General features: G+C 33.6%; 4 protein-coding genes, 1 long non-coding RNA gene and 1 pseudogene across 5 annotated transcripts; 2 read left to right on the forward strand and 4 right to left on the reverse strand.

Annotated features, from left to right (window-relative positions):
* The first annotated feature begins 5,962 nt into the window (after positions 1-5,962).
* LOC120578223 (uncharacterized) lies at positions 5,963-8,081 on the forward strand. The gene is made up of 3 exons (XR_005644158.1): positions 5,963-6,526; positions 6,691-7,059; positions 7,765-8,081. It is a non-coding gene; the product is annotated as an uncharacterized lncRNA (long non-coding RNA).
* Positions 8,082-10,194: 2,113 nt separating this feature from the next.
* Positions 10,195-21,442, reverse strand: LOC120578378 (DNA topoisomerase 1-like; annotated as a pseudogene).
* Positions 21,443-32,241: 10,799 nt separating this feature from the next.
* Positions 32,242-36,360, forward strand: LOC120578379 (ATP synthase subunit beta, mitochondrial). Its single transcript, XM_039831063.1, has 9 exons — positions 32,242-32,691; positions 34,009-34,084; positions 34,180-34,268; positions 34,396-34,513; positions 34,606-34,709; positions 34,813-34,968; positions 35,067-35,264; positions 35,354-35,662; positions 36,241-36,360. The coding sequence occupies exons 1-9, from the start codon at positions 32,242-32,244 to the stop codon at positions 36,358-36,360; spliced, it is 1,620 nt and encodes a 539-aa protein (XP_039686997.1).
* A 1,309-nt stretch (positions 36,361-37,669) lies between these two features.
* Positions 37,670-39,678, reverse strand: LOC120578380 (elongation factor G, mitochondrial). The gene is made up of 6 exons (XM_039831064.1): positions 39,656-39,678; positions 39,546-39,612; positions 38,481-38,519; positions 38,297-38,348; positions 38,111-38,190; positions 37,670-37,948 (listed from the first exon to the last, which is right to left on the reverse strand). Exons 1-6 carry the CDS (start codon positions 39,676-39,678, stop codon positions 37,853-37,855), a joined length of 357 nt encoding a protein of 118 aa, XP_039686998.1. The 3' UTR covers positions 37,670-37,852.
* Positions 39,679-45,702: 6,024 nt separating this feature from the next.
* LOC120578073 (uncharacterized) lies at positions 45,703-47,108 on the reverse strand. Its single transcript, XM_039830148.1, has 7 exons — positions 46,961-47,108; positions 46,784-46,882; positions 46,613-46,693; positions 46,451-46,519; positions 46,223-46,278; positions 46,031-46,136; positions 45,703-45,904 (listed from the first exon to the last, which is right to left on the reverse strand). The coding sequence occupies exons 1-7, from the start codon at positions 47,078-47,080 to the stop codon at positions 45,812-45,814; spliced, it is 624 nt and encodes a 207-aa protein (XP_039686082.1). The 5' UTR covers positions 47,081-47,108; the 3' UTR covers positions 45,703-45,811.
* A 666-nt stretch (positions 47,109-47,774) lies between these two features.
* LOC120578381 (DNA topoisomerase 1) lies at positions 47,775-59,880 on the reverse strand. Its single transcript, XM_039831065.1, has 16 exons — positions 59,312-59,880; positions 58,533-59,175; positions 58,354-58,440; positions 58,190-58,236; positions 57,738-57,847; positions 57,530-57,630; positions 56,598-56,690; positions 55,446-55,586; positions 54,345-54,428; positions 52,671-52,739; positions 51,545-51,604; positions 50,626-50,697; positions 50,009-50,116; positions 49,724-49,800; positions 49,261-49,347; positions 47,775-47,922 (listed from the first exon to the last, which is right to left on the reverse strand). Exons 1-16 carry the CDS (start codon positions 59,878-59,880, stop codon positions 47,775-47,777), a joined length of 2,496 nt encoding a protein of 831 aa, XP_039686999.1.
* Between the last annotated feature and the right edge of the window lie 7,258 nt (positions 59,881-67,138).

A 67,138-nucleotide genomic window follows, 5' to 3' on the forward strand; every position in this document is an offset into this window, starting at 1 on the left:
CCAGAAATTTTGAATAGTGGGGCAATGCATACAAAAATTTATAGCAGGGTCATCTTAAATAATTTGGAAACTTTATTCTAACTTATAGCAGGGTCATCTTAAACAACTTAGACGCTGATTTACAATACTAATTTAGAGGTTGATACCTATTTGGAGTAGTCATTTTAGTCTCTAAATGTGTGATGTGTTTTCACTAAAATATTTTATATTAGTCAAAACTACGAACACATCTTCAACTGGTTGTTTTGTTACTCATTGTATAGACCAAATTGATTAGTGAAATATATATTTAAAGATCAAATTAACTAACTAAAGACGCATTTAAAAATCAAAATGACTAATAAAAATAAAGTTTGTTTTTGTAATTTTAATAGAAAGTTTGATAACCCATTTTGATTCGAAACCTTTAAGTTTTTCCATAATATATAATTACATTATTATCATATATTAATTATTAAGGAAAATGAAACTAACATAAAAGATGTTGAGAGATGCAGAGCCAAACGTTTTGTTTAATAGGTTCCATAACATTTGTATGGAAACTTTGTTTTTGAGTAAATATAATAAATAAATAAGTAAATTGTATTAGTGTATATATGTAATGTAATATAGCATGAAACCATGATGATATAGAAATTTTAGTGGGGCACAAGCCCACATAGTGCTGTACGTGGCTCCGCCACTGCATCGGATTCTGTTCTAGGTTATTAGAATCCCTACACTTGAGATTAACATGTAAAACTCCTATAAAAATAATTGTTAACAACACACCTCAAGATCAGTTGCTGATATGGGCTTATCGCTGCAAAAGCTTCAGCAAGTTTTTCGTCCACCTTTGACACAGTTTCTATGAGTTCACGCCTCTTTTCTGAGACCAAGGCTTTCATATCTGCAGGAACTTCTTCAAAAACTTCATCAACGGCAACCTCCTTTCTCTGCAATAAGCAACACTTGAGAAGCTTGAAGAATAAACACATGTATAACCAATGTAGAAGTTTCAGAAACAAACCGATTTAACCCATGAAAATAATAGGCCTTTAATTGCACCAGATCAACAAGTCCCTTAAAATCCTTTTTTAAACCTATTGGAACTTGGACTGCAGCAGTGTGATGTTTAAGCTTTGATCTTGCCTGAAAAATAATGCAAAATGGTCGAAAAATAAAACAACAACTTGAACTTGAATTATATAGCAACACTGAGTAAGAAATATAGAAAGAGAAATGCTAGCAACACTCTCTTTTGAGTACTCTCTCTAGCACTCACTCTTTTATTGGGTGAAATTAGTGTAGGACCTACACTTTGGAAGAGTGTTGCTAGCATTCCTCAATATAGAAAATCTCCAATAATATTAAGTTTACCTGATCTAAACTTCCCAGGGATTTGCTCCATTGTGGTCAAGTTTGTTAATATATATAAGTCTTGGAAGTTTATATCTTCTCATTGTCTTATCAAGAATAATAGATTTGGTTTGCACCCCACCAACACTACAAAGAACAAGAATGCCACAGTCAAAAGCATGCAAAGCCTTCTCAACCTCAGGAGTGAAATAAGTAGCAGGATGAAGTGTGTGAATTATGTTAATCTGCAATGACAAATTTTAAAGAAAGTCAAAGTCAAAGTCAATGTAAGAAGAAATAATTACAAATAGATATGGTTGGACAGAGGGTTGGCATGATTCGGTTCAGGATGAAAACTGAACCGAACTGATTGCATTTGGAACTGAACTGCAGTTGAGAAAGGAAAAGGAAAAGGAAAAGGGAAAAGAAAAAGAAAGAAAAAAAAAAAAAAAAACTGTGTACAGTTTGAAATAGTTTTTGAAATATACAAGTTCACTTCTCACAATAGTTATCCTTTTATATGTTTTAATTTTAGTTTTCAAATTAAAAAATTCAAAACAGTTTCCAAAATTGTAATTTTAAAAAATAGTTTAACAAAAAAGTTTTAATTTTCAAGTTTTTAAAAACTAAAAAGAGTTTTTGAAAAGTGTTTCAAATAGGCTCTAAATCCCATATTAGTTACCGAACTGTTTTGAATGGGAACCGTAACAGTTCAGTTTCAGAACTGTTATTCAGTTCAGCAGTTCAGTTGGGTAGTTTTTTTCCCAACCCTACATATGGACACATAATATAAGACATGGGAATCTTGTAAAAATGACAATAAGACTAAATCAGTATATAATTACCATATTGTTTTTCCAGCGGAGAGAATTGATATCTGACCGCGTCTCATTTATATACCGCCAAGTCTGTTCCAAAAAATTCAGATGCTCAATCTCGTCAATCTCCTCCGTACTCTTGCTGGTCTTTTCGCTCTTACCGAAAACCCTAGGTTGACTAGTTTTTTCTATCTGAATCTTGCGGCTATCTTTCGGCCTCCCTTTGGACCTACCTTCCACTAATCTATTGCCACTGAACAACGAGATCCAGATATTACGCTGCGGCTCTGCTGACTCCGAAAAGTGACGGAGGTAGACAGTGGAGGAAGATGGAGGGGTTGTGGAGGTAAGGAGTCGCGCCAAGGAGGACCTCGAGAAACGAGCCATCGTGATGGTGGTTGGTGTTCGTAGAAGAAGATATTTTGTTTGTACCGTTTCTGTGGAATCGGGATACAAGTACAACCCTAGTGAGCTGCAGATATAGCGTTAAAGCAAAGTTAATTTAGGGTTAAATATTTTTTCTTTTTCTTTTTCTTTTAGCTTATTTGATCCAATGGTCCCTCAAATAATTTCAAGTTTTTATTTTGGTCTCACAATCAATTAAAATATTTAACTTTTTATATAATACTTCCTCCGGTCCTTATTATAAGAAACAATTAACTTTTTGGTTCATTGTATAAGTGATATATCTAGTCTATATTTACAATAAGATACATTAATTATTCTATGAACCTAAAAAGTCAACTTTTTCTTATAATAAGGACCGGAGGGAGTAATTTCTTATGTTAGAATCATTAAAGAGTGTCTCGTAACACTCAATAACAAGACCTTTTTTTTCAAATATTATGAATCTATGTTATATTTATCTCAAAACTTCTTTTAAAAACAAAAATCAAAACCCGCAAAAGTCATATTTTTATAGTTTTTTTTTTTATTGATAGAAGATAATGAAGATTCAAATAAATAAGATGATGATTTAAAGGAAGAAGATGAAGAATATGGACATGTTCATCTTATTTATGGATTTTTTTATTTATTTTTAACAAATATATTTAAAATATGAGAAAATTATATACATGCGCTTTTATGAGAGATAATAAAGAACTTAAACAAGAAAAAAAAAATAATGACCTATTACAAATAAAATAAGATAAAAGACCTCTAATTTAATTTTGCCCGACGTTAAACAATAAATAAATCCCTATTATTATGACTCATCAAATAAATCCCTATAAATAATTTTGACCTATTTTTTTGACAACTTTATCTCTATTGGTGTGACTTTTGTGCTAATATCTAATTTTCTTTGTTTATCTTTGGGTGTCAAATTAGTTTTCTTGATAATTGTTTGGTTAAAAATTGTTGGGTCACGAGTAGAGCTCGGCTGACTGTCCACATCGAGGCTAGAACAATCCACAAGCAAAGAGAGACGCCACACTCTTACCCAAAACCTTAAGACGATGAGTTTATGGGTCCTCTTACTTATAAGGTGTTCAACCTTTACTATTTTATCCGATGTGGGACATATAACTCACACTTGCAAACCAACAATAATCATCAATTTCAGCTGGTGTCAATATCCTGCAATATAATTAACAAACTAATAAGTTACCAAATCGGGTATTCAAAACAAAAACTTGAGCTTACCGACCGTTTTATGCCCCAATGCCACCCCACCAGCAAAAATAAGAAAAAGAAACTTGCTACTCACAAAATGCATTGGGAAGTTATCCATTTGCATTGGTAAAACAAAAACTTAGATTAGAGTCTTAATATTTTTGGGATCAAATTTGTCGAACAATGTAAATATCTTTACTGATTTTAATTAGCCTCCATTAAAAATATAGGTTGCATTGAAAGTATTTTTAGTGACCCTAATTGGGAAATGTTAACTAGTGCCATTGGTTAAGGATCAAATAGAGTGGTACTCCCTCCGTCCCTTAATAAGTGACTTAGTTGACCCAATTACGCATACCAATGCGTAATTTTGAGTTTAAATATCTTGAATAATACTCCCTCCGGTCCTATTTATAAGAGAATTTTGAGTCAACAAAAGTTGATGTATCTAGTTAAAAATTCAGTCCAAATACATTCACTTTTGTTGACCTAAATTTCTCTTATAAATAAGACCGGAGGTAGTATATTGGAAAAAATTATGAAAATTTGAAATTTTGAAAATACGCATCGAGACGAATCTAATGACATCTTATATGATGTTATTTATCTTTGTATATTAGTTGAAAAATCGGGACGGAGGGAGTATTTTGTATCGAAAGTTGTGTTGTCATTACATTAAAAGCTTAAAAAATGTTATTTTTAACTTAAAATTTTCACTTTTAACCGGTGCATTGGTTAACATGACCCTAATTTAAAGGAAAAAATAATATACACATGTCATTGATTTCAAAACATGATGACAAGATACAAGATGGAGGGGTATTTGACAACGATGGAGGATATCACACGTAGACGAGAATGGAGCATGCAACATGGTTACAAACTTAAAGTGGAGGGTGTTTAGTGCGAGTGGAGGGAGGAGTACTTGGTGACAACATAATAGAGACTGTCAGGCAACGGGGTCCAAGAATTTATAACTTCACAGCAATTATTGAAAGTGAAAACCACAAAATTGGACATGGTGTTGGTTTTTAAACATTTCAAAACTAAACTAATAACAAAAACAAACAACACCGAGAGGACTTGATCTAAGCTTTTTGACCATGGTGCAAATGTATAACAAACACACCATAATATTCATTTCAGTAGCTAAATTCCATTTCGCAGTCCTAACCCATATGCCTCAAATTTATACCTTTTAATTATTCAGATTGGATAACCCATAGCATAATTTTTAGCTCAATTTGATCGGTAAAAGAAACCAGATGATACAAAGTTCAAATAAACAAATACTGAAAAGGGGGAAAAACATGACAGGAAAGTCAGCCAAAGTATATTTTAGGGAACAAAGATATGCACCTGAACTTTTTGTCTGCACCAATGATGCCGATTTCAATGTTTTTTGCTGAGATCTGTCCCTCAAACCTGGGAAATGCCAACAGAAGGGATTAGTTTCAAAGACTAACAAAGGCCGGATACAAACAACAAGGAACAGTAATCACACACTGTCATTTTCAAGTTCCTAATCCAACAAGCTTGGAGCCTTGCTAACATAAAGGCAGCTCATGATGATTTTACAGGGATGTGCCTTTGGTATATGCCAAGATCACTAATAAGAAATTTCTTTGATACACTAGATAAATAGCCTCAATATTTTTCAGTTGAACCAAGAAGCCAATCTTAGGTGCATTTTCCTTCTCCATTTTATAATTCCATTTCGCAGTCCTAACCCATAAATTGCGAAATGGAATTTAGCTACTGAAATGAAAATTTTAAAAGGCAAAAAGAGGAATGCTTTGTAAATTTTGTGAACAAGGTTACTGATGATAACACTTCTTTAATTTTTTCAACCATTGGATTGGAAAACTTTTCTTTTGTGATCTATAGCAAACGTTGTGTATCACTTCAAAATACATGGATCTCTACCATCTTGAATAATAGGAGAGTCAAGAATCTTAGGATCCATTCATATTTTTATAAACTCCCTTTTCTCCTAGTACATCTGATTATCTTTTCGGCTCTTCTTCATTGCAAGAACTAGAGTTGCGGCTTAAAGTGTACTCTACCATAAAATTTCCCTCTACCTCTCTTCATTTTCAACAGCTAAAATTTCTCAACTTGTATGGAGTCTTTTTTGACATTGATCCCTCTAGTGACTCTATGAACCTTAATTTACCGCTTGTAAAAAGTTTGAGATCAGTAACTGCCATTAGTCGAATGGAAAATATGTTATTGTACAAGCCTCCCTACTTGAAACTGTTTCCATAGGACAAGACACTGATTTCTTTAAGGTGAAAACGCACGATCCATGTGCCCAATCAATCAAATTCAATGCTTTGAATCTTAAAGAATTTAATTACTGTGGTTATGGTCTGTCACATAAAATTCATCTTCCTGCTTGTGATTCTGTAAAAATCACATTTTTTAGAAGTTAGCAAAGTAGAATCAGAGGTTTGACGCATTCCTTTTACCCTTCTCCTTTTCCAGCAATTCCTTTTACCCTTTTATATTATTTTTTTCTACTACATGGAACTGTGTATGTTTGGTTATCTTGATTAACAGTTGCACACTTCAGTTTACTTTTACAAAATTAAGCGTTTCTTTATGTCATGCTCATGCAGGGTCTACCACTAGGCCATTTACCTGTATTTTCAGTGTTGAGTCATTTGGAGCTTGGCCTAGTTACTAGTATTGAAGTTATTATAGGCTTTCTTTAAAACTCACCAGTTCTGAAAACCTTAGATCTGAAGAAGGTTAGTAACAGTAATTGATATTTTAAAAGAAAGTAGCAATGCAACTTTTGCTGTACTGTTTTCATACAAGTTTTGTGACTACTTGCTTAATGATTTTCTTTTCGTTCTATTTTCTTTGATCTTGACGAGTCTTATTTGTACTTGGTTTGATCGTTAATTAACAGGGAGTACCCAAATTCACAAAAGAGATCCTGAAATCTATTGCTGTGCCCGGTTGCTTGGTCTCTTCTCTTCCCAATTCTAAGGTTTTGAAAGAATTTAAGAATAAGTTGTACTCATTTAAGAAATGTTCCTCTTTTCTTATCGTTGAGATGTCATATGATTATTAAGTTACAGAAATAGTATGGTTGACGATGCAAAGAGGTCTTAATAATGCAAGAAAATATGTATATCTTGTCATCACCAGAAGCTAAAAAGAGAAAACCAGTGTTTAAATAACATAAAACAATTGGACGGAGCAACATCTGTCAAGGAACTTTCCTTCCGACGCGGCAGAAACAGAGCTGCTGTTCTTCATACAGGAAAGAAAGAAGGTAGTGATATGATCAAACAAGATTGCATAACAAGACCTATACATGTGTGAAAACATGCTTAGTGGACCACTAAATCTTATCATTTTGTACTACCATAGTCAAAACAAATTAACATAACAAAGAATATTGGTAATGTTCCTTTTCTGTTATGCTGGTTAGTAAAAGTTTTTCTAGTAGTACCTCAAATTAATTTTTAGTTTTGTTCATGGTACACAGATTTACCAATGCTTTACAAACCACTAAGTTTTTTCTTATTTTGAAGACTTCTTTTAAAAATTGTGGATGTGGGAAATTTTTATTAAATAAGGTGATATGGTCATTTTTACAAACCATCCTTGAGGGGATTTGAACTCCGTCCATTGAGCTAGCATCTCATAGACTGTATTTTGAAGACTCCATGTATGTTTGGAATCACAACAACTTTAACAAATCATGGTGTTGCCGTGGTTTTGTTAAAGCTCCAAAGCATAGCTTTTGCGAAAACCACAGTCATGCCTTGATTCTATCAAACTCACCGCAAATCCAAACATATGAGGACCATTCTGCATATCTACTATACCTCTTAAAAAAGGAACGTGATTTCTTGTTGATTGTGACATGTTACTATCCTGTTATTTATATGAAGTAGTCGGAAATTGTGATTGTTGAGGTTATTTATCTAAGTGGTTTGTTGGTATTTATGGCTTATCTTTATTTCAAATGTAGGATTTTCAAGAATTGTCCGGTGATGACTATTTTGCTAAGAATATTGAGTTTGCTACCTGGCTTAAAGAAGAGAAGAATGTGTTTTACGTGAGTTGCTTGCAGAATTTGTCAAAGCTTGGAATAAAGGAAAGCTTGAATCGAATTATTATGAAGTCATTAAAACTGCGCCTCGCACAGCCCATAAATGGAAAATCAAAAAGTAGATTTGAAGAAAGAGCAATCATTTTGATCCAATCTCTCTATAAACCCTTTGTTTGTTTAGATTTACTTGAAACTCAGTAAGTATAGATGTTATTTATCTATATAAATTTCGTAGTTCACGCTTGTAAACTTTGTACTTCAAGAAATACCATTTCATTGTTACCAAAAAGAAAAAATACCATTTCATTGTGCAGTCAAAGCATGTTGTCTAATGTATTCTTCATATGAAGCTCTTGTTAAAAATGGTTCAACTGAGTAGGCGGCTGATGTTGTCTTATGTATTCTTCATATTTCGCAGCCTCTTTAAGTACTCTTGAGGAACCGAGTTCCTAGTAAAATTAAAAGAATAAAAAAAGCATGTTAGTAATATGCCTACAATTGTAAAGACTTCCTAGGAGGAAGAGCTATTGTATAAAATAATTTAGACAAGTTTCCATCAGACTTCAACATTACCATCAATCTCCAATAATGGCGCATGCCATATATATGATCCTCTCCAACAATCGCTACAATGGAACTCCGAGTTTTAGCATGGTCCCAGAGCCTTGTTATCATAATTCTTAACAACAACAAACCAATTATCAAATATTTATACAGTATCAATTTATCTTATTATAAAAATTAATTTTAAACACTAAACTTACAAGTCTCGGACGTCGTAAAAAGCCATATCATGAGCCATATCTCTCAACTCCATATCCTACAAAGAAAAACATTAGAGTTGAGAATTTAGGTAGTTAGAGTTGTTGTGTTATACTAAAACTCGTTGTAACAATAGAGAATAAAATGCTAAATTAGAAATTCATTCCCTGAGATATTCTCAGTTTCTATCACTTTCTATATTTTAACAAGAACAAAGTAGAGAAATTTACATTGTCTTTTTCAAATCCGTATCTCAGACGTAGTTCATCTAACTTTCTATCTTCACATGTCTTCAAGCTCTGTCATACGATTAAAAGGTTTAAAAAATAAATCATAACAAATAAATTTCATTTCTAAAATTATAAAAAAATAAATAAATAAATCTTACACGGTCGCAGATATCGCCAAAATGATTTCCATCTCCAATGCTTTCGCAATCTTAAAGGCATACCTTGTTCACAGCCCTCCTATATTAATAATTACATAAAACAACTTAAATTCTGTTATATATTTGTTAAAGTTAAATAAAAATATTAATAATTAAAACAATTACATGGAAGTATGAATAAAATTTGGGTTCCAAATAACATTCAAGGAACACCGACTGAGGTCGCAAATGATACAATGCAGTTTCCACGTCTCTTCTTGACTTCTGCATAAAATTAATAAAATGTAAGTTGATTTTGATTTTCTATTTGCAGTAAAAATAAAAAATAAAACCAAATACCTCTTTGGTATGTACAACAGGCACAAGATAGACATAGCATTTTTTACTTGGGCCGGATGATGGGCAGCTCAAAGTGACAGTATTTTCATGGATCGGAAAGGAGTGTAAATTTACATTCATTCGTGCAATACTTGCCAACGAATTTGTCATGCTCTGCAAAATTGTAAAGAGGAAACAAAATCAGCAGTTAAATTGGATAAAACACACGTGTGATGCTTTTCCGTCACTTAAAATGGGCAAAACACGCCATAAATGTCTAATAAAAGTTGATCCATAGCACTTAACCCAGCCTCTCTCACTATCTTCATCCAGTGAAACCCTCAAACAAACCTCATTTACTTATGGCCTGCTGCCATCTTCTACTCAGTTTGGTTCATAAATTCAAACCATGTCATTCTAGGCAGACCCGAACAAAATATGGTGACACTATACCCGAACAAAATATGGTGACACTATACCCAGGTTAAATCCTAATCCCGGCCCCACATGCCAGTATTAAGTAGGCCTGGTTTCATTTGACTCGAGGCTTTGCTTGAACTGTTTCTATGCCTATTTTCATCCAAGAATATGCTCCAAACCAAAGACATAAGTTAACAAAGAGCAATATTGTATATTTTTTTTTCTTACCACTAATGCTTTTACTTAAATTCTTATTTAGCATGTGGTTGCCAGACAGAAAGAAAGTAAATCTTGATAAATAACAAAAATGAAACTACAATATCTTATGAATTTTATAACAGAAAAAATAATTCTTATGAACAGAACATTTGTGCCAAGATATCTAACAGAATAGGCAGCCATTTAGCATTTCAAACAAGTCAAATTATGCCAGTCCATAAAAACATAAAATCGAGCCAAGGTTAAGCAACCTTTGGTTCCTCTCTTATAGTGTTTGGCTGAGGTGTATCTTCCTCCTCCTCGTCACTATATAATGTTTTCCCAGTGTACCTGTTTTTAGAAATCACAAGTACACTCATAAATTTGTAATTTCAACAATGATGTGTTTCACAAGGCAAAACTGCTGTTATGAGGACAAGAAAAATAGCAGCCTCAATATTTATATATGACCCTGAGAGTTAAACTATTACATACATAAAATGTCTAATGGCTATAAAGTTTTAGAAGTAATGGAATATACTAAATGCATTCTTTGAATCACAAAAATACTAATCAAAGCATTAGCATAAAAAAAACCAGTTCAAAAGTACCATGTACAATTAATATGATGCTTACAATAAATGAGGCTGCTCTCATAAGAGCATATAGCAGTAACAAGAAAGGATTTTCCCAGAGATCCGCTATATGATTCAAAAGAGACTATTATGTATTTTGTGAACCGTGTCTAATGGCAAACCATTCAAAACTAAGCTCTTTTAATAGCTTGGCTTGGCATGTAGTTTTATCGGCCTCTACTTCAATTGGGAAATTCTAAATCTACCTTTAACATTGCTTGGTTTGGCCTATAGCTTTATTGGTCTCTACTTCTGTTGGACAATTCTCAATCCAATTTACACCAAGGACTCCAGAGGTCTTCACCCATCTCAATATAACCCAAACCACAGGCTGAAATTCTATTATATTTTTCATGAAAGGTATTACCTATTAGAGTATTGATCAGTTTGTACTTTCTGTTTTGTTGGTATTTTTTGTTTGCAGTTTGTAAATTTGTTTCGGTCTGTTGTGTTAGTCATTAAAATGTTCTGCTATGCTGTTTTTTGTCCAGATTTTGCTATCGTAGCGACTGCAAGAAGAAACTCTGTTTTCCGTGAATCTGAACGGATTTTAGGTAGGATCATACGAACACATTACAATCCTCTAAGTTACAGTCCTTCAGCCCCTCCCGATGCTTCATAGGATCTCGTGTTTGACAACATTGCATGTCATTTTGTATGATAGACCCACGGATAGTTGAAGGTTTGATTTATGGTATGGTTTGGCATTCCAATTTTCACACCTCTAAAATCTAGAATTAATGTTTTGATAATCTAACATTTCATATATTCTTGCTTCTACGAGCTTTTCATTTAAGTAGAAGTAAGCATATATGAAATGTAAGATTATCAAAAGCTCGTGCAACTAGACGCTTTGACTATTTAAAGTCAATAGTTATTTGCACGTCAAACCTCATTATTTATTTGCATTGATAAGAGAACATAATAACCGCCATTCTTCAAAATGTGTATAGTGGCATACAAGTTCACCATTGTGTGAAATCACACAACAGTTAAGCTATAACTTAGAACTTATAAACCAAAAATTTAGCATAACACTTACGTGCACCTAGGATGTTGATCACAGCCTATACAGTAGCCAGCAGCACTAAGTCTACGTACTTTAATGTCAGTGTGCCTTCCATACAACTAAAACAAGTCAATAAGAATTTATCAGGAGAATATCTGAGAAACAATCCAGGCACCAATATAATGAATTCAATTAACAATCATCCTACACAAATTTTACCCTAGAACATTATAAAATGAATTCATATAATATATTCCTCAGGGTCAACAATACCAACAGTAACGGATTACGGAATGTCAACCAAGTTTCATAACCAATAAGCATTTAAATTCTTAAACTTTAACATTCCACAGTAGAGTATGCACACTTATCATGTGATCATCTCTTTTACCACAAAGTACTGCAGCATAACATAGCATAATGAGGGTGTGGCACGCATGATGATATTATATTTAACTATTTCCAACCACAACGTGGCATAATTTACCTTGGACACAACCGACTCTGGTCTGGGAGTGAACCAAATAAATAATCCGCAAATTTGTTTGTAACATCTCTTCAACCTGTAAGTATAAAATCATTCATTAGTAGATAAGATAAAAAACATGCAGAGCGCATTTTGCTTCCAGTCTATCATAGTCATATTAACAAGCATATGCAAACATACAAGGTGGATAGACAACATTAAAAGAAAGCATACCAAGAAAACATAATTTGAGACCCCAAAATGGCAAAGCATTGAGCAAAAAGAGAGAACCACACACACCTGGCGAATATGACATTAGAAGTACGCTCACAACATGTTTTAAACCGTGTCGAATAATCACGAACAAGGCTTTTCCAATTGGTGGTTCCAGCAGAAACATTATCAAGCTGAATAAATATGAGATACATTTTCATTATAGAAATGGTAGGCAAGGACTCAATTAAAAATTTAAAATACAAAATGGAAGTAAACAATCTTGGGTGCCACATTACCACTGCAATAGTAGCACAAACATACAGCTTTAGAAAGATTCACAACTAACTCGAAGTAAAATTTATATATGTTTGCTAATATATAATATTCCTAAGAATATTTTTAAATTTATATTGGTTGAGAAATATGATGTGAAAGTAGAAAGTTAAAGTTTGTTGAGTTCTAAAATGTTATTGCCACGACAATACAAATTCCCACCCTTAACGGGAATGAAAAAAGGGAAAGTGTGAAAACATATTCGTCGTGGAGTCCATGAGTAAAATAGATTTCTGGGAACCAATGATACCTGAGAATATTTTGCCAAATATGTAAGGAATATAAATACTATTCCAAGAATGTTTTTGCATATTAAAAGAAATGTGATCTAAATACACGATTGTAATATATACCTCAAACTCCATGGCAGCAGTGGAACTGTAGTCTGTAACCTCTGAAAATGATGTGATAAAAAGCAGACACCTAAATATGACCAAAACGACATAAACTCATAAGTTACAAGAAATCTCATTTCTAAGATATCTGAAAAGGACTCGTCAATTACAATATGAAACCAAAAGGACTCGCCAATTTAATTCATAATACGTGCATCTCATGAGCGGAAGAGATTTGTAGGGAATTAAATATTAAGGCTCATTGATGAGAGAGATGGATTATTGCCCTATGAGAATAGTGAGGAATGCATAAATATTTTAAGTTGTTATTATGCAAATTCACCCAGGCTTTCTAATCTCATTTCCTAACAATATGGAAACAGTGAAGCAGATGACAAGGGTTCAAGCTGGCTTGATTCGGATTTCTTTCATGGGCCAATAAAGACAGCATATAACATTATTTCCGCATGATACATAAAGGTAACAGGAGAAATGTTACCACAAAATGATCAATCAATGAATACATAATTATTTATTTGTTTTAAAATGTATGGACAGACAAAGAAAAAGGAAGAAAAAATATATAACTGGAGACAATGGTAAAGGAGCACAAAACAATCATATATAGATAAATTGCATTTAATATGATTAGCATAATTCAAAGGAATATATCTGTGAATATGTATAAGTGTTGTAGTTTGAAATTAGTGTGTCTGTAGTATGCATAGTAAGGAAAAACTACAGAGAGAAAGATATAAATCATTTGACTCCAAAAGTTCAAGCTACTATAAGCAAGACCAACATCACTTAAAGTCTTCTTTGCAGCGTATTAATAACATAGTAGAACAATAGAACTAGTATTTCATCCCAACAAACATAATTTCAGAACCACAAGCCAAAGCTTACCGCACGGCACGAAATTTGGGAGTAAGAACAGTTTTTTACTTTCACGTAGTTTCCATCCTGAAACAACAAACAAATGAAGACTCATAATCAAACTGATATTAAAACATTAACGCATGCGGTGCCTTAAAATTTATGTGCAGGATGCAGTAAACATGATGAAATAAAGAGTGGGAAACAGTGGCAACAAGACAATTCACAAGGTACTCAAATATAGTTTTGGGAGGGAGGATACAGAAAGTCGGTTTCTTAACTCTTGGAAAATATCGTTCAATAGATTAACTATTACTGTGTCACAACAACTCACAAGATAAATTGGAAGTCACAAAGTATGAGTGAGTTTATTGATAATTGTTTTTGTGTTGCTTTATTTTGATCCATAAAAGACATCATAATGTATATGATTCATATATCGACTCAGCTAGTGGGAATAGGGTTTGGTCGGATCTAGTAATATATCCTGAGGTTTCTCTTATGTCCAGGTGCCTCGGTTTGGCCTGGAACTTCAACTTATAAGCAGTGAATCAATGCATTTTACTAAGCAAATCACTAACTTATGGTTAACATACAAACTAACGTGTAGCTCTAACCAACTGCTGCTTAAGTTCCATAGCCTTCTTACATTATATAAAAGGACAAGACAATAAGCAAAGTTCTATGATATACAGTTTCCGTTGTGAGAGAGATATAATTATCGACAAGGCTTTATTTTCTTGTAGATTACTAAGCTGTTAGTCAGTTATCATGTTTTTTTTACTGGTTTATTGTTCTTTTTCACCAGCAGGCTTATTTCTTGTTTTATCATGTTCTTTCATCATATTCTACTTTTTTACTGCCCAGCTGCTTCCTTGTTTCATTGGCTTTTGATGGCACTTAGGGTCGAGAGTCCACATCATTTGAGATATGATAGAGACCAAGGATGAGGGGTAAGGGAAACTCTTCAGATAATCAAGTATGAGAACGTCTATAATTATCTTTGATAGCTGCTTCCTTGTTTCATTGACTTTTAACTTAATTGTTAGCTTGAGGTGATATAAGATAGAAAAGACACAGCATAGTTATGCATTAGACAGTCTCCAAGTCAAATACCTGCAATCCTTGTATGTTTGTGCATATGATGCCGCTCTTCCGATCCCATTTCGTCAAGCTTATTAACCTATGACATGCAATATCATAAGGAAGTCCTAACATAGAAACAAACAGACAAGCAAAAGAACAAAAGCTATGTATTCTCCTTGACATCACAAAGCATATTTTTGAAGAGCTCCGGTGCATGTTGAACTCAACATGTAGCAATAGATCTATTTATTTCAGATATCGTATTTAAATCATAAATCACAGATATTTACAGATAAAGAACTCATATATGCATATGTTGCCATACATATAGTTCAACAGGAAGTCGAGAAACGAGTTCATCGTAACAAACTCTAAATGTAGCCTGTATGTGCACAAGCTGACAGCATATGTTATAAAGATTGAGGAACTGTCACTAGTTAACAGCCAACCACATGATCAATATGTTTTAACAGTATCTCAATCTGCACATTTTTCTATCTTCGGTTGAGATGCAAGTTTGTGATGTTTTATAAGCAACTATAAAGTACATTGTTAGAAGGAAAGAAGATCCATAACAAAAGGCAAGCATTAATAGAATATGAAGTTCCCATTGAACTGAATCAGGTACTGCTCCGATTAAAAGAAGTGGGTGTTGTTCATTAATTAAGACAATTATACTACAATCAAGAAATTGAAATGCAATACATATCTATTAATAATATATAGCCGTTGGTAGGATTCCAATCAGTGTTATTAATATCGGATTATGGAAATATTGGATCGCCAAAACCCGATATTAAAATAGCAGATAGTGTAGCGGGAAAATAGAGGAAGGCAAAATGGTTCAAATAAACAATAATATATAAATAAATCATGCTACACAAGATAAAGCTACGTAAACAGAATTTAAATGCGGAAATAAAACTACATAACAGAAATTCAAAATGATTGATATAAACTCAAATCACAATAGTTTAACAGCTAATAAGCATGATAATGCATAATTGCATACATTAATGAAGAAGCATAAAAAATTAAAAGTGACTTAAACTCAAAATTTAAATAGTTCAAACAACTAATAATTGGTAGTTCTAATTTCTAACTAGTAATAAAGATCTAATTATTCTACTCTTCCCAAATAATCATTTATCCTCATTTTCAGATAGCAGAGGCATATCCTTCAACTTCTTCAATTGAATCGATGTCCTCAAACTCTGCTTCTGATTCTACTAAGACAAGATATCATAAGTTTTAGGTTTTATACTATTATATTGGGCCTACCAATTTGACCAACCACCAGTTTAGAATAAATATAGTATTGGGCTTTATCATAAAAATACATTAAAGATACAAGCTAAAGTTGCAGAATTCTGATATGCATGTCATGACTGATATACAGATTTGAGCAATCTCGCGATATTTTGGAAATATCTAAGTTGCTAAATGTATCAGGTTTCGTATCGTCTACCTGAATTCCGATGCGAATAGCGATATAGCGCCGGTATACAGATATTTAACAACACTGATTCCAATATCAACATCAATTCTACATACAAAAGAGTAACAGCTGAAATTAGTGCAGTCATGGTCTATAATACTCTCCAAGAATAACGAGGACACAAAAGACTTACCAATGATGCTACGGAGTAACGTTGTGGAGGTTGGGAATGGTGTTGACCCGCTCAATTTGAACAACATGAACACGTCCTCTCTCTATATAAAAAGTCAAAGTCAATGAAGGGAAAGGTGTTGCGTTATTTGTTGCATTAATAATACGGAAGCATAAATGAAGAGTAATTGTGTAAAAAACAAAGAAAGGAAGCAGGAATTAGTTTTAGGGGAATATTAAAGTGCACGACATATTTGTCGTCTTATTTGCACGATAACGCTTACTATATCTTGTGGGGTGCATCTCCAAATCAAGTATGAGTGTGTGCTTTGTCTTGTCTGATGGTATTTCTTTATTACTATAATGCTTTGGCATTTGTACTGGGAAAATACAATACTTAGGCCGTTGCTGTTAAATATTTGGCGTTGTATTCACCATACTCCTTTTTGGCATTTTGACCTTTAAATGATGTTTGTTTTAACAAAGCAAATGGCGTGTTGTATATTGTCGTGCGTGTCCAAAGGGTGTCGTGCATATAGCACACTCTTAGTTTTAATCTAGGAATGGTGCAAGACCATTTCCAGTTGATATGTACATTTTTCTACCCCATAAATGATTTTAATCCTTGACATGCAATTAAGTCCTCCTATAACTATTGACTAGGTGATGAGAGTTCAATATTTGCTGCCCGTTCTTTCAAATAAAGCTTAATTTCTGCACAAGGTAAAAGGACTTCTAGATAGACAAACTTAAATCCAAAGGCTATTGCATGAGGAAGGTTAGAGGCAAAGTTTCATTATCTAGCCTCCACCTAACGACAAAGCTTTTAGAAAGTTGGCTTTCCCCAAGTAGAAAATAAAAAAATAAAAAAATAAATATGTTGAAGACAAGAAACTACTGCAATTTACATTTTACAAGGTATCTTGTTGTCTTATCTGTATATATGCCAAGACTGTCCTTTTAAAAAACAATGGCATTGGCAAACAACATAAGGAATCCAATAAAGCAGTGTAGACAATAAATTAACAGGCACGGACTGGCAGGCGTGAAATAATTTTAATAGCATAAACAATAATAATTTCAAGAAATGTTACCTTCACAGAACTTAGCATGTCAAATCTAGATCATGATTGGACCTGTCACTATCTCTATATTGTCCTCTTCAATGCAAAAGCTAGATCATGATTGGAATCGTCACTATCTCTATATTGTCATCTTCGGTGACAATGCCTGGGAGTGAAAAAGAACCATACATAAGTCGGGAATCAGTTTTACTGTCCTACTCTTTTAAAGGGACATGCGAGTATTCTCTACTTCAGCTTAAATTGATGAAGATACAGAACCATTTGTGGACTAGAGCTTGTACGTTTTGAAGCACTAGTCCTTACAGGAACATAAAAAATGGTCGTAAACAAATTGTGTCACAGCCTCGCATGATTAATCAGAAGGATCGAATTCATATTGAATCCAATGTAAACTACATTGAATCTTGCAAGTCTCTTTTATCAAGTAATGCACAACACAACATAGAACCAAATGCGTCTCTACACTTCAGTATAAAATTGGATGTGGAGACTCTAGAGTAACTTCGGCATAAATATAGCAAACAACACGGAAAATCTTGGCAAATCATTTTAAGCTTCAATATTTGATATAACGCTCAAGGTCAATACATCATTTTAGATAGCTAATGTATATACTTTGAAACATATGGCAAAACTTCAAAATTTATTTCTCCACAAGCTTTAAATTTGAAATCTACTTATCATAGTTATTTGCCCGGTTGCAGCTAACAGGTAATAAACTGAAATATACCATAGTCCATTGTTAAATAATAAAGTTATAACAAATTAACAACAATTAACCTGATGGAAATTAACATATATCATAATAATGCTTGAATTAAAATTACTGTGTATATTATATTAGGGGAATGTAAATATATATACACATGGGTCTCCTAATCAATCCAAGAACTAGGGAAAGAATCAACTGAGAAAGGAAACTAAATAAATAAAATCAGGATATAAAATTATCCTATTAATCATAATTATAATATCTCAACAACAATAACATAATAATAATAATAAGCTCAAGTCTAATAACAATAAAACCCATTATTTGTAAACGCAATGAACAGGTATATGAATGATTACAAACTATCACGAGGCTAATAGCATCAAGTCACAAAGTAACGTATCTGCAAGAACTAACCGTACCGTAAAACTGTCCGGTACCCAGGAAACTCGACCCTTGAGCTAGCAGACCGTAACAGGATAGACTGATCAGAATTTCCAATATCAACTTGTATCTGGAACCAGAAAAACATTAGGAACATAGCTGGTCAAGAATAATAATATCAGATCGAAGCACTTGAACTTTAAATGAACACAAGCTGTATTTCAAGATCATATATTATGTTAAAGATCTTTATTTAGGACAGACACAATCTAACAATAGTAGACCTGGAAATATGGTAAAAAAAAATTGAATTTACCAAGAAACATTTTTTCCTTTTATAAAGCAAGGTTCCATACAACAGAGGAAGTTGAACCCATAAGATGAGTGAGAGAAAGATAAACATCACACCTCAAATCGAATAACCCAAAATACGATACATGAAAAGCTAAAGAATAAAAAACTAAGGTGTTACTGATATGATAACACAACGCACATGTTGAATATTATTGAGTATCATTAGTTTGGTGAACTTCATACTTTCTTTTCTTTATGTAAATTATTTGGTTTTGCTATAATCACTTTATCAAGGGATATGATTAAATAAGCTTGTTTATAAATTTATGAGTGTTGGGGGTCTGTCTCTAAAATTTCAGATCTCTTTTTGCATTATTATTCAACTGCTTCCTTTCCTTTTGGAATAAACTGTTTGGTTTTTTGGATCTTAACTAATTTTAGAGGTTTTGCTTTCCACAAAGAGGCCAAATTTCGAGGCATGTTCTGTTGTTGCATTTCTTTAGTGTTTATAACTGGAAAGGAATCCTAGAATTTTAAAGGGAACTTGCTTAACACAGGACTTTATTTTAGATGGGTTTATTTTATAACACCCTTTACAAAAAAAAAAAAAACTAGTTAAAAAACATACTATACTTTTTCTTGATGGATATTTTGTATTCTAACTTTTCAAGAATAGCGGTTCCATCTGACATGAGATTGTTCTGAACCAAATCAGTGTGTATAGCTTCAAAGATTCTTTATCTAACACCCAGCCAGCATCGCTGACAAGTCATTAAGAAGCAATGCTGTTAGCTATGGCACTTAGTTATCATTGAACTAAAACATTTATTAAAAAAAAAAAAAAAACGCATAACTTATTACATACATGGTAATTGCGTATGTCAGTAGGTCTGATGGCTTCATGGGATTCTAGTGCATTTTCACCTTTATAACGTTCTCCGGTGGACTTTGTGCAACAAATTTTGTCCGTACCTGCACCCAGTAAATTTAAGCTCATGGAAGAAAAATTAAATTGTTTAACCAGAAATAAGAATTCAAATTTAAAAAAAATAAATAATTGATAGGGAAAAGAAGTAAAACTAACGTATTAAAAATAGATAGAACAAAACTATACACACATATATGAACATATGTATAAGAAAGTAAATGCAATATTAATTTTATGCAACAAATATATGAACATCTTTATAAACAAAAACATATAGTACGATGCATACGAATGAATTGATTGTATATTCAGTAGTATTGAAGTTCCTGTTGCAAACATGAGCAATTAAAAAGAAGTATGAAGAAGCACACGTCACCTTTGAATGATAACGGATCGAATATCCGAAACAGCTTCTCAGAGATCTAGTAAACAAACTCCAAGTGTCAAGATAGAAACGGTTTTCAACAACAAATTATTGCATTGACAGAAATACACTCTAAATATATATAGATGTCATCCACGTATGTGAACCTACATGAAGTCCGTCAGTTATGAAGCACGTTATCAGACCGGCTCGGATATTCTTATGGAATTTAACTCCCTCATAGAGTTTCCGAGCAATCTGCATTAATAATTCAATCAGATTAATGATAAAGTAATTCTAGAAAATTAAACATGTAAACAAATTAAATCATAATTCCACATGAAACCTTCATTGTGATACTCGAAGAGAAATTCAATATTCTTGCTGCATCCTGCTGAAGAGTTGAAGTCGAATAAGGCGTGGGAGACATTTTAGAAATTTTTGATCTTGTAATACCAATGACCTGAAACTGAGCAGAGTATATTCTGCTTTGAATCTCATTTGCCTCTTCAACAGAAGCAACTGAAAACTTATTCAATTCCCTTGAATCAATATGTGTGAGTAGGGTCGAAATGGTAGATCCTGTTTGTTCTCTGCAATTGGGGTACAGTGTCCAATATTCCTGGATCTAAATGAGTTAATTTCTGATTCTCTATCACATAGAAGAGAAAGAGCAGGGAATTCAAATCTTCTAGGGGATTTGCAACTTGGTAATTTCTCAGTACTAACGGGAAATGTTAAACCAAATAAAAATCAATGACCTCTTTGCAAGGTAAGAATTTACCAAATTCATGTCAATCTCTCTAGGTTCTTGCAAAGCAGCTTTAATGGATTGTTCAGTAATTTCATTGAAACACTCTAGCGAGAAGGATATCTTCCTGCAGAGATTATGCTTTTTCTTAAAATATGGATAATCTGCCAAGCAATAGTCTCACCTCAGGGCTAGGATCAAATGCAAAGATAAGATTGTTGACCCTGTGCACAATATAAATGAATTAAGCAAAACAACTAAAGTTAAAACAATTCCAATTCCAATATAGCTTATAAAACACTTAAGAGCATTTAACATTAATTTTATCTTAAGTGGAAGTGATAATTTACGTACCCCTTAAGTGCAGCAGAGATCCTCTTCACACGAGTTTGGGATGAATTTGAAATTTCCCAAACAAACAAAATCATTGTCCAGACTCGCAGAATTTTGACCTGGATCCAAGTCCATTACAAGTCCATTGCATGAAAGAACTTCATACATGCACCAAGATAACTTCTAATGGTTCTTGCTTTATCAAGAGACTCCACAACCACCACAGATTTTCCCACCGGTGGATAAAGTGATTTTCCGTAAATCTCAGAGATGGTAACGTTGTTTCCAGTTCGGTCATAACGTATCTACGTTTACCGTCTTTGATCAGTTCTGGTGGTTTTCGTTTAGACCACTTCACAGTGGTGAGTTATTGACGCCGAAATAACGAAATGGGTTTAGAAAGCGGTGGGGAATGGTGGTGGGGTTTAGCAAGCGGTGGGGAATGGTGGGGAACAGGTGGTGGTGGGGTTTAGCAAGCGGTGGGAAATGGTGGGGAACCGGTGGTGGTGGGGTTTAGCAAGCGGTGGGGAATGGTGGGGGAACGGGTGGTGGTGAATGATAATTTTTTTAGGATTTGAATCATTGTTATTGGGATTAGGGTTGAATCGAAAAAATCAAAAGGTGGAAAATGAAATGAAAACGAGTATTGAACCAGAAGAAGAAGAAGAAGAGGAAGAAGAGGGTTTGTTAGATCGTTCAAAATAAGAAGGGGTTTGTTAGAACAGCAATGCTATGTAGTACGGGTAGAAAAGTCACGAAATCTTCTGATTTTTTTAGTGGAAATCATGGGTAGTGGTAGTGTAATACGTTGCTTTTCATTGGCCTCTCTCGTACTGATCAGTATTGTCCTTGTTTGTTAGAAATTGGTTCAGTTGCTTTGTAAGGAAAGAGACAGAAACGTGTTCAGGAAGAAATGGAAAATTACTACCAAATTACAATAATATCCCTCCTCCTTAATTTCGTGACTAGTGTCTTTTCTTCAACATTTTTGAACCATTAAGTCATGTTCAAACTCCATGAATCATATTGAATCGGTTGACTCGACTGTATTATTCAGTCTCTATAAAAAATTCTCGTATTTAATTGGATGGTTTGTCCTCTTAAAAAATAATTACACTTATAAAAGTAAAAAAATTAACATAATTTCATAAGTTCATTTTTCAAACTTAATTCATTGACTATGACATTATTACTCAATCAAGTGCTCCCGGAGCTCTTTAAGGATCATAAGTAGTAAGTATTTATGAAAATGTGTGTTAATCAATGCATTGGAAATCGAAACATTTGACTTTTTTAAAGAATGTAATTGCTTATTTTAAAAGGTTTAAAGTGTGTCCCGAAGGCACTCGTTAAGGTTCATCAAACACAAACACGAACTCCAACTAAGCAATAAACCTATAAATCCTAATTTTTAAAACCAAAACTTTCGTTAATCTAAACACGTATAGTTTTTAACATTTCCCTGTCACATTTATCCACAAAAGTAACAATTTGTTAAGTATTTTTGTTACTTGGTATGTTCAAGGATAAAACGGTTTTAATAATTACTAATTTATCACTTCAAATTTATTAAAAAGAGAAACAATAATTATCTTTAACAATCTTTGTTCTTCTGATGGACGTATGTGTGTTAGATGGAGAGCAAGATGTTTTTCTTCTTCTTAGATTTAAATGATTCAAACCAGGTAATCCAACTGTGATTTGATGAAGATTTGAGCCAAGTAATCTAAAGCTGCAATTTTGCCGAGCATAATTTTCTGTTCCGATGAAGAATTTGTTCCTCTAAGATTTTCCTCTCATGATGATGTAGATGGAAATGGAGATAAAGATTATTTTGCGATGGTGTATGTGTGTGTTACCTCTATAAAGGCAGCAACTCATTAATCCATAAATTTTGACATTCGAATTTGGAATTGATGAATGGAAGAGGAAGAAGAGTTTGGATAATAGAATGTGGAATTGATGAATGGACTATATATGGTTTTGGTGAGAGACAATCAAAGAAAAAGGGTTAGGAAGGAATCGATGAATCGAATTAATGGGTTTTTGAGAGAAGAAGACATAAAGATTGGGGTTTTAAAAAGCATATATAATTTGATGAAGATGATGGCAAATAAATAGTTCATAATCTCAACCATTTGAACAAAAAATTCAATAAGCTCAACCTCTTAAGTGACAAATTAAAGTTGAACCTAACAACACTACGTATAAGAAATGAAAAACGGAATAATTATCCATTGATACAAAGATGGTTACCGAAAAAATATAAGGTCCAAGACAATTGTTTCTTTCAAAGATGTTAATTTATTTGTGGTTTAGCACTTTATTTATTTTTTAAATAGCCAAGTTATTGCATTCAATTTTAATATGCTTAGTTCAATTTGGTAGAAGATGAGTAACATTATGTTGTTCCTGAAAAACATTGGTTGAATTTTTCTCTTTTTCCCTCCCTCTCTAACAAGTCGGCCCTAGTTTTCTCTTCCATTTTCTTCATTAAGGGGGTGATTTTGGGACAATTCTTGACCTGAAATCACACTATTCATCCTTTTCGCTCTGTTTCAATCTAAATAAGTGATTTTCACATAGATCTAGGTTTTTTTTCTATTGCGATTTCATCATCTAAGTGTGGTGGTTTATTGTTCGTCGTCTTGTACGGCGTTGTTTGATTTCCCGTCTTCTTGCGATGTTCATTTGATTCATATCGAAAGATCAATTATTCAATCAAAGATTTGGGCGTCAACGTTGCAGATCCAAAGGCCATGGATATTCCAGTCACTTTAATTTTATCATATATTTTTATAGACATTATGACGTTGTATGCTATTAACTTGGATGTTGTGAGTTTGTTCGGAGATTCATCATTTACGTTTTTAGCGGTGTTGAATGATATAATATCTCGATTTAAATGAATGAATATCATTTTGTTTTTATAAAAAAAAATTATGTTGTTCCTGAAATGCATTAATTTGGCAATTATAGTACAATAAAATGACATAAAATAAAATAAAAATAATCTTGTACAATAAAATATAAATGAAAGAATTTTTTTTATACAGAAGATTGTGTTAACTACGAGACTATTATCGCTATTACAAACTTGAAGAGAGGCACATTAGCAAGACTTGTGACCACACCGCTCTTTGAATATGGAGAAGTCTAAACTCAACGCAAATAGCATATTGTAAAGATAGTCTTTATAAAAATAAAAATAAAAACTAAATTATCCTAGAAAAATTGAGAATAAACACAAAAAAGCAACCGAAGAAAAACTAATTTAAAGAAGTAGAACTTGTCTTACTATCTATCATCCATATCTATATGGAATAAAAAAGAATACATGCACAAAAAAAGTAAAAAAGAAATGAGAGACTTATATAGAGAGTAAGATAGAGACTAATTTAGATGTTGAAATAAATTATGCTGTGAAGTTTTTGAATATTATGTTGATTGAACTTTGAAGAAAATTAGTTAATTATTTCATTCATGATTTTTATGAAGTGTGACATTTCATTTGTGATGATTACTCTGATTATTTTAATAAAAAATTTATGTTGGAAAAACGGGTGTTACACCAACAATCAAACATTCTAACCTCACAATTAAGCATGGAGCTTGAAGATGAAGCTCGACTTTGAGAGTTGTTTTAAGTCATACGACACCACCCATCATTTTGGATTCAATTTGAACAATTGGCAGGATCCTAGATCAGGGGGTTCAAACTTTTGAACCATTGGCAAATTGAGGACCCTGGGTCACAAGATAAAAGAAAATTATTCGTCAATTATTCTAGTGGTCGTAATTTCACCCTTGAGATGAATAAACGAGGAATGCCAAGTTTGAACTAGACTTCTTTATATTGTGTATCATAGGGACCGAGTGCAGATATTTTTAACCTGGATTAATGTTTAATACAAAAGCCTAAATTAACAATATATATACTCTCTTTTTGTCCTTAATATATGACTTTTTCGGAGATTTTGTTTCTCCCTTAATAAGACCTATGCAAATTTCTAGATACATTTATTACTCCTTTATTAATTAGATATATCCATTATAATAATATCAATTTATTTTTTAAGATGAAAAATCAACATAAACATATCTATAAATAAAGATAATTTAGTAATTGTCACACACAAAAACATAAACATTCTTAACTAGTCCCGTATTTTTAATGTTGTACCTCTTTGTATTTCGACTTTGATTATTAATGAAAACTATAAATTACTTTTTTTAAAAATAAATATGTATAAACATTCATTACAACATATGTCATATGGTTTTATAAATACAATGTATAAATTGCAATTCAAAATTATCAGTTGGTTCACTTGTTTACTTGTTTTAGGATTCTCGAAGTAATAATCTTATAATCCTCTTAAAAAAAGGTAATAATAACTGGATAAAACAAAACTAGTAATAATAAGTAGATAAAAGGTAGGTGTATTTGGTGCTAGTGCATATCCGTAAGAAGGAAAAAACCGAGGTGCAGAAGTAAGGTGCAAGAATTAAAACTCAGGAGGTTCATAGAGGAATTATATATGATTTGTAAGAGAAATTCTTAATACTCAGGGGTTCATGTGCATCCCTCACTTGAGAGTAGCTCCGCCCTGGCAGCAGGATGGTCTTTGCGAAGAATTGGTTTGGCACAAACATGTTCCCCTTAAGGTGTTTATTTTGCTTGGAGGCTGATTCGAGACAGACTTCCTACAATGTCTAATTTAGCATATCGTGGTATATTGAATTCAGAGGCATTTTATGTGTGTCAGGATGTGGTTTCGTGGAAGATGCACGACATTTATTTTTGTCTTGCAGTTTTTTTGGTTCTTTATGGTTTTTGGTGCGGTCTTGGATAGGCTTTGATGGTGTTGATCATTGTGATATCTCAAATCATGGCGCTCATTTTGCATTCTACACAGGCGGGTTGAAATCAAGGAGATCTTTTCTTCGGCTTATTTGGTTACTCACGATGTGAGTTATATGGAATGAAAGAAATAACAGGCTTTTAAGCAAAAGAAAGTTCCTTAGTTCAATTATTAGACAAAGTAAAATATTATTCGTTGTGGTGGCTGAAAGCCATTGGGTTGTATTTATGTTTGGTGATCAGATGTGGTTGTCGAATCCATTGTCGTGTTTAGGCATTGGTTGACAACTTGTTGTATTTTTTAAACTGCTTGTATCGTTTTAAGTAGTCTTTTCGGTACATCTTATGCTGAGGGGACTGCTTTAGCAGTGGTAATATAATCCATTTTTGTTTTAAAAAAAAAAAAACTCTTTGACTCATTACAAGTTCACAGTTAACACATGAGCTTCCTCCTGATGTTCCTGCAACACATCCACTTGCAACAAATATAAGTTTCACTTCAAGCATAGAAAATAGATAAAAATTTGTAGTAGTTTCCAATATAAGGATATACACATTTGTAGCTTTAATGCATATTGACAATAGATAGGTAATAGACATTGTAAAATATTTTACAAATATTGACATTGACGCAGTACGGAAGCGTAGGGTTAGCAAGCGCTAAACCTAGATAGAAAAGAACAAGTTTGCAAGCGACAAACTTGTGAAAATAGGGTTGCAAGCGACAAACCTTTGAAAATAAGGGTTTCCGGAATCCACCAGAATTGAGAGAAAATCTCGAATAATTTTATTGAATCAAAAAGTGTGCCTCTTAGGCTACATAAGTTCTGCTTATATAGTGATAGTGATAGAAATAACAAACCCGTGGGCCAAATAAAATAAAACGAAATAATAATAGAAAGTTCTAGAAAATTACTAAGATTTGGATAAATAATAAATACTACTAAATTATTAATAAAACCCTCCTACATCAGTCTCCTCCACCTCTGAAGAACTCGACCCCGAGTTCTCATTCTGATAAAGAGCTTCCACCCTCCTAGATCCCATTGATTGAAGTAATGTGGAATTGGTGAGCATGTGATTACTAAAATACTTGAGAGCTTCAAGGCTGATATATGAATCCCTTGCTGCCAGCCCTTTCCTTCACACCAAAACTTGCCTCTGTCAAATACGAAGTTGAGCAATCCATGAAAGGTGAAGAACATTTTCCAACAAGCTTCCTTAACGGCAACTATCATAGGAGAATTGAGTTCTCTTGAATAACCAATTGCTTTTGCAGCACGGTTTCCAATTGGAGCTGCAAGTATAGTATTAACTCTGATTCTTTTCTTTCTACTAGCTTCAAAAACAAGCACTCTTGTATCACTTTCTAAAGCAGCTTTAGCAAAATTCATACCCCCACCATATTCGGGAATAATCCTCTCTGAAGCAATGTATGTTAGAGATAGTGAAGATCCACCTTGGTTCATGATTGGAAGAAAGTGTTTTAGTAATGAAATATAAGAATAACAAGATGCGGGGAAGGCAGCTAGATATCCTTTTTGAGACGTATTTTTCACCCAATCTTGTTTACTTTGACTAAGCTCTTCAGCAAGATAAATGGTTGCAACTTGCTTAAGTTCGTCCTCATCCATAACATTTGATTCATCGGTATTGTATAGAGCTTCGTGAATTCTAACATACCACAAGTCAGTCAAGGCCTTGCCTAATTCTTTATCGTCGTTCATCTTAGAAGCTACAGCCTTCTGATAAAGTCTGAAACCACTGCCAATAAGTTGCCTTGAAATGAAATTTATAAGGGATGAAGGCATAAAATCCAGCTTGATATCCAAATTCCCTATTGCTCGGAAATAACTTCTTTCTGATGTCACCTTTTGTATAACAACCTTCCAACAAATCAATTCTCACAACACCCTTTGCTTCTGGAATCACATCATTGTTGAAGCCATCATCAATAGTCTCATTAATTTTCTCTGACTCAATGACCGTTTTCAAAAGAACAACTATCAAGTCATCTTGAATGTACTCAAACAGATAATAATGCGCTATAGCCTCCCTTGTAGACAGTGGCCGTGGAGGCTTCATCCTTACTAATGCTATCTGTTTTCCAAATTGGACCTTCCACAAACAATCAGATGCAGTAGCTTTGAAAGTAGGAACAGTAAACTGTGGACACATATGGAGCTTCATGAAAGAGTTCATACTTAACACAAGCAATACACTTTTAGCTTGTTTTAAATCTCTATCATCATGGCTTCCAACTTTTCTAATCACAAACACATCCCGATCAGCTTCTTTACCAATCTCATCAGAAAAAACTAAACCCTCATAAACCTTTTCATAGTCCCTAACAAATTCAATATTTCTTAAATGAAATACAACAACTATTATTTGAAATATAGCATCATGTTCATCAGTACTGATTCCAACAACTTCCATGGCTCTCCTTGTTGCAAGATACTCTTTAGCATCATCCAATGCATCAAGCTCAATGCAATTTGATTGATTGAGATAATGAAAGTTTCTTGAATTTCCCAATTTCAACTTATCAACATCCTCTTGTGGTGCAGCACAAATTATATAAAAGCATTGATAATTTCTCTCAGGATCATAAACTTGACAAACACGTGATTGTTCCAACAAATAATTTCTGATAGCAGCTCCTGATATTCTCCCCTTTTGATCCTTCTCACTCTCTTCTGCGATGAAACACACATAATCGACTTTGACACAACATGGCTTAACTGAGATGAATTGGTTCTCCGTCGGCTGAAGGTTTGCCGGCGGTGACGGTGAAGTCATCGGACATCGTGAGCCCGTGTCCGGAGGTTCTGGTGGATGTGGTAACGTGGTCGGATCTCTCCCGTTACCTTTACTCTCTGTGGAGGCTAAAAGAGACGGCGAGTATATCTCTTGACCAAATGTTCGACGCCATCTAGCACCTTCTCCTACATGATCAATTCTGAAATAGTACTTCCCTATAACAATTAACCTTGTGCACTTGTCAGAGATGCAAACTGTTTCATTTAGTGCCTCTGCAACAACAGTGTCAAAACCAATTGACTTGTCAATAACAGGAATATAATTGTCAATAGTTCCAAATCCGACCACTGCAACTTTCAAGCCACGTCTTCTAATTTCCTGAAAAACCATAGCTGCTTCATTTTGAGTTCCAAATTCTCCAAGTATATAAACCTGATTAATGTCTCGATCTTGAATGCTGTCAACAATCTTTGAAGTATCATGGCCGATATCAGGTGGTTTTGGCGGAGGTGCATTCAGCCGGTGATTAAATTTGGCGTGTAAGGTCTCATGTGCTTTTGAAAAATTGGGGACCGATGATACACTTTCTGTCGCCGTAGATTCCTTTTCCTTGTCACCGTAATTCACTTCCAGCCATACATAACTCTTTGGATGGGAAACAAAATTGTTCATGTCACACCAAGCATTCTTGGTCTTGGCTAAGAACTTTTGTTCAAACTCCTGGATTGCGCTTTCACGTGAAGAGTAAGGGTCGTGTACCTTGTCTTGGCCCTTTATGCCTACCATTCCCCATCTATGAACAACATCCCATAGCAAATTTTCCTTTGACCAGGCTTTTATTTTCCTCTTGGAAGCTGCGGTACCACCAATTGTTTCCTTAGGTTCTAAAGCAGTTGATGATACAGTTGGCAGCGTCTGTCTCGGGACAGTAATTGGAAACATGCTTGACTGATCCATCAAAATAGAGGGCTTCACACACGCTGAAGTCTCTGATGTAGATTCCACACAACCAGACGGTAATGTTCCAGAAGAAACTTCCACATGTTCATCGATTGCACCAATATTCTCAACTTCGTTCAAATCAGTCTCCTCCATAATAACAATAGGTTCGGTGACTGAATGTTCTTCAACTGGTTCCACAGACGTCGAAAACGCTTCGGTCGTCCGAGCAACGTCGATATCCTCTTTCAACGGCGTAAGAAATCTTAGAATATATGTTATCAAAACAGAATGTCTAGCAATATCTTTAACCATCTTACGCGAACACGAGTTACCTGCAATTCTGAAAGCATGTCTCAAAAGGCCGGTCAAGGAGTAATCTTTGTTGTAACAAAACGGACAACGATATATCGAATCGGAGATTTCAAATTTGTAATAATCATCCTTCAACCTTGTGTAATATCTACGCTCATAGTATTCCAAATCAGATTCATTGCTATATTTTGATTTTCGGTACGTAACAATAGTAGGGATGTTATTACAAACCCTAATAACTGGAATTGGTTCTCCTCCTCTGTTCGGATTGTTTCTGTTGTTGTTGTCAACCTTAGCTGTCCACGCCGCCATCTGATCTGACAAATCTTCGATGTCGTGGTAAGAGTCGCGGTTATGCCGGCAAACTCTGCTCTCGTCAATCAGTTGATCTCCCATGGCTGATCCGTTAGGAAAAGAACAGGAGAAACCTGCTCTGATACCAACTGACGCAGTACGGAAGCGTAGGGTTAGCAAGCGCTAAACCTAGATAGAAAAGAACAAGTTTGCAAGCGACAAACCTATGAAAATAGGGTTGCAAGCGACAAACCTATGAAAATAAGGGTTTCCGGAATCCACCAGAATTGAGAGAAAATCTCGAATAATTTTATTGAATCAAAAAGTGTGCCTCTTAGGCTACATAAGTTCTGCTTATATAGTGATAGTGATAGAAATAACAAACCCGTGGGCTAAAATAAAATAAAACGAAATAATAATAGAAAGTTCTAGAAAATTACTAAGATTTGGATAAATAATAAATACTACTAAATTACTAATAAAACCCTCCTACATCAGACATGATAAAATCAGATTAATTAGATGTTCATGTAAACTAATTTCCACCATTATTGCATAGTACGAAAATGCTACAACAAATGTAAGATGAGATATGAAAGTAAAGAATATAAGAAAATCATAATGTTTTGCAAAAATAATAATTTTTGAAAACTTAACCTCCTTGAAGGTATGAAATCATGGACACTTCACACCTACTTCAAAATCAAACATAATTTATAGGCTTAATTGCATGTTTGATCCCTTATGTTTATTTTAGTTTTTAAATAGGTCCTTCATGTTTTAAAAGTTTTAAATTGGTCCCTTACGTTTTAAAAGTTTCAAGTTGGTCCAAAACATTACCCACGTTGGAATAAGTTAGTTTCTTCCGACACTTAAATTTAAAGATCCAGGTTGACAATATGGGTAATGAAACTTAACTTATTTAAAAAATCAGTTTAAAAATATTTTTAATTTTTTTTTTTATTAAACTCAATATCATGTGGTGGAAGGGACAAACTTACTTAAACATGAGTAACGTTTTGGACCAACTTGAAACATTTAAAGCGTAACGGACCAAGTTAAAACTTTTAAAATATAAGAGACCTACTTGAAACCTAAAATAAACATAAGAGATCAAACATGCGGTACTGAATCATGAATTATTTATTTATTTTTCCAATTCAGTCAATTTCGTCCCTGTAATTTTTTTTCACTTTCGATCAAATTAGTCTTTAAACATGTGACATATGACTTGACAAACCACATCATCGGTTAATGTTCCACGTCATCACTGTTAACGACCCAACTTAACATATAACTCAATTGATGACATTCGTAAAATTCAAGGACCTAATGATCTGTATTTAAAAATTTGAGGATGAAATTGATAGGTACATATAAATTAGTCTTTACTTAATAAAGACCACTCTCTCTTAAGGACCTCTTATTGGAGGAAGAAAAAATGAGTCATTATTAAGTAAGAGACAATTATATAATGACTCTAACGGCCCCACATGTAAAAGAAGTAATAAAATATATACTGGTTAGTCCCAATTGCAAAAGAAATAATAAATTATTTTTGTAAAATGATGTAAAGTTAAGATAAGATATTTTCATTAAAATAAAAAAATAAAAAAAAATAAAAAATATGTATACACTAAGTTCTCTATTAATAGACTAACATTGTGATGCTCTAAAACCCTCCACATACCCTACAACGTCTTCGCACACTCTCTAAAAATGGTTGTTTCACGCAGACTAGTATCCTCTCTGATTCGATTATGGAAACCCTCCGTTTCTTGCTCAACATTAATACGCTCTTCTACATCCTGTGCTTCTCGCCATACCTACGGCGGTATTTCCCAATATGCTTCGTCTGCTTCAACTCCATTGTCACGTCAGGCGAAGATAGAAGTACCCGGAGGTCCTCAAATCAGTGATGAGTTCACCGGTCAGGATGCAATCGGTCATGTTTGCCAAGTTGTCGATACTTTAGTGGATGTAAAATTCAAGGAAGGTTTGCCTCTGCCCCAGATACGGACTGCCCTCGAGGTTTTGGATCATTCTTCTCGATTGGTCTTGGAGGTTGCAGATCATTTGGGTGAGGGCGTGGTGCGAACAATTGCTATGAGTCCAACTGAAGGAGTTGCTAGAGGGTGGCGAGTGCTCAACACCGGCTCCCCTATCACTGTAAATAACACTCAATCCCTTAAAAATATTATTGTTGTTGTTGCTGCTGCTGCTGCTGCTTTTGTTGTTGTTGTTGTTAAGAAAGAATCAATTAGCACTGAATAGTCTTTATTAATATTAGTATTCGGTGAAGTCGGCCTATTTGGCTCTTCAGAGGGGTTTAGTAGGGGGTTTCCCGCCTTCTTTTTAGTGTGGAAGTCGTGGACCCCTCTTAAGGTGAAGGTTTTTTCTTCTTGACCGAGTGCCGCCTCGTCAGAATCTCTTTATTAGGAGGGTTATTGTGGTTCCTAGGGACACTATCTGATGCTTTTGTGGGGAGTTCACTTAGTCGTCTAGTCATCTGTTTGTTTCGCGTCATTTCTTTAATTCGGCGTGGTATAGGTTCTTCAGGTGTTTAAGCTGGGAGTTTGTTCTTCCCTCTTAGTTGGGTGAGATTCTTCGTTTTGTCATAGCGCTTGGGGGCAGTAGAAAGATTAGATTAGGTTTCTAGGCCGGTATTACTATTCTGGCCATTCCTGTTCCTTCTGTGACTGGGAGGCGTGATCTTTTAGGAACTTATGTCTCAGAGTGCCCCTATGCCTACTCCTTCCCTCACCCATCTGGGTTTGGCTCCTATTGCTCTGCATTGTGGAGGTGGTTATGTGAGTTTTGTGGGTTAGGGAGCTGTTTTTTTTTCTTCAGTTGTTTGCCTCCGAGAAGTGGTTAGATGTTCGTGCTCTTTGTGGCTTAAACGGCCGTTTTTTTCTCAGTTGTTTGTCTCACGTTTTTTTTGTGTTGGAGTACTTCTTGCACCCACCTTATCTTGTATACTGATGTACTTTCTTTCTCTTCTCTTATCTTTTGCCTTCAAAAAAATAATAATAATAATTAGACACACAAGCATTCACACAGAACTTATTAGTGAATTTAACAGAAAAAAAAAACTACATTAGACGAACGAGGCATCACAACAGCTTCTTCCACAAGGCCCACACTGTCTACACACACCTAACCTTAAACTAAATATATATAATGTATCATGATATAAAATAGTAAAGTTAGCGGTAATGTTAGTTTTTGGGATCAAACCCAAGACCTCCTCCTTGTAACTCTTTCAACGTCCATTAGCTCACCAACCGAGCTGCTTATGCGGGACTTTTATGGATCATATTACCAATGAATCATGTGCATGGTATTTTGATCAGACCCTGCTGCTCCAGTTCTCCATTATCTTTTAGACTTACATTTCAATTTTGGTTTTAGTGAGTGTTTATGCATGTCTGGCACTAGCAATTACCTAATTAATATTATATAATAATTCTTCTGTATCCCATTTAGGTTCCTGTTGGTAGGGTTACCCTTGGCCGTGTTATGAATGTTATTGGGGAAACCATTGATGACTATGGTGAATTGAGTAAGTAATTTATGAAGTGTTAAGATTATTGTATTTTCTATTGTTTCCTTGGCGTTTTTTTTTTAACTCATGATAGTTATTGTCAATTGACTTAGAAGCGGAGAAAATGTTACCAATATATAGAAAAGCTCCTTCCTTTTACGAACGTAATAAGACTCCGGTCATACTTCAAACCGGCATTAAGGTATTTATTTATTTTTTTATTGTTTCTTAGTGTCTTTTGTTTATTTGTGAATGTATTATTTCTCACTTACGTCAATATTTGCTTGCTTGGATATCTAATGGCTTTTGCATAAATTTTTTCCATATAGGTTATTGACATGCTTGCACCATACCAAAGAGGAGGAAATATTGGGTTGATTGGTTGCGCTGGGGTAGGCAAAAGTATACTTATGATGGAACTGATGAATATTGTTGCTGACATTTATGGTATATGCTAGCTTAATGCACTTATTTATTCTTGTTGAGATGTCATTTTTCCTGTAATATATACTATAATTTAATTATTTCCCATTTATTAGGTGGTTTGTCTGTTTTTGCCGGAATTAAAGAACAATCCCAAGAGGGTGAGGACTTGTACAGAAGAATGGTTAGCGATGGTATCATTAAGCTAGGTGATAAGCAGGCAAGTGAAGTCAATGATACTATTATTCATGATATACATTCAATATATTATTTGAAATATTTGCATTTATAATAGTCAATCATGAATGCTTCATGGATTTCAGAGTCAAAGCAAATGTGCGTTTGTGTGTGGTCAAATAAATGACCCCCCTGGTGCTCGTAGCCGTGTTGTTTATACTGGACTTACAGTTGCGGAAGGTTTCCGTGATGAAGGACGAAAAGTGCTTCTTTTTGTTGACAACCATTTCAGATTTACTCAAGTATTACAACTTATCTATGATAATTTTTCTTCATATATCAATTGACATTCTGCTTATTTTTTCATTTGATAATAATATAATATATGATGCAATTGAAGGCTGATTCGGAGTTATCTACTTTGCTTGGTCGTATCCCATCGGCTGTTGGTTATCAACCAACACTGTCCATTGATATCCATAGTCTTCAAGAACGTATCGCAGCCACATCTAAGAGTTTTATTACCTCTTTCCATACTATCTATCCTGGTGATGACGTTGATGTTCACTTGGATGCTGCAACCGTCTTCTCAAAAGAGGTTTGATTATGTTTGTTAAAGTGGATATTGCTTTGATATTTTTGGTTATCATCAGCTAAATTATTTGATTTTTAATACTTATTGTATAGATCTTTGATCGTGGAATCTATCCGGCTATTGACCCTTTGAAATCAACATCTAGTTTACTATCTCCACACTGTCTGCATGAAGATCACTTTGAAGTTGCTGATGGTGTAATACGAAATCTCCAACACTACAAGAATCTTCAAGATATCATTGCTATTTTAGGAGTGGATGAGCTTAGTGAAGATGATCAACTGATTATTACTCGTGCTCGTAAAATTGAGCTATTTTTAGGTCAGCCTTTGTCTGTGGTAGCCTATCCTAGATCTCAGGAAACATATGTTCATTTGGATGATACCCTTAAGGGTTTCCAGGTATTTTTTTCTTTTTTCTCCATTAGTCTCATTTTATCCAACCAGACAAAGATTCGGTTGTTGGTTATTGTAACTGTAATCTCATCCTGTTGCTATTAGTGCTTTGGTAACCTAGAGTTTTGTTGAGTATTGTTATCATGTGGCCAAAGTTAATTGAAAATAGTTAAATTTAAAAAATAACATGACATTAAATGATTGTATATTATTGAGTAACATACCCAACAAAACTCCTTGCCTTTTTATTTTTTCAGAAGCTATGCATGTTTTTCGTTTTTGTTTTTGTCTGTTGCATGTCATTGTACTAGAAACTAAGTTTGGAAATTTCATTTAAATTTCCAATAATCTACATTTGAATATTTTTATATCTTAAAAATTTTCAATTGCTTTATTTATTTATTTATTATTATTTAAAAACGTGTATTATGGTGAGTTCAATATAGTACAAACTATCCAATCTGGTACTATTCCATATATACGTTATTAAAAGAATATGTTTAGTGATTATCTTTGAATTTACTCATAATGTTATTTGCTAGGATGGCTGCAAACCAACCGCTCTCTTATTGTGTAACTTGCAGGGTTTGTTGGATGGCGAATACGATTACATTCCTGATGCCTATTTTCACATGACTTGTGGCATTAAAGATGTCATTGCAGCGTATGAAAACCATCTCTTGGCTGGAATGCAATGCAACTAATTCTTCTCTATCATGCTATGTGCTTTTGTGGATATCATTAGCATGGGTAGTTTCTTCAACAAAAAATTCAAAGTGATCTATCTGTTCTCCTCGAATTGTTGATTTTGATAGTTAATTGACCGCCAACGCTTGTACACATAACCAAATCAAACACGATCTATCTGTTCTTCTACCTTGTCAACAACCAAATTCTACATTTTCCCAATCTCACTATGTTGTGGTTAATGAAGAAGAACTCAAAGTTAATGGCGCAAAGAGTATTTTTATTTTGCTATACTGTAGAGAAAAATTGTGTACCCATACTCGAACGGGTGTTCAAAATCGAAACCAATCCAAACCAAAACCGCAAAAAACCACATTTGGCTTGGATATATTCGGATAACTTTTTTATTCAACCGCATGGTTTGGTTTGGTTTGGGTTGCAGTTTTTATTTTATCAACCAAACCAAACTAAACTGCAACATAAGAAAACATTAATTAAATCTATGTCACATAAATTAATTAATACTCATAGAAATATAATGGAAATAATTATACAATGACATACTTTTCTCTTATTAAGTTTCTTCTTTGCTTTTTATTTCAAAAACTTAAAATTTTAGAGAACGATGAAATCTCAATCTTTTACATTACTTACCTAATAGAAATACTTTGTCCACATTTTTAATTTGGTGTATGTTTTTTGATGAAAATAAAATTGTAACGTTGGATGAAATTAAAAACATTGTTAAAAATATGTGGAAAACAAACAGCATCAACCGATCCAACTCAAATTTCATTGGTTTGGTTTGGTTCGAATTTTATTTTAAAACTAAACTTATTATTCTATGAGCTCTTTTCTCCTGCCAACTATTTTATGAGATTAGATTCAACTATGCTAAACTCTTATCGGTGGGGTTCAAACAAAAATAGTGGAAGAGGAATCAGTTAAGCTAGGAGAAATAAGTTATGAGGAAGGAATATGGAAGGTATGGGTTCATCGCCAAAGTTTTAATTTAGCCATACTGGAGACGCAAGGTTGGAATATAGTTACCAACCATGACATTACTGTTGCAAGAGTCTTCGAAGCTAGATATTACCTTAAAGGGGATTTTTTTGGGAGCCTAGTCAAGTCATAACCCAAGTTTCATATGGGGCGTAGTATCCACGCTACACATGTAGTGATTAGATGAGGATGGGATTGTGTGTGCGAGATGGGTACGAGATTAAGGTGTTGGTTAATTCTTGGTTGAGAGAGCAGGAGAATTGTTGTGCTACAAGCCCAATAATTTCGGATTTGAACGAGAGTTTTTATCGAGGAGCAGTTTATTGAGAGGATGCCTCGAGTATTCTTTATATTCCTTAACTATTTATTATTTCTCTCTCTAAAGCAACAGTCAAGCCTTATCTCCATAAATTAGGCCTCCTTATTAATTAGATGGGAGATAACTAAAGTTACATAGGAAACCAAAAGTAAAAATCTTTTTGGGCAATTATTACAGGACAGTGTAATTTAACGTTTGAGTAATCCAGAGATACTTTTCATCAATACCAATCGTCCTTTGCCTCCATAAACCTTGACAAATGGTAAATACGCATCGCCTTTACCCTGATAAGCACATCAAATTTGTCACAGATGAGAAAGGTAAAATGAATAAACTACAGCCTTCCCGGTCCCCAAACCAACTCGTAAAGTAGGATCCGGTCCTTGGAAGGCATTCAGTAAAAGCAATACACAAGAAGAAAATACAAAAAAGGAGAAACTACTTACTTGCACGTCAGAATCTCTTGAGACCGACTCAGAAACATCAATGGAAGTCATTGTATAACTTACTAACCCATCAGTAAAGCCTGATTAAATAATTAATACAAAAAAAAAGATTGTCATATAAACATTTGTTTCACATAGGAGCAGTTTCTCTAAACACATTACGACGGCTATGGCAAGAATAAGAACCTGGTGCATTAAAGACAGCAACTATTTCCCCAGCATTAGCCTCTTCAATTACCTTCCAATTTCATAGAAGTATCCCAGTTAGAATTTTAAAAGAGATATGGCAGAACAATTCTAAAAAAGTTCTCCAAAGACATTCGATTGAATAGGAAGATCAAATAATCATGGTGAAAATCTTAAAACTAACCTTAAACACATCATTACACTTCCGAAACAAATGAGGAACCTGCATTTGCATAAAACAAAGGCTTCAGCCACGAAATCACTAATCTCAAAGTGCAATAAATGAAAGCAGAGACATGAAAATGATCTTATGAGCTAAAACTAGTACTTGTCTTTGTCATAGCAATATTTTTAGAAAATAGTACTCCCTCCATTTCAAATTGAATGTTGTTTAAGATTTTACACACATAAAGAAATGCATTAATTAAAAGAAAGAAAGATGTTATTTTACCAAATTATTTTAATCAACTATTGGTTTGTTTTTCATTAAAGAAAAAATAATACTCCCTCCGGTCACTTTTATAAGCAAAAATTGACTTTTTAGTTTCATTCAATAAATTATGTATGTGGTCTATATATGGTCTAGATACATCATTTATTAAATGAATCTAAAATGATTTTTTGTTTATAATAGTGACCGGAGGGAGTACTTTGGAAGTAGTGTGTATAGTATTAATTGAAGGGTACAATTGAAAAGAAAAAGTTATTATTGCATTGGAAACTAAAAGTGACATTCATTTCGAAACATATTTTTTTTGTTGCTAAAACGACACTCATTTTGAAACGGAGGGAGTATAAATTGATGTGACAAGACTAGAATATGCAAGAGGATAATAACATTAGAAGTATGGTTAAATGGATACTATTCTGTAGGATAAGTTTCTTGAAAAAATGATGTGACAAGACTTGAATCCATGCACTTAGTGTTAAGACTTGAATCCATGGACTAGTAAGAAATAGATAATCTGAGGTCTGAGGGTAAATTAACATAAAAAGATCGCATAATTTTGTATATCTTTGTAACTTATTCTTCCCATGACAGAAATTAATTTAACAGAGTTTGAAAAACATATCATAAATGCAATCTTGAATTGAGTCATATATTCATAAAAAATGAACAAATTGTGCAACAAAAAAAAAAACAAGATTAGGTAACATAGCAAAATATAAAAGCAGAATCACAACGCAAAACAACATGTGCACAAGACCAACGCAATTAAACAAGAACAGTGAGGAGCCTTAGACTTACCTCAAACGTCTTGTCAGTGTTAACGTTTGTAATAAAATCCCCCTTCCGAATGACGCCCTCAAAGATTCTTCACCCAATAAAAAAAAAGATCAACATATACATAAGACAACAATTTGAAGTAAGATTTAACCATATTTAAAGGCCAGGGTACCTTAGATATGTTACTTGACCATACTCCCTCTTCATTGTGATAGACAATGCCACAAGGGTATGCTGTTAAAATAGCCCAATAATATTCTTTTTAGTAGATTAAAAGATAGCATAACAACCATGTTTATCAAGATTATGCGGAACACTGCAGTATTTGCTATATTGTGGTGCATAAGAATAAAGAGTGTAGAAGTGTGCATTCTTTTATACATAGAACCCTAAGTTTGTCTCGGAGATTACAAAACTGAACATTGGGAATGGCTTTGTGAGAACGTCAGCAAGAACATGTATCACAACTAGAGAATTGACACAACTTTTCTCAAACAAAGAACAAATCAAGTTCCATATGTTTGGTTCTTGAATGCGGAATCAGGTTATGACTCAAAGCAACAGTATTTTGTTTGTCGCAGTAAATGATTAATGTGGAGATGGGAACTTGCAACTCATTAAATAAAGATAAGATAGGGATGAACCACCAACATTGACAAAGACTTAAGATTGACCCAGAAGTAGGTCACACTTTATCTTACATCAGAGGTCCAATCAACATCACAATAGGCTTGCAAACTTGTGGAAGACAAAGGAGAAGCATTACCCACAACTAAACCATGATCCAGAACCCTTTATTTGAGATATCTATCAAATGATTCTTCAGGGGTTGAACCACAAACGGGCACACTTTATAAAAAGCATATCCAACTTCTAGTCTAGTTGTGGTCACGTGCTGCAGTGCACCAACTATGGACCTGTTGGTGGCAAGATCTTCCATGTAGTCTAAACCAAACTGAGACAGCTTAGGTTTTTCTTAGAAAGGAGGTAGAGATACCCTTGGTAGAGACCATATCTTCTTTTGGAAGGAACCTCTGACATACATGGCCGGAGAAATAAAGAGATGTGATTAACCTCTATACCAAGAAAGTATCATTCGTCATGACCAAGCTATTTTAGAGCAAAGACAACATTATCATGACACACTTATATTGATGCATTTAATTTGGATTTGTTTTTTTGGGACGAACAATAAGCTTATAATGTTATTGCAAATGTATTAATAAGTCATATATTGATATTTCCCGATTCTAATGAATCAAATCTAACTATTCAAGATTCAAGAAACTGATGTCAAGAAGGAAAAAAAAAACAAGAAACTGGCTGCCAAATTAAAACCTCAAATTGCAATTTCTGATAATTAAGATAACAAAGGATGAAGTTTCTTTAAATCCGGTACCTTTTCCCCGTGCTTAGATTGGTCAAGAGTATAATTACTAGCTTCAATTGGACACGGCAAATAATTAATTACACCATCCAAAAGTAGTTGTAGCCCCTGCACCAGCAACATCAAAAAAATGAAAAATAAAGAACTGATAAAACATTATAGTACAAGCTGGCTTGTATGCATTATTCAAGTCAAAATCAATTTTATCAAATAGTCTTATAAAATCTAAATCCAATGAGAATGCATTGAATATAGAATGTTCGTTTAATTATATTGATAATCAATTAGTGTCCGGAAATGCCTAAGTGTGTATGCATGTGAGAGAATATTATGGGGGGTTTGAAACTTGAAAGCAAGGATCATATCCTAGAGGAATGGAAAAGCTTAAAAAATAGCTAGTTTTTAAAAACAGCAGGACTCTTAAGTAGATTTTATCTGACAGAGATTGCTCTTTTATCATTTATGGTTTAACAAACAACAGGAGTATGTATGGCTAGATTTATGACACAGATTTCCCTTTAATCATTTATTGCATAAGTCTATAAAGCTCCTTGTAGGCTTGTACTATGTTCTGGGTAAGATTTGACCAGAGTGACCTACAGTTATGATTGGTCATGAACCACTAGTGGCCATCATCGCACTAAGAATGATATAAGTGAATTCAATTTCCAAAGTGAACTCTCTGGAAGACCCAAACTAAATTACATCATAATATAGATCATGATTAAAGAAAAAGGATTTTTTTTTTTTTTTGAAGCCAAACTAACCCACCAAAATTGCCACCGGGGAGAATCTAAACTGAGACCTTGAGGGGAGCACAATCCAAGGTCTTGAGCCAACAAGAAGAAAGAAAAGGTAGACAGTGCACATATGAATTTAAAGTTAAAGAAAAAGAGAACATAAAACACAAAATGCAAATATGAATTCAAGGTAATTCAACTATTACCTTATTATATTGGAAAGAATTACCCATGAATGCTGGTATAAACTTGTGTGCTATGGTGGCCCTACGAACTGCGTTCTACACACAAAATAATAGCAATAAAAAACTATTTAAAAAAAAAATTGGGGGTGGGAGAGAGAAGCAACTATGTAACAGGATTTAAGTAGTATTGAACTAGAAGTATTAATGAATTAAATTATTTTAAATATTAGTTTTATTTTATGTCGGTTTACTATTTTACCCCTAATGGTTGTACTTAAGCTTGCCTTTGTGGCTCATATGAAATCAATCAAACATTTCAACAAAATTATCTTCTCTCTAAAACCCAAAAACTCTTACTCTCAAATGTTCATAACAATTTATCCTTTGTATCGGATCAGTGGCGGAGCCAGAAATTTTGAATAGTGGGGGCAATGCATACAAAAATTTATAGCAGGGTCATCTTAAATAATTTGGAAACTTTATTCTAACTTATAGCAGGGTCATCTTAAACAACTTAGACGCTGATTTACAATACTAATTTAGAGGTTGATACCTATTTGGAGTAGTCATTTTAGTCTCTAAATGTGTGATGTGTTTTCACTAAAATATTTTATATTAGTCAAAACTACGAACACATCTTCAACTGGTTGTTTTGTTACTCATTGTATAGACCAAATTGATTAGTGAAATATATATTTAAAGATCAAATTAACTAACTAAAGACGCATTTAAAAATCAAAATGACTAATAAAAAATAAAGTTTGTTTTTGTAATTTTAATAGAAAGTTTGATAACCCATTTTGATTCGAAACCTTTAAGTTTTTCCATAATATATAATTACATTATTATCATATATTAATTATTAAGGAAAATGAAACTAACATAAAAGATGTTGAGAGATGCAGAGCCAAACGTTTTTGTTTAATAGGTTCCATAACATTTGTATGGAAACTTTGTTTTTGAGTAAATATAATAAATAAATAAGTAAATTGTATTAGTGTATATATGTAATGTAATATAGCATGAAACCATGATGATATAGAAATTTTAGTGGGGGCACAAGCCCACATAGTGCTGTACGTGGCTCCGCCACTGCATCGGATTCTGTTCTAGGTTATTAGAATCCCTACATTTGAGATTAACATGTAAAACTCCTATAAAAAATAATTGTTAACAACACACCTCAAGATCAGTTGCTGATATGGGCTTATCGCTGCAAAAAGCTTCAGCAAGTTTTTCGTCCACCTTTGACACAGTTTCTATGAGTTCACGCCTCTTTTCTGAGACCAAGGCTTTCATATCTGCAGGAACTTCTTCAAAAACTTCATCAACGGCAACCTCCTTTTCTCTGCAATAAGCAACACTTGAGAAGCTTGAAGAATAAACACATGTATAACCAATGTAGAAGTTTCAGAAACAAACCGATTTAACCCATGAAAATAATAGGCCTTTAATTGCACCAGATCAACAATTCCTTAAAATCCTTTTTTAAACCTATTGGAACTTGGACTGCAGCAGTGTGATGTTTAAGCTTTGATCTTGCCTGAAAAATAATGCAAAATGGTCGAAAAATAAAAACAACAACTTGAACTTGAATTATATAGCAACACTGAGTAAGAAATATAGAAAGAGAAATGCTAGCAACACTCTCTTTTGAGTACTCTCTCTAGCGCTCACTCTTTTATTGGGTGAAATTAGTGTAGGACCTACACTTTGGAAGAGTGTTGCTAGCATTCCTCAATATAGAAAATCTCCAATAATATTAAGTTTACCTGATCTAAAACTTCCCAGGGATTTGCTCCATTGTGGTCAAGTTTGTTAATATATATAAGTCTTGGAAGTTTATATCTTCTCATTGTCTTATCAAGAATAATAGATTTGGTTTGCACCCCACCAACACTACAAAGAACAAGAATGCCACAGTCAAAAGCATGCAAAGCCTTCTCAACCTCAGGAGTGAAATAAGTAGCAGGATGAAGTGTGTGAATTATGTTAATCTGCAATGACAAATTTTAAAGAAAGTCAAAGTCAAAGTCAATGTAAGAAGAAATAATTACAAATAGATATGGTTGGACAGAGGGTTGGCATGATTCGGTTCAGGATGAAAACTGAACCGAACTGATTGCATTTGGAACTGAACTGCAGTTGAGAAAGGAAAAGGAAAAGGAAAAGGGAAAAGAAAAAGAAAGAAAAAAAAAAAAAAAAACTGTGTACAGTTTGAAATAGTTTTTGAAATATACAAGTTCACTTCTCACAATAGTTATCCTTTTATATGTTTTAATTTTAGTTTTCAAAATTAAAAAATTCAAAACAGTTTCCAAAATTGTAATTTTAAAAAAATAGTTTAACAAAAAAGTTTTTAATTTTCAAGTTTTTAAAAACTAAAAAAGAGTTTTTGAAAAGTGTTTCAAATAGGCTCTAAATCCCATATTAGTTACCGAACTGTTTTGAATGGGAACCGTAACAGTTCAGTTTCAGAACTGTTATTCAGTTCAGCAGTTCAGTTGGGTAGTTTTTTTCCCAACCCTACATATGGACACATAATATAAGACATGGGAATCTTGTAAAAATGACAATAAGACTAAATCAGTATATAATTACCATATTGTTTTTCCAGCGGAGAGAATTGATATCTGACCGCGTCTCATTTATATACCGCCAAGTCTGTTCCAAAAAATTCAGATGCTCAATCTCGTCAATCTCCTCCGTACTCTTGCTGGTCTTTTCGCTCTTACCGAAAACCCTAGGTTGACTAGTTTTTTCTATCTGAATCTTGCGGCTATCTTTCGGCCTCCCTTTGGACCTACCTTCCACTAATCTATTGCCACTGAACAACGAGATCCAGATATTACGCTGCGGCTCTGCTGACTCCGAAAAGTGACGGAGGTAGACAGTGGAGGAAGATGGAGGGGTTGTGGAGGTAAGGAGTCGCGCCAAGGAGGACCTCGAGAAACGAGCCATCGTGATGGTGGTTGGTGTTCGTAGAAGAAGATATTTTGTTTGTACCGTTTCTGTGGAATCGGGATACAAGTACAACCCTAGTGAGCTGCAGATATAGCGTTAAAGCAAAGTTAATTTAGGGTTAAATATTTTTTCTTTTTCTTTTTCTTTTAGCTTATTTGATCCAATGGTCCCTCAAATAATTTCAAGTTTTTATTTTGGTCTCACAATCAATTAAAATATTTAACTTTTTTATATAATACTTCCTCCGGTCCTTATTATAAGAAACAATTAACTTTTTTGGTTCATTGTATAAGTGATATATCTAGTCTATATTTACAATAAGATACATTAATTATTCTATGAACCTAAAAAGTCAACTTTTTCTTATAATAAGGACCGGAGGGAGTAATTTCTTATGTTAGAATCATTAAAGAGTGTCTCGTAACACTCAATAACAAGACCTTTTTTTTTCAAATATTATGAATCTATGTTATATTTATCTCAAAACTTCTTTTAAAAACAAAAATCAAAACCCGCAAAAGTCATATTTTTATAGTTTTTTTATTTTTATTGATAGAAGATAATGAAGATTCAAATAAATAAGATGATGATTTAAAGGAAGAAGATGAAGAATATTGAGTTTGCTACCTGGCTTAAAGAAGAGAAGAATGTGTTTTATGTGAGTTGCTTGCAGAATTTGTCAAAGCTTGGAATAAAGGAAAGCTTGAATCGAATTATTATGAAGTCATTAAAACTGCGCCTCGCACAGCCCATAAATGGAAAATCAAAAAGTAGATTTGAAGAAAGAGCAATCATTTTGATCCAATCTCTCTATAAACCCTTTGTTTGTTTAGATTTACTTGAAACTCAGTAAGTATAGATGTTATTTATCTATATAAATTTCGTAGTTCACGCTTGTAAACTTTTGTACTTCAAGAAATACCATTTCATTGTTACCAAAAAAGAAAAAAATACCATTTCATTGTGCAGTCAAAGCATGTTGTCTAATGTATTCTTCATATGAAGCTCTTGTTAAAAATGGTTCAACTGAGTAGGCGGCTGATGTTGTCTTATGTATTCTTCATATTTCGCAGCCTCTTTAAGTACTCTTGAGGAACCGAGTTCCTAGTAAAATTAAAAAGAATAAAAAAAAGCATGTTAGTAATATGCCTACAATTGTAAAGACTTCCTAGGAGGAAGAGCTATTGTATAAAATAATTTAGACAAGTTTCCATCAGACTTCAACATTACCATCAATCTCCAATAATGGCGCATGCCATATATATGATCCTCTCCAACAATCGCTACAATGGAACTCCGAGTTTTAGCATGGTCCCAGAGCCTTGTTATCATAATTCTTAAACAACAACAAACCAATTATCAAATATTTATACAGTATCAATTTATCTTATTATAAAAATTAATTTTAAACACTAAACTTACAAGTCTCGGACGTCGTAAAAAGCCATATCATGAGCCATATCTCTCAACTCCATATCCTACAAAGAAAAACATTAGAGTTGAGAATTTAGGTAGTTAGAGTTGTTGTGTTATACTAAAACTCGTTGTAACAATAGAGAATAAAATGCTAAATTAGAAATTCATTCCCTGAGATATTCTCAGTTTCTATCACTTTCTATATTTTAACAAGAACAAAGTAGAGAAATTTACATTGTCTTTTTCAAATCCGTATCTCAGACGTAGTTCATCTAACTTTCTATCTTCACATGTCTTCAAGCTCTGTCATACGATTAAAAAGGTTTAAAAAAATAAATCAATAACAAATAAATTTCATTTCTAAAATTATAAAAAAAATAAATAAATAAATCTTACACGGTCGCAGATATCGCCAAAAATGATTTCCATCTCCAATGCTTTCGCAATCTTAAAGGCATACCCTTGTTCACAGCCCTCCTATATTAATAATTACATAAAACAACTTAAAATTCTGTTATATATTTGTTAAAAGTTAAATAAAAAATATTAATAATTAAAACAATTTACATGGAAGTATGAATAAAATTTGGGTTCCAAATAACATTCAAGGAACACCGACTGAGGTCGCAAATGATACAATGCAGTTTCCACGTCTCTTCTTGACTTCTGCATAAAATTAATAAAATGTAAGTTGATTTTGATTTTCTATTTGCAGTAAAAAATAAAAAATAAAAACCAAAATACCTCTTTGGTATGTACAACAGGCACAAGATAGACATAGCATTTTTTACTTGGGCCGGATGATGGGCAGCTCAAAGTGACAGTATTTTCATGGATCGGAAAGGAGTGTAAATTTACATTCATTCGTGCAATACTTGCCAACGAATTTGTCATGCTCTGCAAAATTGTAAAGAGGAAACAAAATCAGCAGTTAAATTGGATAAAACACACGTGTGATGCTTTTCCGTCACTTAAAATGGGCAAAACACACCATAAATGTCTAATAAAAGTTGATCCATAGCACTTAACCCAGCCCTCTCTCACTATCTTCATCCAGTGAAACCCCTCAAACAAACCTCATTTACTTATGGCCCTGCTGCCCATCTTCTACTCAGTTTGGTTCATAAATTCAAACCATGTCATTCTAGGCAGACCCGAACAAAATATGGTGACACTATACCCGAACAAAATATGGTGACACTATACCCAGGTTAAATCCTAATCCCCGGCCCCACATGCCAGTATTAAGTAGGCCTGGTTTCATTTGACTCGAGGCTTTGCTTGAACTGTTTCTATGCCTATTTTCATCCAAGAATATGCTCCAAAACCAAAGACATAAGTTAACAAAGAGCAATATTGTATATTTTTTTTTCTTACCACTAATGCTTTTACTTAAATTCTTATTTAGCATGTGGTTGCCAAGACAGAAAGAAAGTAAAATCTTGATAAATAACAAAAAATGAAACTACAATATCTTATGAATTTTATAAACAGAAAAAAATAATTTCTTATGAACAGAAACATTTGTGCCAAGATATCTAACAGAATAGGCAGCCATTTAGCATTTCAAACAAGTCAAATTATGCCAGTCCATAAAAACATAAAATCGAGCCAAGGTTAAGCAAACCTTTGGTTCCTCTCTTATAGTGTTTGGCTGAGGTGTATCTTCCTCCTCCTCGTCACTATATAATGTTTTCCCAGTGTACCTGTTTTTAGAAATCACAAGTACCACTCATAAATTTGTAATTTCAACAATGATGTGTTTCACAAGGCAAAACTGCTGTTATGAGGACAAGAAAAATAGCAGCCTCAATATTTATATATGACCCTGAGAGTTAAACTATTACATACATAAAATGTCTAATGGCTATAAAGTTTTAGAAGTAATGGAATATACTAAATGCATTCTTTGAATCACAAAAAATACTAATCAAAGCATTAGCATAAAAAACAACCAGTTCAAAAGTACCATGTACAATTAATATGATGCTTACAATAAATGAGGCTGCTCTCATAAGAGCATATAGCAGTAACAAGAAAAGGATTTTCCCAGAGATCCGCTATATGATTCAAAAGAGACTATTATGTATTTTTGTGAACCGTGTCTAATGGCAAACCATTCAAAACTAAGCTCTTTTAAATAGCTTGGCTTGGCATGTAGTTTTATCGGCCTCTACTTCAATTGGGAAATTCTAAATCTACCTTTACCATTGCTTGGTTTGGCCTATAGCTTTATTGGTCTCTACTTCTGTTGGACAATTCTCAATCCAATTTACACCAAGGACTCCAGAGGTCTTCACCCATCTCAATATAAACCCAAACCACAGGCTGAAATTCTATTATATTTTTCATGAAAGGTATTACCCTATTAGAGTATTGATCAGTTTGTACTTTCTGTTTTGTTGGTATTTTTTGTTTGCAGTTTGTAAATTTGTTTCGGTCTGTTGTGTTAGTCATTAAAAATGTTCTGCTATGCTGTTTTTTGTCCAGATTTTGCTATCGTAGCGACTGCAAGAAGAAACTCTGTTTTCCGTGAATCTGAACGGATTTTAGGTAGGATCATACGAACAACATTACAATCCTCTAAGTTACAGTCCTTCAGCCCCTCCCGATGCTTCATAGGATCTCGTGTTTGACAACATTGCATGTCATTTTGTATGATAGACCCACGGATAGTTGAAGGTTTGATTTATGGTATGGTTTGGCATTCCAATTTTCACACCTCTAAAATCTAGAATTAATGTTTTTGATAATCTAACATTTCATATATTCTTGCTTCTACGAGCTTTTCATTTAAGTAGAAGTAAGCATATATGAAATGTAAGATTATCAAAAGCTCGTGCAACTAGACGCTTTGACTATTTAAAGTCAAATAGTTATTTGCACGTCAAACCTCATTATTTATTTGCATTGATAAGAGAACATAATAACCGCCATTCTTCAAAATGTGTATAGTGGCATACAAGTTCACCATTGTGTGAAATCACACAACAGTTAAGCTATAACTTAGAACTTATAAACCAAAAATTTAGCATAACACTTACGTGCACCTAGGATGTTGATCACAGCCTATACAGTAGCCAGCAGCACTAAGTCTACGTACTTTAAATGTCAGTGTGCCTTCCATACAACTAAAACAAGTCAAATAAGAATTTATCAGGAGAATATCTGAGAAACAATCCAGGCACCAATATAATGAATTCAATTAACAAATCATCCCTACACAAATTTTACCCTAGAACATTATAAAATGAATTCATATAATATATTCCTCAGGGTCAACAAATACCAACAGTAACGGATTACGGAATGTCAACCAAGTTTCATAACCAATAAGCATTTAAATTCTTAAACTTTAACATTCCAACAGTAGAGTATGCACACTTATCATGTGATCATCTCTTTTACCACAAAAGTACTGCAGCATAAACATAGCATAATGAGGGTGTGGCACGCATGATGATATTAATATTTAACTATTTCCAACCACAACGTGGCATAATTTACCTTGGACACAACCGACTCTGGTCTGGGAGTGAACCAAATAAATAATCCGCAAATTTGTTTTGTAACATCTCTTCAACCTGTAAGTATAAAAATCATTCATTAGTAGATAAGATAAAAAAACATGCAGAGCGCATTTTGCTTCCAGTCTATCATAGTCATATTAACAAGCATATGCAAACATACAAGGTGGATAGACAACATTAAAAAGAAAGCATACCAAGAAAAACATAATTTGAGACCCCAAAATGGCAAAGCATTGAGCAAAAAGAGAGAACCCACACACACCTGGCGAATATGAACATTAGAAGTACGCTCACAACATGTTTTAAACCGTGTCGAATAATCACGAACAAGGCTTTTCCAATTGGTGGTTCCAGCAGAAACATTATCAAGCTGAATAAAATATGAGATACATTTTCATTATAGAAATGGTAGGCAAGGACTCAATTAAAAATTTAAAAATACAAAATGGAAGTAAACAATCTTGGGTGCCACATTACCACTGCAATAGTAGCACAAACATACAGCTTTAGAAAGATTCACAACTAACTCCGAAGTAAAATTTATATATGTTTGCTAAATATATAATATTCCTAAGAATATTTTTAAAATTTATATTGGTTGAGAAAATATGATGTGAAAGTAGAAAGTTAAAGTTTGTTGAGTTCTAAAATGTTTATTGCCACGACAATACAAAATTCCCACCCCTTAACGGGAATGAAAAAAAGGGAAAGTGTGAAAACATATTCGTCGTGGAGTCCATGAGTAAAATAGATTTCTGGGAACCAATGATACCTGAGAATATTTTGCCAAAATATGTAAGGAATATAAATACTATTCCCAAGAAATGTTTTTGCATATTAAAAGAAATGTGATCTAAAATACACGATTGTAATATATACCTCAAACTCCATGGCAGCAGTGGAACTGTAGTCTGTAACCTCTGAAAAATGATGTGATAAAAAAGCAGACACCTAAATATGACCCAAAAACGACATAAAACTCATAAGTTACAAGAAATCTCATTTCTAAGATATCTGAAAAAGGACTCGTCAATTACAATATGAAACCAAAAGGACTCGCCAATTTAATTCATAATACGTGCATCTCATGAGCGGAAGAGATTTGTAGGGAATTAAATATCTAAGGCTCATTGATGAGAGAGATGGATTATTGCCCTATGAGAATAGTGAGGAATGCATAAATATTTTTAAGTTGTTATTATGCAAATTCACCCAGGCTTTCTAATCTCATTTCCTAAACCAATATGGAAAACAGTGAAGCAGATGACAAGGGTTCAAGCTGGCTTGATTCGGATTTCTTTCATGGGCCCAATAAAAGACAGCATATACACATTATTTCCGCATGATACAATAAAGGTAACAGGAGAAATGTTACCACAAAAATGATCAATCAAATGAATACATAATTATTTATTTTGTTTTAAAATGTATGGACAGACAAAAGAAAAAAGGAAGAAAAAAATATATAACTGGAGACAATGGTAAAAGGAGCACAAAACAAATCATATATCAGATAAATTGCATTTAATAATGATTAGCATAATTCAAAGGAATATATCTGTGAATATGTATAAGTGTTGTAGTTTGAAATTAGTGTGTCTGTAGTATGCATAGTAAGGAAAAAACTACAGAGAGAAAAGATATAAATCATTTGACTCCAAAAGTTCAAGCTACTATAAGCAAGACCAACATCACTTAAAGTCTTCTTTTGCAGCGTATTAATAACATAGTAGAACAATAGAACTAGTATTTTCATCCCAACAAACAATAATTTCAGAACCACAAGCCCAAAGCTTACCGCACGGCCACGAAATTTGGGAGTAAGAACACAGTTTTTTACTTTCACGTAGTTTCCATCCTGAAACAACAAACAAATGAAGACTCATAATCAAACTGATATTAAAACATTAACGCATGCGGTGCCTTAAAATTTATGTGCAGGATGCAGTAAACATGATGAAATAAAGAGTGGGAAACAGTGGCAACAAGACAAATTCCACAAGGTAACTCAAAATATAGTTTTGGGAGGGAGGATACAGAAAGTCGGTTTCTTAACTCTTGGAAAAATATCGTTCCAATAGATTAACTATTACTGTGTCACAACAACTCAACAAAGATAAAATTGGAAGTCACAAAGTATGACGTGAGTTTATTGATAAATTGTTTTTGTGTTGCTTTATTTTGATCCATAACAAGACATCATAATGTCATATGATTCATATATCCGACCTCAGCTAGTGGGAATAGGGTTTGGTCGGATCTAGTAATATATCCTGAAGGTTTCTCTTATGTCCAGGTGCCTCGGTTTGGCCTGGAACTTCAACCTTATAAAGCAGTGAAATCAATGCATTTTACTAAGCAAATCACTAACTTATGGTTAACATACAAACTACACGTGTAGCTCTAACCAACTGCTGCTTAAGTTCCATAGCCTTCTTACATTATATAAAAAGGACAAGACAATAAGCAAAGTTCTATGATTATACAGTTTCCGTTGTGAGAGAGAATATAAATTATCGACAAGGCTTTATTTTCTTGTAGATTACTGACAGCTGTTAGTCAGTTATCATGTTTCTTTTTTACTGGTTTATTGTTCTTTTTCACCAGCAGGCTTATTTTCTTGTTTTATCATGTTCTTTCATCATATTCTACTTTTTTTACTGCCCAGCTGCTTCCTTGTTTCATTGGCTTTTGATGGCACTTAGGGTCGAGAGTCCCACATCATTTGAGATATGATAGAGACCCAAGGATGAGGGGTAAGGGAAAACTCTTCAGATAAATCAAGTATGAGAACGTCTATAATTATCTTTGATCAGCTGCTTCCTTGTTTCATTGACTTTTAACTTAATTGTTAGCCTTGAGGTGATATAAGATAGAAAAGACACAGCATAGTTATGCCATTAGACAGTCTCCAAGTCAAATACCTGCAATCCTTGTAATGTTTGTGCATATGATGCCGCTCTTCCGATCCCAATTTCGTCAAGCTTATTAACCTATGACATGCAAATATCATAAGGGAAGTCCTAACATAAGAAAACAAAACAGACAAGCAAAAGAAACAAAAGCTATGTATCTCCTCCTTGACATCACAAAGCATATCTTTTGAAGAGCTCCGGTGCATGTTGAACTCAACATGTAGCAATAGATCTATTTATTTCAGATATCGTATTTAAAATCATAAATCACAGATATTTACAAGATAAAGAACTCAATATATGCATATGTTGCCATACATATAGTTCAACAGGAAGTCGAGAAACGAGTTCATCGTAACAAAACTCTAAATGTAGCCTGTATGTGCACAAGCTGACAGCATATGTTATAAAGATTGAGGAACTGTCACTAGTTAACAGCCAACCACATGATCAATATGTTTTTAACAGTATCTCAATCTGCACATTTTTCTATCTTCGGTTGAGATGCAAGTTTGTGATGTTTTAATAAGCAACTATAAAAGTACATTGTTAGAAGGAAAAGAAGATCCAATAAACAAAAGGCAAGCATTAATAGAATATGAAGTTCCCCATTGAACTGAATCAGGTACTGCTCCGATTAAAAGAAGTGGGTGTTGTTCATTAATTAAGACCAATTATACTACAAATCAAGAAATTGAAATGCAATACATATCTATTAATAATATATAGCCCGTTGGTAGGATTCCAATCAGTGTTATTAATATCGGATTATGGAAAATATTGGATCGCCAAAAACCCGATATTAAAAATAGCAGATAGTGTAGCGGGAAAATAGAGGAAGGCACAAAATGGTTCAAATAAACAATAATATATAAAATAAATCATGCTACACAAAGATAAAAGCTACGTAAACAGAAATTTAAAATGCGGAAATAAAAAACTACATAAACAGAAATTCAAAATGACTTGATATAAAACTCAAAATCACAATAGTTTAAACAGCTAATAAAGCATGATAATGCATAATTGCATACATTAATGAAGAAAGCCATAAAAACAAATTAAAAGTGACTTAAAACTCAAAATTTAAATAGTTCAAAACAACTAATAATTGGTAGTTCTAATTTCTAACTAGTAATAAAAGATCTAATTATTCTACTCTTCCCCAACATAATCATTTATCCTCATTTTCAGATAGCAGAGGCATATCCTTCAACTTCTTCAATTGAATCGATGTCCTCAAACTCTGCTTCTGATTCTACTAAGACAAGATCATCATAAGTTTTAGGTTTTATACTATTATATTGGGCCTACCAATTTGACCAACCCACCAGTTTAGAATAAAATATAGTATTGGGCTTTATCATAAAAAATACATTAAAAGATACAAGCTAAAAGTTGCAGAATTCTGATATGCATGTCATGACTGATATACCAGATTTGAGCAATCTCGCCGATATTTTGGAAATATCTAAGTTGCTAAATCGTATCCGGTTTCGTATCGTCTACCCTGAATTCCGATGCGAAATAGCGATATAGCGCCGGTATACCAGATATTTAACAACACTGATTCCAATATCAACCATCAATTCTACATACAACAAAAGAGTAACCAGCTGAAATTAGTGCAGTCATGGTCTATAATACTCCTCCAAGAATAACGAAGGACACAAAAAGACTTACCAATGATGCTACGGAGTAACGTTGTGGAGGTTGGGAATGGTGTTGACCCGCCTCAATTTGAACAACATGAAACACGTCCTCTCTCTATATAACAAAAGTCAAAGTCAATGAAGGGAAAGGTGTTGCGTTATTTGTTGCATTAATAAATACGGAAGCATAAATGAAGAGTAATTGTGTAAAAAAACAAAGAAAGGAAGCAGGAATTAGTTTTAGGGGAATATTAAAGTGCACGACATATTTGTCGTCTTATTTGCACGAATAACGCTTACTATATCTTGTGGGGTGCATCTCCAAATCAAGTATGAGTGTGTGCTTTGTCTTGTCTGATGGTATTTCTCTTATTACTATAATGCTTTGGCATTTGTACTGGGAAAAATACAAATACTTAGGCCGTTGCTGTTAAATATTTGGCGTTGTATTCACCATACTCCTTTTTGGCATTTTGACCTTTAAATGATGTTTGTTTTAACAAAGCAAATGGCGTGTTGTATATTGTCGTGCGTGTCCAAAGGGTGTCGTGCCATATAGCACCACTCTTAGTTTTAATCTAGGAATGGTGCAAGACCATTTCCAGTTGATATGTACATTTTTCTACCCCATAAATGATTTTAATCCTTGACATGCAATTAAGTCCTCCTATAACCTATTGACTAGGTGATGAGAGTTCAATATTTGCTGCCCCGTTCTTTCAAATAAAGCTTAATTTCTGCACAAGGTAAAAAGGACTTCTAGATAGACAAACTTTAAATCCAAAGGCTATTGCATGAGGAAGGTTAGAGGCAAAGTTTCATTATCTAGCCTCCACCTAACGACAAAAGCTTTTAGAAAAGTTGGCTTTCCCCAAGTAGAAAAATAAAAAAAATAAAAAAAATAAATATGTTGAAGACAAGAAACTACTGCAATTTACATTTTACAAGGTATCTTGTTGTCTTATCTGTATATATGCCAAGACTGTCCTTTTAAAAAACCAATGGCCATTGGCAAAACAACATAAGGAATCCAATAAAAGCAGTGTAGACAAATAAATTAACAAGGCACGGACTGGCAGGCGTGAAATAATTTTAAATAGCATAAACAATAATAAATTTCAAGAAATGTTACCTTCACAGAACTTAGCATGTCAAAATCTAGATCATGATTGGACCTGTCACTATCTCTATATTGTCCCTCTTCAATGCCAAAAGCTAGATCATGATTGGAATCGTCACTATCTCTATATTGTCCATCTTCGGTGACAATGCCCTGGGAGTGAAAAAGAACCATACATAAGTCGGGAATCAGTTTTACTGTCCTACTCTTTTAAAGGGACATGCGAGTATTCTCTACTTCAGCTTAAATTGATGAAGATACAGAACCATTTGTGGACCTAGAGCTTGTACGTTTTGAAGCACTAGTCCTTACAGGAACATAAAAAAATGGTCGTAAACAAAATTGTGTCACAGCCTCGCATGATTAATCAGAAAGGATCGAATTCATATTGAATCCAATGTAAACTACATTGAATCTTGCAAGTCTCTTTTATCAAGTAATGCACAACACAACATAGAACCAAATGCGTCTCTACACTTCAGTATAAAAATTGGATGTGGAGACTCTAGAGTAACTTCGGCATAAATATAGCAAACAACACGGAAAATCTTGGCAAATCATTTTAAGCTTCAATATTTGATATAACGCTCAAGGTCAATACATCATTTTAGATAGCTAATGTATATACTTTGAAACATATGGCAAAACTTCAAAATTTATTTCTCCACAAGCTTTAAATTTGAAATCTACTTATCATAGTTATTTGCCCGGTTGCAGCTAACAGGTACATAAACTGAAAATAATACCATAGTCCATTGTTAAATAATAAAAGTTATAACAAATTAACAACAATTAACCTGATGGAAATTAACATATATCATAATAATGCTTGAATTAAAATTACTGTGTATATTATATTAGGGGAATGTACAAATATATATACACATGGGTCTCCTAATCAATCCCAAGAACTAGGGAAAGAATCAACTGAGAAAGGAAAACTAAATAAATAAAATCAGGATATAAAAATTATCCTATTAATCATAATTATAATATCTCAACAACAATAACAATAATAATAATAATAATAAGCTCAAGTCTAATAAACAAATAAAACCCATTATTTGTAAAACGCAATGAACAGGTATATGAATGATTACAAACTATCACGAGGCTAAATAGCATCAAGTCACAAAGTAACGTATCTGCAAGAACTAACCGTACCGTAAAAACTGTCCGGTACCCAGGAAACTCGACCCTTGAGCTAGCAGACCGTAACAGGATAGACTGATCAGAATTTCCAATATCAACTTGTATCTGGAACCAGAAAAAACATTAGGAAACATAGCTGGTCAAGAATAATAATATCAGATCGAAGCACTTGAACTTTAAATGAACACAAGCTGTATTTCAAGATCATATATTATGTTAAAGATCTTTATTTAGGACAGACACAATCTAACAATAGTAGACCTGGAAATATGGTAAAAAAAAAAATTGAATTTACCAAGAAACATTTTTTCCTTTTATAAAGCAAGGTTCCATACAACAGAGGAAGTTGAACCCAATAAAGATGAGTGAGAGAAAGATAAACATCACACCTCAAATCGAATAACCCAAAAATACGATACATGAAAAGCTAAAGAATAAAAAAACTAAGGTGTTACTGATATGATAACACAACGCACATGTTGAATATTATTGAGTATCATTAGTTTGGTGAACTTCATACTTTCTTTTCTTTATGTAAATTATTTGGTTTTGCTATAATCACTTTAATCAAGGGATATGATTAAATAAGCTTGTTTATAAATTTATGAGTGTTGGGGGTCTGTCTCTAAAAATTTCAGATCTCTTTTTTGCATTATTATTCAGCTGCTTCCTTTCCTTTTGGAATAAACTGTTTGGTTTTTTGGATCTTAACTAATTTTAGAGGTTTTGCTTTCCACAAAGAGGCCAAATTTCGAGGCATGTTCTGTTGTTGCATTTCTTTAGTGTTTATAACTGGAAAGGAATCCTAGAATTTTAAAGGGAACTTGCTTAACACAGGACTTTATTTTAGATGGGTTTATTTTTATAAACACCCTTTACAAAAAAAAAAAAACTAGTTAAAAAACATACTATACTTTTTCTTGATGGATATTTTGTATTCTAACCTTTTCAAGAATAGCCGGTTCCATCTGACATGAGATTGTTCTGAACCAAATCAGTGTGTATAGCTTCAAAGATTCTTTATCTAACACCCCAGCCAGCATCGCTGACAAGTCATTAAGAAGCAATGCTGTTAGCTATGGCACTTAGTTCATCATTGAACTAAAACATTTATTAAAAAAAAAAAAAAAAAACGCATAACTTATTACATACATGGTAACTTGCGTATGTCAGTAGGTCTGATGGCTTCATGGGATTCTAGTGCATTTTTCACCTTTATAACGTTCTCCGGTGGACTTTGTGCAACAAAATTTTGTCCGTACCTGCACCCAGTAAATTTAAGCTCATGGAAGAAAAATTAAAATTTGTTTAAACCAGAAAATAAGAATTCAAATTTAAAAAAAATAAATAAATTGATAGGGAAAAGAAGTAAAAACTAACGTATTAAAAATAGATAGAACAAAACTATACACACATATATGAAACATATGTATAAGAAAGTAAATGCAATATTAATTTTATGCAACAAATATATGAAACATCTTTATAAACAAAAAACATATAGTACGATGCATACGAATGAATTGATTGTATATTCAGTAGTATTGAAGTTCCTGTTGCAAACATGAGCAAATTAAAAAGAAGTATGAAGAAGCACACGTCACCTTTGAATGATAACGGATCGAATATCCGAAACAGCTTCCTCAGAGATCTAGTAAACAAAACTCCAAGTGTCAAAGATAGAAACGGTTTTCAACAAACAAAATTATTGCATTGACAGAAATACACTCTAAATATATATAGATGTCATCCACGTATGTGAACCTACATGAAGTCCGTCAGTTATGAAGCACGTTATCAGACCGGCTCGGATATTCTTATGGAATTTAACTCCCTCATAGAGTTTCCGAGCAATCTGCATTAATAATTCAATCAAGATTAATGATAAAAGTAATTCTAGAAAATTAAACATGTAAACAAAATTAAATCATAATTCCACATGAAAACCTTCATTGTGATACTCGAAGAGAAATTCAATATTCTTGCTGCATCCTGCTGAAGAGTTGAAGTCGAATAAGGCGTGGGAGACATTTTAGAAATTTTTGATCTTGTAATACCAATGACCTGAAACTGAGCAGAGTATATTCTGCTTTGAATCTCATTTGCCTCTTCAACAGAAGCAACTGAAAACTTATTCAATTCCCTTGAATCAATATGTGTGAGTAGGGTCCGAAATGGTAGATCCCTGTTTGTTCTCTGCAATTGGGGGTACAGTGTCCAATATTCCCTGGATCTAAATGAGTTAATTTCTGATTCTCTATCACATAGAAGAGAAAGAGCAGGGAATTCAAATCTTCTAGGGGATTTGCAACTTGGTAATTTCCTCAGTACTAACGGGGAAATGTTAAACCCAAATAAAAAATCAATGACCCTCTTTGCAAGGTAAGAATTTACCAAATTCATGTCAATCTCTCTAGGTTCTTGCAAAGCAGCTTTAATGGATTGTTCAGTAATTTCATTGAAAACCACTCTAGCGAGAAGGATATCTTCCTGCAGAGATCTATGCTTTTTTCTTAAAATATGGATAATCTGCCAAGCAATAGTCTCACCCTCAGGGCTAGGATCAAATGCAAAGATAAGATTGTTGACCCTGTAGCACAATATAAAATGAATTAAGCAAAACAACTAAAGTTAAAAACAATTCCAATTCCAATATAGCTTATAAAAACAACTTAAGAGCAATTTAACATTAATTTTATCTTAAGTGGAAGTGATAATTTACGTACCCCTTAAGTGCAGCAGAGATCCTCTTCACACGAGTTTGGGATGAATTTGAAATTTCCCAAAACAAACAAAAATCATTGTCCAGACTCGCAGAATTTTGACCTGGATCCAAGTCCATTACAAGTCCATTGCATGAAAGAACTTCATACATGCCACCAAGATAACTTCTAATGGTTCTTGCTTTATCAAGAGACTCCACAACCACCACAGATTTTCCCACCGGTGGATAAAGTGATTTTCCCGTAAATCTCAGAGATGGTAACGTTGTTTCCAGTTCGGTCATAACGTATCTACGTTTACCGTCTTTGATCAGTTCTGGTGGTTTTCGTTTAGACCACTTCACAGTGGTGAAGTTATTGACGCCGAAATAACGAAATGGGTTTAGAAAGCGGTGGGGAATGGTGGTGGGGTTTAGCAAGCGGTGGGGAATGGTGGGGGAACAGGTGGTGGTGGGGTTTAGCAAGCGGTGGGAAATGGTGGGGGAACCGGTGGTGGTGGGGTTTAGCAAGCGGTGGGGAATGGTGGGGGAACGGGTGGTGGTGAATGATAATTTTTTTAGGATTTGAATCATTGTTATTGGGATTAGGGTTGAATCGAAAAAATCAAAAAGGTGGAAAATGAAATGAAAACGAGTATTGAACCAGAAGAAGAAGAAGAAGAGGAAGAAGAAGGGTTTGTTAGATCGTTCAAAAATAAAGAAGGGGTTTGTTAGAAACAGCAATGCTATGTAGTACGGGTAGAAAAGTCACGAAAATCTTCTGATTTTTTTTAGTGGAAATCATGGGTAGTGGTAGTGTAATACGTTGCTTTTCATTGGCCTCTCTCGTACTGATCAGTATTGTCCTTGTTTGTTAGAAATTGGTTCAGTTGCTTTGTAAGGAAAAGAGACAGAAACGTGTTCAGGAAGAAATGGAAAATTACTACCAAAATTACAATAATATCCCCTCCTCCTTAATTTCGTGACTAGTGTCTTTTCTTCAACATTTTTGAACCATTAAGTCATGTTCAAACTCCATGAATCATATTGAATCGGTTGACTCGACTGTATTATTCAGTCTCTATAAAAAAATTCTCGTATTTAATTGGATGGTTTGTCCTCTTAAAAAATAATTACACTTATAAAAAGTAAAAAAATTAACATAATTTCATAAGTTCATTTTTCAAACTTAATTCATTGACTATGACATTATTACTCAATCAAGTGCTCCCGGAGCTCTTTAAGGATCATAAGTAGTAAGTATTTATGAAAATGTGTGTTAATCAATGCATTGGAAATCGAAACATTTGACTTTTTTAAAGAATGTAATTGCTTATTTTAAAAGGTTTAAAGTGTGTCCCGAAGGCACTCGTTAAGGTTCATCAAAACACAAACACGAACTCCAACTAAGCAATAAAACCTATAAATCCTAATTTTTAAAACCAAAACTTTCGTTAATCTAAACACCGTATAGTTTTTAACATTTCCCTGTCACATTTATCCACAAAAGTAACAATTTGTTAAGTATTTTTGTTACTTGGTATGTTCAAGGATAAAACGGTTTTAATAAATTACTAATTTATCACTTCAAATTTATTAAAAAGAGAAACAATAATTATCTTTAACAATCTTTGTTCTTCTGATGGACGTATGTGTGTTAGATGGAGAGCAAGATGTTTTTCTTCTTCTTAGATTTAAATGATTCAAACCAGGTAATCCAAACTGTGATTTGATGAAGATTTGAGCCAAGTAATCTAAAGCTGCAATTTTGCCGAGCATAATTTTCTGTTCCGATGAAGAATTTGTTCCTCTTAAGATTTTCCTCTCATGATGATGTAGATGGAAATGGAGATAAAGATTATTTTGCGATGGTGTATGTGTGTGTTACCTCTATAAAGGCAGCAACTCATTAATCCATAAAATTTTGACATTCGAATTTGGAATTGATGAATGGAAGAGGAAGAAGAGTTTGGATAATAGAATGTGGAATTGATGAATGGACTATATATGGTTTTGGTGAGAGACAATCAAAGAAAAAGGGTTAGGAAGGAATCGATGAATCGAATTAATGGGTTTTTGAGAGAAGAAGACATAAAGATTGGGGTTTTAAAAAGCATATATAATTTGATGAAGATGATGGCAAATAAATAGTTCATAATCTCAACCATTTGAACAAAAAAATTCAATAAAGCTCAACCTCTTAAGTGACAAATTAAAGTTGAACCTAACAACACTACGTATAAGAAATGAAAAACGGAATAATTATCCATTGATACAAAAGATGGTTACCGAAAAAATATAAGGTCCAAGACAATTGTTTCTTTCAAAGATGTTAATTTATTTGTGGTTTAGCACTTTATTTATTTTTTAAATAGCCAAGTTATTGCATTCAATTTTAATATGCTTAGTTCAATTTGGTAGAAGATGAGTAACATTATGTTGTTCCTGAAAAACATTGGTTGAATTTTTCTCTTTTTCCCTCCCTCTCTAACAAGTCGGCCCTAGTTTTCTCTTCCATTTTCTTCATTAAGGGGGTGATTTTGGGACAATTCTTGACCTGAAATCACACTATTCATCCTTTTCGCTCTGTTTCAATCTAAATAAGTGATTTTCACATAGATCTAGGTTTTTTTTTCTATTGCGATTTCATCATCTAAGTGTGGTGGTTTATTGTTCGTCGTCTTGTACGGCGTTGTTTGATTTCCCGTCTTCTTGCGATGTTCATTTGATTCATATCGAAAGATCAATTATTCAATCAAAGATTTGGGCGTCAACGTTGCAGATCCAAAGGCCATGGATATTCCAGTCACTTTAATTTTATCATATATTTTTATAGACATTATGACATTGTATGCTATTAACTTGGATGTTGTGAGTTTGTTCGGAGATTCATCATTTACGTTTTTAGCGGTGTTGAATGATATAATATCTCGATTTAAATGAATGAATATCATTTTGTTTTTATAAAAAAAAATTATGTTGTTCCTGAAATGCATTAATTTGGCAAATTATAGTACAATAAAATGACATAAAATAAAATAAAAATAATCTTGTACAATAAAATATAAATGAAAGAATTTTTTTTATACAGAAGATTGTGTTAACTACGAGACTATTATCGCTATTACAAACTTGAAGAGAGGCACATTAGCAAGACTTGTGACCACACCGCTCTTTGAATATGGAGAAGTCTAAACTCAACGCAAATAGCATATTGTAAAGATAGTCTTTATAAAAAATAAAAAATAAAAACTAAATTATCCTAGAAAAAATTGAGAATAAACACAAAAAAGCAACCGAAGAAAAACTAATTTAAAGAAGTAGAACTTGTCTTACTATCTATCATCCATATCTATATGGAATAAAAAAAGAATACATGCACAAAAAAAAGTAAAAAAGAAAATGAGAGACTTATATAGAGAGTAAGATAGAGACTAATTTAGATGTTGAAATAAATTATGCTGTGAAGTTTTTGAATATTATGTTGATTGAACTTTGAAGAAAAATTAGTTAATTATTTCATTCATGATTTTTATGAAGTGTGACATTTCATTTGTGATGATTACTCTGATTATTTTAATAAAAAATTTATGTTGGAAAAACGGGGTGTTACACCAACAATCAAACATTCTAACCTCACAATTAAGCATGGAGCTTGAAGATGAAGCTCGACTTTGAGAGTTGTTTTAAGTCATACGACCACCACCCATCATTTTGGATTCAATTTGAACAATTGGCAGGATCCTAGATCAGGGGGTTCAAACTTTTGAACCATTGGCAAATTGAGGACCCTGGGTCACAAGATAAAAGAAAAATTATTCGTCAATTATTCTAGTGGTCGTAATTTCACCCTTGAGATGAATAAACGAGGAATGCCAAGTTTGAACTAGACTTCTTTATATTGTGTATCATAGGGACCGAGTGCAGATATTTTTAACCTGGATTAATGTTTAATACAAAAGCCTAAATTAACAATATATATACTCTCTTTTTGTCCTTAAATATATGACTTTTTCGGAGATTTTGTTTCTCCCTTAATAAGACCTATGCAAATTTCTAGATACATTTATTACTCCTTTATTAATTAGATATATCCATTATAATAATATCAATTTATTTTTTAAGATGAAAAATCAACATAAACATATCTATAAATAAAAGATAATTTAGTAATTGTCACACACAAAAAACATAAACATTCTTAACTAGTCCCCGTATTTTTAATGTTGTACCTCTTTGTATTTCGACTTTGATTATTAATGAAAAACTATAAATTACTTTTTTTAAAAAATAAATATGTATAAACATTCATTACAACATATGTCATATGGTTTTATAAATACAATGTATAAATTGCAATTCAAAATTATCAGTTGGTTCACTTGTTTACTTGTTTTAGGATTCTCGAAGTAATAATCTTATAATCCTCTTAAAAAAAGGTAATAATAACTGGATAAAACAAAACTAGTAATAATAAGTAGATAAAAGGTAGGTGTATTTGGTGCTAGTGCATATCCGTAAGAAGGAAAAAACCGAGGTGCAGAAGTAAGGTGCAAGAATTAAAACTCAGGAGGTTCATAGAGGAATTATATATGATTTGTAAGAGAAATTCTTAATACTCAGGGGGTTCATGTGCATCCCCTCACTTGAGAGTAGCTCCGCCCCTGGCAGCAGGATGGTCTTTGCGAAGAATTGGTTTGGCACAAACATGTTCCCCTTAAGGTGTTTATTTTTGCTTGGAGGCTGATTCGAGACAGACTTCCTACAATGTCTAATTTAGCATATCGTGGTATATTGAATTCAGAGGCATTTTATGTGTGTCAGGATGTGGTTTCGTGGAAGATGCACGACATTTATTTTTGTCTTGCAGTTTTTTTGGTTCTTTATGGTTTTTGGTGCGGTCTTGGATAGGCTTTGATGGTGTTGATCATTGTGATATCTCAAATCATGGCGCTCATTTTGCATTCTACACAGGCGGGTTGAAATCAAGGAGATCTTTTCTTCGGCTTATTTGGTTACTCACGATGTGAGTTATATGGAATGAAAGAAATAACAGGCTTTTTAAGCAAAAAGAAAGTTCCTTAGTTCAATTATTAGACAAAGTAAAATATTATTCGTTGTGGTGGCTGAAAGCCATTGGGGTTGTATTTATGTTTGGTGATCAGATGTGGTTGTCGAATCCATTGTCGTGTTTAGGCATTGGTTGACAACTTGTTGTATTTTTTAAACTGCTTGTATCGTTTTAAGTAGTCTTTTCGGTACATCTTGTGCTGAGGGGACTGCTTTAGCAGTGGTAATATAATCCATTTTTGTTTTTAAAAAAAAAAAAACTCTTTGACTCATTACAAGTTCACAGTTAACACATGAGCTTCCTCCTGATGTTCCTGCAACACATCCACTTGCAACAAATATAAGTTTCACTTCAAGCATAGAAAATAGATAAAAATTTGTAGTAGTTTCCAATATAAGGATATACACATTTGTAGCTTTAATGCATATTGACAATAGATAGGTAATAGACATTGTAAAATATTTTACAAATATTGACATTGACGCAGTACGGAAGCGTAGGGTTAGCAAGCGCTAAACCTAGATAGAAAAGAACAAGTTTGCAAGCGACAAACTTGTGAAAATAGGGTTGCAAGCGACAAACCTTTGAAAATAAGGGTTTCCGGAATCCACCAGAATTGAGAGAAAATCTCGAATAATTTTATTGAATCAAAAAGTGTGCCTCTTAGGCTACATAAGTTCTGCTTATATAGTGATAGTGATAGAAATAACAAACCCGTGGGCCAAAATAAAATAAAACGAAATAATAATAGAAAGTTCTAGAAAATTACTAAGATTTGGATAAATAATAAATACTACTAAATTACTAATAAAACCCTCCTACATCAGTCTCCTCCACCTCTGAAGAACTCGACCCCGAGTTCTCATTCTGATAAAGAGCTTCCACCCTCCTAGATCCCATTGATTGAAGTAATGTGGAATTGGTGAGCATGTGATTACTAAAATACTTGAGAGCTTCAAGGCTGATATATGAATCCCTTGCTGCCAGCCCTTTCCTTCACACCAAAACTTGCCTCTGTCAAATACGAAGTTGAGCAATCCATGAAAGGTGAAGAACATTTTCCAACAAGCTTCCTTAACGGCAACTATCATAGGAGAATTGAGTTCTCTTGAATAACCAATTGCTTTTGCAGCACGGTTTCCAATTGGAGCTGCAAGTATAGTATTAACTCTGATTCTTTTCTTTCTACTAGCTTCAAAAACAAGCACTCTTGTATCACTTTCTAAAGCAGCTTTAGCAAAATTCATACCCCCACCATATTCGGGAATAATCCTCTCTGAAGCAATGTATGTTAGAGATAGTGAAGATCCACCTTGGTTCATGATTGGAAGAAAGTGTTTTAGTAATGAAATATAAGAATAACAAGATGCGGGGAAGGCAGCTAGATATCCTTTTTGAGACGTATTTTTCACCCAATCTTGTTTACTTTGACTAAGCTCTTCAGCAAGATAAATGGTTGCAACTTGCTTAAGTTCGTCCTCATCCATAACATTTGATTCATCGGTATTGTATAGAGCTTCGTGAATTCTAACATACCACAAGTCAGTCAAGGCCTTGCCTAATTCTTTATCGTCGTTCATCTTAGAAGCTACAGCCTTCTGATAAAGTCTGAAACCACTGCCAATAAGTTGCCTTGAAATGAAATTTATAAGGGATGAAGGCATAAAATCCAGCTTGATATCCAAATTCCCTATTGCTCGGAAATAACTTCTTTCTGATGTCACCTTTTGTATAACAACCTTCCAACAAATCAATTCTCACAACACCCTTTGCTTCTGGAATCACATCATTGTTGAAGCCATCATCAATAGTCTCATTAATTTTCTCTGACTCAATGACCGTTTTCAAAAGAACAACTATCAAGTCATCTTGAATGTACTCAAACAGATAATAATGCGCTATAGCCTCCCTTGTAGACAGTGGCCGTGGAGGCTTCATCCTTACTAATGCTATCTGTTTTCCAAATTGGACCTTCCACAAACAATCAGATGCAGTAGCTTTGAAAGTAGGAACAGTAAACTGTGGACACATATGGAGCTTCATGAAAGAGTTCATACTTAACACAAGCAATACACTTTTAGCTTGTTTTAAATCTCTATCATCATGGCTTCCAACTTTTCTAATCACAAACACATCCCGATCAGCTTCTTTACCAATCTCATCAGAAAAAACTAAACCCTCATAAACCTTTTCATAGTCCCTAACAAATTCAATATTTCTTAAATGAAATACAACAACTATTATTTGAAATATAGCATCATGTTCATCAGTACTGATTCCAACAACTTCCATGGCTCTCCTTGTTGCAAGATACTCTTTAGCATCATCCAATGCATCAAGCTCAATGCAATTTGATTGATTGAGATAATGAAAGTTTCTTGAATTTCCCAATTTCAACTTATCAACATCCTCTTGTGGTGCAGCACAAATTATATAAAAGCATTGATAATTTCTCTCAGGATCATAAACTTGACAAACACGTGATTGTTCCAACAAATAATTTCTGATAGCAGCTCCTGATATTCTCCCCTTTTGATCCTTCTCACTCTCTTCTGCGATGAAACACACATAATCGACTTTGACACAACATGGCTTAACTGAGATGAATTGGTTCTCCGTCGGCTGAAGGTTTGCCGGCGGTGACGGTGAAGTCATCGGACATCGTGAGCCCGTGTCCGGAGGTTCTGGTGGATGTGGTAACGTGGTCGGATCTCTCCCGTTACCTTTACTCTCTGTGGAGGCTAAAAGAGACGGCGAGTATATCTCTTGACCAAATGTTCG

This window comes from Medicago truncatula, chromosome 2 (genome assembly GCF_003473485.1).
Source record: "Medicago truncatula cultivar Jemalong A17 chromosome 2, MtrunA17r5.0-ANR, whole genome shotgun sequence".
NCBI lineage: Eukaryota > Viridiplantae > Streptophyta > Magnoliopsida > Fabales > Fabaceae > Medicago > Medicago truncatula.

Excerpts from the sequence above, each read along its gene's own strand:
- LOC120578379 (XM_039831063.1), top strand. The coding sequence starts at position 32,242 with ATGGTTGTTTCACGCAGACTAGTATCCTCTCTGATTCGATTATGGAAA. Across the intron at positions 34,969-35,066 it reads ACCATTTCAGATTTACTCAA|GCTGATTCGGAGTTATCTAC; the intron begins GTATTACAACTT and ends ATGCAATTGAAG. Across the intron at positions 35,663-36,240 it reads ATACCCTTAAGGGTTTCCAG|GGTTTGTTGGATGGCGAATA; the intron begins GTATTTTTTTCT and ends TGTAACTTGCAG.
- LOC120578380 (XM_039831064.1), bottom strand. The coding sequence starts at position 39,678 with ATGGTTAAATCTTACTTCAAATT. Across the intron at positions 39,613-39,655 it reads GTTAAATCTTACTTCAAATT|AATCTTTGAGGGCGTCATTC; the intron begins GTTGTCTTATGT and ends TATTGGGTGAAG. Across the intron at positions 38,349-38,480 it reads AGTGTAATGATGTGTTTAAG|GTAATTGAAGAGGCTAATGC; the intron begins GTTAGTTTTAAG and ends TGAAATTGGAAG.
- LOC120578073 (XM_039830148.1), bottom strand. The coding sequence starts at position 47,080 with ATGAATGTAAATTTACACTCCTTTCCGATCCATGAAAATACTGTCACT. Across the intron at positions 46,694-46,783 it reads AATTTTATTCATACTTCCAT|GAGGGCTGTGAACAAGGGTA; the intron begins GTAAATTGTTTT and ends TTATTAATATAG. Across the intron at positions 46,520-46,612 it reads TTGGCGATATCTGCGACCGT|AGCTTGAAGACATGTGAAGA; the intron begins GTAAGATTTATT and ends ATCGTATGACAG.
- LOC120578381 (XM_039831065.1), bottom strand. The coding sequence starts at position 59,880 with ATGATTCAAATCCTAAAAAAATTATCATTCACCACCACCCGTTCCCCC. Across the intron at positions 58,441-58,532 it reads CTTCGAGTATCACAATGAAG|ATTGCTCGGAAACTCTATGA; the intron begins GTTTTCATGTGG and ends TTATTAATGCAG. Across the intron at positions 49,801-50,008 it reads CTAATGTTCATATTCGCCAG|GTTGAAGAGATGTTACAAAA; the intron begins GTGTGTGTGGGT and ends TTATACTTACAG.